The sequence below is a fragment of the Carassius carassius genome, chromosome 27, assembly GCF_963082965.1.
Source record: "Carassius carassius chromosome 27, fCarCar2.1, whole genome shotgun sequence".
In the NCBI taxonomy this organism is placed as follows: Eukaryota; Metazoa; Chordata; class Actinopteri; order Cypriniformes; family Cyprinidae; genus Carassius; species Carassius carassius.
Window position 1 is genome coordinate 11,520,437 of NC_081781.1, and position 72,089 is coordinate 11,592,525.

General features: G+C 37.3%; 3 protein-coding genes and 4 non-coding genes across 7 annotated transcripts; 6 read left to right on the forward strand and 1 right to left on the reverse strand.

The window, feature by feature from the left end:
• Positions 1-29,036: 29,036 nt before the first annotated feature.
• Positions 29,037-34,434, reverse strand: LOC132106725 (ribonuclease H1-like). Its single transcript, XM_059512684.1, has 8 exons — positions 34,101-34,434; positions 33,897-34,024; positions 33,020-33,214; positions 31,280-31,379; positions 31,090-31,144; positions 30,922-31,006; positions 30,651-30,775; positions 29,037-29,346 (listed from the first exon to the last, which is right to left on the reverse strand). The coding sequence occupies exons 1-8, from the start codon at positions 34,229-34,231 to the stop codon at positions 29,260-29,262; spliced, it is 906 nt and encodes a 301-aa protein (XP_059368667.1). The 5' UTR covers positions 34,232-34,434; the 3' UTR covers positions 29,037-29,259.
• A 941-nt stretch (positions 34,435-35,375) lies between these two features.
• Positions 35,376-39,504, forward strand: rps7 (ribosomal protein S7). The gene is made up of 7 exons (XM_059512685.1): positions 35,376-35,438; positions 36,336-36,419; positions 36,502-36,573; positions 36,989-37,132; positions 38,183-38,247; positions 38,688-38,838; positions 39,389-39,504. Exons 2-7 carry the CDS (start codon positions 36,345-36,347, stop codon positions 39,464-39,466), a joined length of 585 nt encoding a protein of 194 aa, XP_059368668.1. The 5' UTR covers positions 35,376-35,438; positions 36,336-36,344; the 3' UTR covers positions 39,467-39,504.
• Positions 36,677-36,897, forward strand: LOC132107452 (small nucleolar RNA SNORA73 family). The gene has a single exon (XR_009424307.1). It is a non-coding gene; the product is annotated as a small nucleolar RNA SNORA73 family (small nucleolar RNA).
• On the forward strand, positions 37,870-38,090 carry LOC132107455 (small nucleolar RNA SNORA73 family). The gene has a single exon (XR_009424310.1). It is a non-coding gene; the product is annotated as a small nucleolar RNA SNORA73 family (small nucleolar RNA).
• LOC132107453 (small nucleolar RNA SNORA73 family) lies at positions 38,375-38,595 on the forward strand. Its single transcript, XR_009424308.1, has one exon. It is a non-coding gene; the product is annotated as a small nucleolar RNA SNORA73 family (small nucleolar RNA).
• On the forward strand, positions 38,895-39,115 carry LOC132107454 (small nucleolar RNA SNORA73 family). Its single transcript, XR_009424309.1, has one exon. It is a non-coding gene; the product is annotated as a small nucleolar RNA SNORA73 family (small nucleolar RNA).
• A 2,890-nt stretch (positions 39,505-42,394) lies between the features above and the next one.
• Positions 42,395-46,288, forward strand: allc (allantoicase). The gene is made up of 11 exons (XM_059513503.1): positions 42,395-42,652; positions 42,765-42,815; positions 42,888-42,975; positions 43,319-43,438; positions 43,522-43,601; positions 43,695-43,827; positions 44,680-44,835; positions 45,153-45,226; positions 45,306-45,414; positions 45,687-45,814; positions 45,910-46,288. Exons 1-11 carry the CDS (start codon positions 42,563-42,565, stop codon positions 46,078-46,080), a joined length of 1,200 nt encoding a protein of 399 aa, XP_059369486.1. The 5' UTR covers positions 42,395-42,562; the 3' UTR covers positions 46,081-46,288.
• Positions 46,289-72,089: the final 25,801 nt, after the last annotated feature.

The window sequence follows — 72,089 nt, forward strand, 5'->3', positions numbered from 1 at the left end:
CCCACATTCTCCACCAATTAACAGAAAAATAACCAAAACAGGGAATAAAAGTGTCCAAAGGGGAAATTGTTAAAAATAATCAGGGGATCCTTGTCATGCTGCGGAGTTTGTGAAGGGCAGGTAGTGTCAAGAAAGTAAACGTCCAGTTGCCTTGCGGAAGGCGTGACATTTTTTCATCATTCGCACAATGGGCAGAGCTACAGATAGTCATGGGTGGATGGATGGATGGGTGGATGGAGAGATTGATAGACAGACATGGTTGAAAGAAATGGACATACAGATGGATAGATACAGTATATGAACAGACATAGATAGATAGCTAGATAGAATCATTATAATATCTTATCTGTCATTTAATTTCTTCTGTAGTCAAATTAAGCTTTTTCTGAGTGGAGATTCCACATGCAAAAACATACACAACCTCTCATGCCTGCACTATTGCTCTGTTTTTGTGCTACTGAACTTCACACATCAATCAAAGGTTTGGTGAAGATTAAGACCGAGGGAGGTGGAGAAGACAACACCTTTGTGTGTGAGAGATCATGTTGTGTGTGTACATGCCTCTGCTACCTTCCCGATCCAGGCGTGTTTGATGGCTATGGCGGTGTGACCTACTTTAACTGCCTGGCTTGAATAATGTATCTCACAGAGACGGAGAGAGAGAGAGAGAGAGCGAAGATGGGGCTAAGAAGCGTGAGTAAAAAGAGTGTGAGAAAGAGGGAGAAAAGGAGTGCGAGAGAGAGAGAGAGAGAGAGAGAGAGAGAGAGATGGGAGCAAAGCAGTCATTCACACATATCTGTCGATATGCCTCAGTGTCAACAAACAGTCTCAACCAGTGTGGAGTTAAAAGCAAAGCTGGAAAGAGCGAGAAAGAGAGAATGAGGCAGGGAGAGAAAGAAACGGTGTTAGTTCAGGGTTCAGATATGAGAAGAAAGCCCAAGTCTTTAACAGTCTGCAGTGCAGCCGCTTAGCTGGAGAGGAGGGGAGGGGGGCGCAGATGGTTCGCAAGCGTCCACACAAATGCTGCTTTATCCAGCACCTCCTTGTCACCTTTGTAACACGAATCCCTCTTTAAGTTATCTACTGAAAAGACCTGCAAAGACAAGTATGAATTTCAAGGCTGGTCAAGCTATAGGACTGTCATAGTTATGCTGTTCGCTTTGCTGGTTAAGCAGGTCCACCAGCATTACCTCTGGTGAAGATGATTGACCAAGGCAGATCACAATCTCAGCCACCTTGTTGATATTTGTAAACATTCTGCATATGCAACAACTCTGCACTTCATACAAATAGCATTGGTGACTATCATATTTGTTATACATAATTCTAAAACAAAGATTTACATTACAATCTATCAGAATTTTACCTTACTTTTCTGGGCTTCTCATATCTGAACCATGTCCACTATCCAAAACACATGCCAGTTGTTTCAAAAGATCTGGAGTAAGACAGACAATACCCTCTTAGTTATCGCTTGTGCTTCTTGTACATTCAACCTGTTTTGCAAAACTTACAAAAAAGGAAAGCATTTTGCATAAAGCCTGGAGCATATATTTAATTTAACCCTAAGCACTCGAGCCCCTCCCTGTGTCTGTCTGCTATGTGTGAAGAAGGTTTAAGCAGCACCATGGAGTCTCATTCAATAGCCATATGTGCTCAAATGGTGTAGGTGCACACTGACTAATACAAGCAGTGGCCGCTGCCGCTGACTCAGTCTGTTGATTGTGTTTGAGATTCTTGCCTATGGTGTTTAGAGTTGAATGAATGCAAGGTTAAAGAGCTCAAAATGACCCACGTCTGAATTCAGGAGTGCTGAACGGTCTATCTGTATATGTGTATATGATGACGTTTATGACAGACTGAAATTAGTGTTTAAAGCATTACATTTAAATTAAAGATGAGGTGCATAATTTTTTCATATAATAAATTAACATGTGAAGTGAAAAGTGAAAGTGACATTCAGCCAAGTATGGTGACCCATACTCAGAATTTGTGCTCTGCATTTAACCCATCCGAAATGCACACACACAGAGCAGTGAACACACACACACACTGTGAGCACACACCCGGAGCAGTGGGCAGCCATTTATGCTGCGGCGCCCGGGGAGCAGTTGGGGGTTCGATGCCTTGCTCAAGGGCACCTAAGTCGTGGTATTGAAGGTGGAGAGAGAACTGTACATGCACTCCCCTCACCCACAATTCCTGCCGGCCCGGGACTCGAACTCACAACCTTTCGATTGGGAGTCCGACTCTCTAACCATTAGACCACAACTTCCCCACAACATGCAGAGACAATTATAAGTAAGCCATTTGGACTACCGTCTTTTTTTTTTAATCTTTTTTTTCAAACACTGGAATACACTAGCAGGACTGAAGAGGCATTTGCAGTGTTTGCGAAACCTGTTTGGAAACAAATATATACAATTTATATTATAATTTTTTTTAAATATAAATATTCTATGTTATATATGCATTCCTGTTCAAAAATTTGACTGGAGTAATGGCTGCAAAAAATTTAGCTTTGCCCTCACAGGAATAAACTACATTTTAAAATATATGAAAACCAAGATATTTTAAATTGAAATATTAATTAATTATTACTAATTTTACAGTGTTGTGTCTGATCAAATAAATGCAGCGATGATGAGAATAAGAGATATTAAAATGTTACTGACCCCCAATCTGTTTGTTGCCAGTAATGGCACAGAAATTATACAACCCGAACTCCGGAAAAGTTGGGACGTTTTTTAAATTTTAATAAAATGAAAACTAAAAGACTTTCAAATCACATGAGCCAATATTTTATTCACAATAGAACATAGATAACATAGCAAATGTTTAAACTGAGAAAGTTTACAATTTTATGCACAAAATGAGCTCATTTCAATTTTGATTTCTGCTACAGGTCTCAAAATAGTTGGGACGGGGCATGTTTACCATGGTGTAGCATCTCCTTTTCTTTTCAAAACAGTTTGAAGACGTCTGGGCATTGAGGCTATGAGTTGCTGGAGTTTTGCTGTTGGAATTTGGTCCCATTCTTGCCTTATATAGATTTCCAGCTGCTGAAGAGTTCGTGGTCATCTTTGACGTATTTTTCGTTTAATAATGCGCCAAATGTTCTCTATAGGTGAAAGATCTGGACTGCAGGCAGGCCAGGTTAGCACCCGGACTCTTCTATGACGAAGCCATGCTGTTGTTATAGCTGCAGTATGTGGTTTTGCATTGTCCTGCTGAAATAAACAAGGCCTTCCCTGAAATAGACGTTGTTTGGAGGGAAGCATATGTTGCTCTAAAACCTTTATATACCTTTCAGCATTCACAGAGCCTTCCAAAACATGCAAGCCGCCCATACCGTATGCACTTATGCACCCCCATACCATCAGAGATGCTGGCTTTTGAACTGAACGCTGATAACATGCTGGAAGGTCTCCCTCCTCTTTAGCACGGAGGACACGGCGTCCGTGATTTCCAACAAGAATGTCAAATTTGGACTCGTCTGACCATAAAACACTATTCCACTTTGAAATAGTCCATTTTAAATGAGCCTTGGCCCACAGGACACGACGGCGCTTCTGGACCATGATCACATATGGCTTCCTTTTTGCATGATAGAGCTTTAGTTGGCATCTGCTGATGGCATGGCGGATTGTGTTTACCGACAGTGGTTTCTGAAAGTATTCCTGGGCCCATTTAGTAATGTCATTGACACAATCATGCCGATGAGTGATGCAGTGTCATCTGAGAGCCCGAAGACCACGGGCATCCAATAAAGGTCTCCGGCCTTGTCCCTTACGCACAGAGATTTCTCCAGTTTCTCTGAATCTTTTGATGATGTTATGCACTGTAGATGATGAGATTTGCAAAGCCTTTGCAATTTGACGTTGAGGAACATTGTTTTTAAAGTTTTCCACAATTTTTTTACGCAGTCTTTCACAGATTGGAGAGCCTCTTCCCATCTTTACTTCTGAGAGACTCTGCTTCTCTAAGACAAAGCTTTTATAGCTAATCATGTTACAGACCTGATATCAATTAACTTAATTAATCACTAGATGTTCTCTTTCAGATCTTTCAGTGGTAATGCAGCTTTTCAGCTGAAAACTCTTGTATGCAAACATCCGTCTGCAGTAATGTCAGTGGATTTATATCTGTGTATGCGTCCCATCGAGGCAGTGACATGGATCACAAGGTTCAGTAAAGCTCCTCGCCTGTGCTTCCATGCTGTGTTTGTCATTCAGTCTTAGCATACCCACAATGCTCTAGGCCGAAGCATCTCTCGAGCCTCAGTGGAGGTCACCATCCACAGCAAAGGTAGACCAGAGGACACGCTTCATCAGACGACCGTAAACTTCACTCCCTCCCCCGTCGGGAGTACCGGAGGAGGCTGAAGGGGAAGGTTGTTTTAAAGTGAAGAGGATTTTGGTGCATATGCATTCTGCTGTGTGGGAGATGAGAGTGCGGCCTTTCCCAGCAGGCTTTAGATGCAGACAGAGCCCTCTGTCTCACACCCCCTCTGTACTCGTCTGAAAAGGGAAAGCAAGAGGAGAGAGTACAGGCTTGTCCTGACCCGCCTGGCTGTGCCAGTTGTGTATTTGTGTACAGTTTTATTGTTATGTTGGATATACAATAGAGCTTTTCCAAATCCTAACTACCTTCCTCAATGTCTACTACCTGGTGGAGAAGCAACACAAACAGCGCTCTGAACAGGAGAACCGATGACTGATTTCAGTAGCATTTGACATTAGAATGTTGCTAAGATGTGTAAATTGCTAATAGGCATACAAATAAATATTGGCAAAAATCTGTTTAATTTTCGATTTATTACATTTAAGTATATCTAAGCTCATTTAAAATCAAAAGATCTTTCAGATCATTGTTTTGGATTAATTTCCACACAGTGTTGTTTAAGTATTATTGATACTATGGCAGTATATAAATATTTATTAATATTTTAAATGAGCTTTTATTTGATATTTTCAGTTTTTATTTTAACTTTGGTTTGTTTTTGCAATTTTTATTAATCAAAATTAATTTTTTTTATTTGAATTTCAATTTAGCTTCCATTTATTTAAATTTCAGTTTAATCATTTTACTTCAACTTCTTTATACATTTTCAGTTTCACTAAGTTGAAGTTTTTTGTCTAATATTTTATTTCAGCTTTAATTAAATTACAGAAAAAAAGTAATATAGTTTTCATTTTCAGTTAAAGGGATAGTCCACTTAAAATAAAAATTCTCTCATTTACTCATCCTCATGTTGTAGGCATTTCTTTTTTTCTGTTAAACACACACACACACACACACACAATAATTCAAAGAATGTCGATAACCAAACCATTTTGGTGCCCATTGACTTCCATTATATTTTCTTCCATACAAATGAAGACAATGGGAAACAAAGCTGCTTAGTTGAGTAAATGATGACAGGTTTAAACATTTTTGGAAAGATTATTCTTTTAACAATAACAATGTTGTTTTTATTTATTTATATTATTTGTTTTAAATATAATTTCTGTCTTTTATGCAAAGCATAGTAGCATTGTAATTCCACTTTAAAAATTTGACCTAAAGATGGTAACTTAGGCAGCAGCATAATTACGATGACCTTTTGAAAAAGATTTTGTGTCAGGAGAGCATCTATGAAGTTTTAAAATACCGCCTCTGTAGGCGGCTCGCTAGGTTTTTAAGAAAATATCTTACAAAAAAAAAAAAAACATATAGACACAAATACACAAAACCTACACCACACAAAATACAACAAACACACGTTGTTTGCACCATGGCTGCGGTCCTTCATCATGCCGGAGATCACAGGGCTGAAGGTCTTGTCAGTCAACCTTCGATCAAAGCAAAGCCAGGCTCTCTACACAGCGCGCTCTCCCCTGCATCGATTTCCCTCTTTTTCATCTCGACTGTGTGATGTTCGTTCAAGATAGGGCTGAGGTTTGGGAAGGAGCAGCCTGCAGCAAAGCAGAGCTCGCGTTGGATAACACTGCGCTCTGCTGAGGAAGAATGGAAGAATGTTTAATAAAAGAAACATATCAAGTAATTGCTTTGTCAGTCCTCAAGGGGGCAGTAATGTTAGAATTCCTTTCCGTGAAATAGGAATCAACCGAGAATATTTATACAGGCATGAACAACACACACACAGCCGCGCACACCACCATGCATGTGGAGGTTTAGAACAATGGGAACAGAAAGAGAGGATATTTAGGAGTGAGAGAGAGTGAGATTGCTGGTTGAGTGAGCTGATAAATGAGAAGCCAGGCTGAATGAGGGATGTGCATGGCTGGCTGGCTGCTACTGCTGCTGTGTGAGACTCAGCCTACACCGGCAGAATGTAAAGCAGCAGCAGGCACACTGGGGTGCAGCAGCTGTCCAAGCCCCCTACAGGCATGAACACAAACACACACACATACACACATCATTTTCCCTCACATTCTCTCCTTCCTCCTCTCTTTTGCTCATTGGAACAGGACTGAAAGAGTAAAATGATCAAAAACAGCGAAAGCTGAATAATTGTACAAAATGTTGTAGAACTAAGACATCGAATGATGGGAAGCCATTAAGGAAAGATTTCAGAAATAATGGGTAACTCAAAATCCTTTTTTCCTCTGAAGGCTTTTCTCATCATTGGGCTGAGAACTGGTAGATGAGAGCGGTGGCAAATAAAGACAAGAAAACTGTTGTCGGCAGTCCTAATGTGTGGATGGAAATAAACAAAACACAAACAACATCTCGTAGCTCAGCTAGTTGTTTTTATGAACACTATATTGTCTAAAAATTATACCCAACATAATACAAATAATTGCTTCCATTCCATAATCAGTCTGGTACAACAAAGCAAGATGTAATTGTCTTAATCACAAATTACAACATACTGTCTTCAGTATTATAATATTTAATACATAATATATAATACATGAACACAATATATTTTAATGATATACAGACTACAGATTAGATGACACATGAAGAAATTAGTGAGGTTTATGATTAAAACTTTACATATATATAACATATGGAATGTAATTAGATAAAAACATATCTAATAAAAATTTATTGAATAATATATTTTAATTTTAAATGCACTACTGGTCAAATGTTCAAAAAGGGCTAGATGTTTTTTTTCTTATGCTCATAAATGCTACATTTATTTTATAAAAATATATAGTTAATGGTAATATTGTGAAATATTATTACAATACAAAGTATTTTTTTTTTATTTTAATGTATTTTAGTCTTAGTTTAGTATCCAATCTTCCGTGTCACATGCTCCTTTAGAAATCATTCTAATATTCTGATAACAACAGTGCTGCTTAAAATATACTGTATATATAGATTTTTTTTTATTAATACAAAGTTCAAAAGAACAGCATTTATCTGAAACTTTTTTGCAAAAGTGAAGTCTCCACTGGCGCCTTAGATAAACTTAATGCTAGTTAATGCTTAACAAAAATATTATTTTCTTTATTTAAAATCTTACTGAGCCCACGATTTTGAATAGTACTGTAAATACAATTAACATTTTTCAGGATCTTCTGATATATTGACTGGAAAGCAAAACAAATAATAGCTAAGACCATTTGTTTTGCATTGTGTGCACATGCACCACAATGCAATCTCAAATAAAATCTGTCTGGCGTGCTCTTCGCTTGTGAACGATCTCTCTGAGCCTGCAGTATTCCAGACAGTGTAAAGAAACCACTCTCATCTGACCACGAGGAAAGAAAGGGGGAATAAGCTGGAGGGACTCATTTGCTTTTACTGCTCTTACAGTGCTGTGGGCTCATTAAAACCACTGAGGATGCTCTGAAGACACGCACATTAAAGCCTGTGGAGTAACATTCCAAGACTGTGAAGCAGACAAAGAAGAAATACGAACGAACATAGCAAAACAGATTTATAGCAATGCAGATTTTAACTAGTTATGTGTCCTTGAGAGTCTTTTTATAGCGTAATAAAACTAAGGGGTGATAACTGGAATAAAACAAAGGTAAGCAGAGAGAAAAGAGAGGGAGGGAGGAAGGGAGGGAAACAGAACAATATAAAGGTATGGCAGTATACTTGAAAACGCCTTTGGCCACACGCACAAATTCTAGTGTACAGGCATCATTAAAAAAAGTTAATTAATCTTAATTAACTTCTCCTTTGTCTCAGAGTTCTTTATTGCAGGCGGAATGATTTGCCTCACAAGGGGAAGAATTGGGCTCAGCCTAATGCCATAATCAGCGGTCTGCAGGAGGCGAGGCACTCACGCTGCTGATTGCTTTTTGACAGACTCGCGCTCTGACGTGCTGCTTTTCTTTTCTCCGCTACCTCCCTCTCTCTCCGTTTTCTGTTGTAGGAGCATTCTACATCATGCACAGTATGAAATGGAAGACAGCTAATCCAAAGCAGTGAAGAACTTAAGGTTTTGCAGAAGAGGGTATTTTTGTCAAGCCCCCCGCCACTTTGTGCACTGTGCCAACGGGCAGCTCTCTGTGTCCGATTAACAGGGATAAGTGTGGACTGGAACGGGTTTGCGTCCATGTATGCATGAGAGACAAACACAAAAAGAGGATGAGAGAGAGCGAATCCAACTCTCTTCTCATCCTCTCTCATCATAATTGTTTGAGAGCTGGCTATGATGAGACGTGCGGTGAATTGCAACTCAGTCTATCACCCACAAACAAACAAGAAAGCAAAGAAGAACAAAGACCTTCTCCTCGGTTACACAATGCAGCAAAGCTTGATGGTTTCTAAGCCCATAAGTGCTAAAGCTGCTGAAACTGTTATTATTATTAGACTATCAGCTAAGCGTCTAAACATTCAGGCCCCAGGATATACCCTGGTTGTCAAGACGCTGAATAATTCAGTGCTGAGAAAACAAAACAAGTTAGATCAGCATAAATGGTGATAGTAATTCAAGCAGGTTTGTGCTGCATAGCTAGCTAGACCAACTAACAACTATATTCCAGGTTATATATCTAGCTAAAATCATTCTGTGAGAATGGTGCAGCAAGCAATTAGCTATTAAGTTAAAGGAGACATATGAAAATCAAACTTTTCCATGTTTAAGTGTTATAATTGGGTCCCCGGTGCATCTACCAACCCAGTAACTTTGTTTTGGTAAACCTTTCTCTGGAAGCATGTGAAAAAAATTAACCAAAGATTTTGTTCTCCTTGTGACGTAGAAGGATCTTATTATAATATTACCACCTCTTAATCTGCACATCTCCTTCATAGACATAACCGAATGTGTTTTTATAACGAATGTGTGTTTTTAACATAAACTTGTGTGTATTTGACAGTTTAAGTGCAATAAGACTAAAATAGTGACAGTCACTTTCTGTACATGTGCTTCGGTGATGTCTGTGGTCAGAAAACCATATATTAGAAGGTTAAACTTATATGGTTTAAAAAGCATGATTTCAGCATGATAGTCATGATAATCAAAACCAAACAGATGTTGTTGTTGTTGTTTTTTTTTTTTTTCTGAGGTACCTGCTGTAAAGGCACAGTCCTATTCTGGAAAAGGGGCGGGGAGCAGCAGCTCATTTGCATTTAAAGAGACATTCACAAAAACAGTGTGTTTCTGCTGCCACTTAAAATGAGCATTTCTTTTAAAATGATAGAACAAATGATTTGTGGGGTATTTTGAGCTAAAACTACACAGACACATTCTGGGGACACCTGAGACTTATATTACATCTTGTAAAAAGGGGTATAATCGGAGCCCTTTAAGTAACTACATCAAAATTATTAGAATTATTGTTTGGGAATTATGTAGCTAACCCTAACCCTAACCCAACTAACTAAGTGGTTACATTACAATGATCAGTTGATAACAATGATAGTTAGTAACTAGGTACTAGCTTAGCTACATCAAAAGGGCTATACTGATTGACTTTTTATTCATGGTAAACAATATAGCACAGTCATTCTTATAAGATAAACAAGCTAGTAGCTAGCTGATGGCTACATCATTCTTCAAATTAGGAAGCCTGGTAACCCTTAGCAAAATGAACCATGGTTTTATTTAGACCAAAAAACCCTTCTTACTATAGTTCAACCATAAATTATAGGTAACCATAAATTAACCGTGGTTTTACTATACTAACCATAGTTAAAACATGGTATTTGTAGTAAAACTGTGATTATACAAATGGTAATCAATGAGCTAAGATAAAACATTGTTACTACACTTTTACTACAGTAAAACCATGATTAAATTTCATGAATCATCAACAGTCTCCAGATGGTCTTTGTTTGGTGCTGCGGTGTGAGGTAAATATGGAAGAGGGCAGAGAGCGACACGCGACACTTGGGCACCAGGGGTTGCTGGGAGTGTGTATCGGCCATCTTGCCTGCGTTATCTCTCTCCCATATGTTCACCCCGGGCTGGCTCATCCTGCCGTAATTGACTTTCTCCCATGGAGCCCAGCCATAGCTGCAGGCTGGAGTGCACTTGTGTGCCTGTGCTCACCCTGATAAAACTATTACACACTCCCCCAGCGATTCAGTGTGTGCGTGACGCATGGCACGAGTGTGCGCGTGTTTGTTTCTAAAGAGAAATAAACAAAGTTTTCTAGAGAGGCGGTGGACAGTGGTGACACTGGCATAGATCTTTGACTTCACCTGAACTCCAACCGGAAAACACACTTCAAATTTATATACCTTTTACCTGATAATGTTCCTCGTGGCCCGAGTCATGCGAGTGCACAAACATGAGCAGAAACAAACAATGCTCACTAAAGCATACTGTAACTCTCCTGTAGCTGCGTTATAAAGCGTTTGCTCCTCTCTAGCTGGTGTTGTGTTGAATAGTAAAAACCTTTCTGATGTTTGTGCGCTGCACAGCCCCACTGAGCTTCCTGTGAGATGCCCTCAATAAAGTCTCACCTGTGGCACTGTTATTTTCTCTCTCTCTCTCTTTTTTTTCAGTGATGTGCCTCAGGCTCTTGGATCCAAGCCTCTATCCGGGTCCTATGAGTGGCACTGCACTGATTGTCACCGGGGCTTGTTAAATTCGTTAATTGTATTGAAGGCTGTCACGTTTTCACGGGAGGGAGAGGAGCTGTAAATTATTCATTATCCCTTGAAATGCAAAAGACAGCCGAGGCGAGGGAACGGTGCTATGTAGGTCACTTCCTTCTCTCCCACCCCCTAAACCGACAGTCACAGGGAGAGGGAGAATGAGAGAGCGACATACAGAGTGAGAGAGTGCTTAACTGCAGCATAACCATGGAACTGCGGCTAGGAAGCCCCACAGGAGGAATACTGATGACAGGAAGCTCTCGCCAAGACTGCTGCACTTTCAGTTTGTATGTACTTCAGTTTGGAGCTGGTTGCAACTTTTAAAGCTTAATCAAACTGGAATGGCAGTACCTCTCTGTTTCCCTGATATAGCCATGCTCAGGCCTTGTTTCTGATGCAGCAGTCCCAGGAGTTGGATTAGTACTAGGGCTGCACAATTCATCAAAATAAAACAAATAATCAAATTGCAAAGGCTGTGAATTAGTTAAATTGATGTGCTGTGTGTTTCAGAGTGAAGCACAGCACTGTGTTCCCTTACACACAAGCAGCTCATGATCCAGTGTTTTCAGCATCTCTGAGCGTCTTGGTTCACACATTACTTTGGGTCACTTATACTATACACTGGGGAGCAAAATGTACACCAACCATCTTCCCAAGCTTGTAATGAGAAGCATAAACCAGCTGTTGTCAATAAAATGCTCTATGCATTAAAAACTTTATCATTTGAAAATGAAGAAATTAAGAAACCTACAAATATTAGTATTTAAAAATTGTTATTACTGTTTTAATAATAGTAGCCTCTTAAATACTTAATAGTTAAACTTACATTTTTTACAGTAAAATATTACAATAATAATATTTCTGTTAATATCTTTAATATTTATTTATGATTATTGTTATTACACAAATAAAAATGTTGGGCTCAAAAGTTTAGCATAAATGTTTCAATTACATATCAATATGACTATAATCATCATCATCGTATAGATTAATTTATCATCGTTTCGATTAAGATTTTTTGGCAACATTGTGCAGCTCTACAAATGAGCACAGCAAACAAACAAACAAAAAAAGAATCACAATTGCACTTTTTATCAGAAAATTGCGATCACAATTTTCCCCTGATTTGTGAAGCATTAATTTATACATAACGGAACCTAGACTCTGGTGCTAACATGCCATAGACGGGGCTTAAAAAGCTTTATAATGATGCCTACTTCATCTTGTAGCACCTGCAAACCTGCATGGAATCACAGAAATTTTCCCTGCTTCTCAAAGTTTAAAATGTGAGTTCTGCTCATATTTCTCTTTCATTACGGTTCTAAGTCAGAGTGCTTTTTAGCTCTCTGTGGCAGCGGGGGGTGCCTGTACTCACGGTGGGAACAGGCAGCCATTTTGGCTCCACACAGGGAACCTGATGGCGTAAATACGGCTGCCATCAATCAATCCCTGGAGCCCTGCAGTGACACCATCCCTGATCCTTTTCTCTCGCCCTTTCTTTCTTTCTGTATCATTTAAAGACACACACATCTTTAAGATGACACAATCTCTATATACATGCATCTGAAAACAGGGAAAAATATCTTTCTATGAAAAACAACTCTAAATAGATTTAAATATCTGCTTTTCAACATAATCCACTGCATTGCTTGTAAAAGACAATTGTCAAAATCAGGATAATCACTTGTGAAATAATCAAGAATTAGCCGGTATAATCACCACCGTTACGTCTACATGAAAGAATCATTAGTGGCAGTGTTACAGTAGAATAGTGCTGATGGTGAGTGGGTGTACGCACGCACTGAAATAACTCAGGCGGTCATCTGGACAAGACTGAAACAACATTGCACTTGGAAGTGGTTCAGAATTCATTAGGAAATTAAGTTACTGCGAGGAGAGTCATAGAGCGGAGAGTTACTGCAATAAAAGCTGTGAATGAGAGTGACGTAAATGGTATTAATGCCAAACTGGTTGGTAAGAGAGCTTAAGTAATACCTAAGCCTTTCAAACTTCCCTGAAGAAAAGACCAAAGTAATGGTCGGCAGCATATGTTGCGTTTGGATGCTGGTGTGATGGTGTCCACAACAGGCTGCTTCAGCTGCTCAGTCAGCGAGACACTGCTTTGCATGGCAGTTTATAAAGAAAGATGTTGTTTGCAAATGTATCTATCCGTATTAAATATAAACCAGACACACTCCAAGTTATGCCCACTACAAAGCATGCCAATAGAGCACTGCAAGGGTGACATATTTTTGAAGGTCAAATCCTAGAAACGAGTTAGCATTTTAGTCAATGGGATTTTGTTTAAATTACTTAAATAAGGTCTGTGGCTAACACAAGCTTAAGATATATGTTCATGTTTTATTCTATGGCATGTATTTTAAATTAATATACTCAGTAGTTCACTTTTTTGTGTTTACACTCACCGTCTTGCAAAATATTCGGTCACACTTTATATTAGGTGGTCTTAACTATTATGTACTTGCCTCAAAAAATAAGTACTTATTGTGTCATATTGTATTGCAAAATACTTTTGCTGCTATTGAGGTGGGATACGGGTATGGTTAAGGACAGGTATGGTGGTATGGGTAGGTTTAAGGGTGGGTTAAGGTGTAAGGGATGGGTCAACAGTGTACATATAAATGTAATTACAGATGTAATTACATATAGGTATTTGAAAAAATATAAGTACAATGTAAAAACATGTATGTACACAATAAGTGAATTGTACCAAATTATTCATTTAAATAAGTACACAGTAGTAAGGCCACCTAATATAAAGTGGGACCAAATATTTTATATTAAACTTTCTTTAATAGCCTATGTTTAGCTTTTTTCTTTTACTTTTTACTTTACCTAGGTTAAGATTAGCATGAACAAAAAATGTTTGTTGGTCACAGATTATTTTCTGCAATAATCCAAAATGTTAAGGGAACTAGGGGGATGCTCACTTTCGGGTCAGCCTCACTATCGCCTCCTTGTGACAAGTTATTATATTTTTAGCTGGTCTTCAGCTGTATATATTGGTTTTGTCAACTTCTCACTTTTTAACCTTGTATTTTCTCTGTATTAAAATACAGATTAGGGATTTGCTCATATTGAAATTTGGAACAATATACTGTAGCTGATAAATTCATGGTATGCCCAATATGCAAAGAATGGCCAAAAGTTCATGCCAGAGGTTCTCAAACAAAATTTAAATTAAGATGAAACAAGCTCTAAAATAAGCTGAAACAGCTACAAATCAAAAGGTTTATGTTGATTAACGCGGACAGACAGACAGGCAGACAGACAGTATTTTAAAATGTGATTTGTGATGAAAATCATAGAAATTTAAAGGGAAATCTTACATTGTTATAGTTTTGCCATACTCTAATACAGACAGACCCCTCTTGGATAGAGTAGAAATTCTGGAAACTCTTACCAGTCTAAGTGGGTTCTTTCATTAAATGTGTGGTGATTAGCTAGTCATCAGCACACTTTCTGATAAACATATCTCCTGTGAGAAATTATTTTTTCTATTAAAACTAATACATTTGGAAACTTTACAAAAAACAAACAAACAAAAACAACATAAAACAAATTCTAATGCTCTCAAACAGATGGATGAGAAAAGGATGAGAGCTGTGTGAAGGAGAGCAACCCCACATCGGAGGGAGCGAGAGTAAAATCCTTGTAGTTTGAGACTGTAGGAGGCTGATTAACATTTAATAAAGATCCATGAGTCAGACTGGATGACACTGGAGCAGTGGGCAGGCCAGACGGCTGCTGTTCAGGCGAAGGGGAGATGGGCGCTCAATACTAACGAAAGAGGAAAAGGTCATAATACAAGGGCACAGCTTTACACTCTTCCCTTTGACAGTCTCGCTTCTAGAGGCTCTCTCTGTTTCCAGTGCAGGACAAGCATCTGCTGTTGCATTTCACCAACTTTGCTATGTTTCTCACATGTTACACCGATGTAAATCAATGCCACTGTGAAAAAAGCAAATGTACATTAACCTTTAGCACTCCGAGCTCAACGCACTATGGGCAAGGACACTCCTTCTGCTCTCATGTCACATATTGATTTGTAAACCCACAAAGCTGGTAGACAAGTGACTAAACGTGACCTTCAGCTCAGTGCATCCTAATATTTCAGCAGGGGTCAGCTTTGGAAAAAGCAGAGAGTGAAATGAGAAAGAAAGCTAGTTGTTCTTTTGCAATGCAAATTCATTGCTTTTAAGAAAAAATAAGATCATTTTAATCTAAAATGAAAGTAAACAGTAAATGGATGTCCACAGTGCACCCACACACAATCTAACTCTAGTCAAGCAGATTACTGACACACAACCATGCAGTATGGGGTTGATAATAATTTTTGAATGTATACTTTTATTCCGCAAGGAAGCAGTAAATTGATAAAGATTTCTATTTCAAATAAATGTAATATATATATATATATATATATATATATATATATATATATATATATATATATATATATATATATATATTCATCAAAGAAACCTGAAATCATGTGTCATGTTTCCATTAAAATTTTAAACAGCAAATCAGCATATTAGAATGATTTCTAAAGAGTAATAATATGACATTGAAGAATGGAGTAATGGCCAAAATAATAATAAAGAATAATCACAACATTACAGTTTTACTGTTCCTCATCAAATAAATGCAACCCCCCCCCCCCCCCCCCCCCCCAAAAAAAAATAAATAATAATAATTGTTTATATAGTAACTTGACCTGTAGTCTAAAGCATGAGGAATACTAAACTTTTAAAAGTAACACTAACTTTTTAAATGGACTACTAAATATGACAAATATTTACAAAATATCAAGGACATTTTCATCTATGACTATATATAAAAACTAATTGCACACTGGAAAGAACTTTTTCTGTCTGGCTATGGTTAATCTGATTGGCTGACTTTAAACAACGTCCAAGACTAAAGGAATACAGGGCTTTTTATCAGTCCACAAAATCATGTTTACGGTACTGAGATTATACAATGAATTATTTGCCAACATTCACAAGGTTAGAGACAACAAAATTTGGAAATAAATGAATAACATTGAAGAACACCCATTCTTTGCATGTTCTCCTTTATTTTCTGATCATGTCAAATCAGTTATTATTTTGACAGAATCCTTTTCTCAGTCTACACACATTTTCTCTCTTTTTTCAGTATTTGTACAACCACACAATTGTCTATATTGTGGTTAAACCATGCTAAAACCAGAACACACCATGATTGGTTGCTGTACATTAGACTGTTTAAGTGGATGGGTCTTTGCCAGAATACACTGCTATACGAACCAGACCTTTGGCTGTTTAGTAAAACCTGGCAACACAAGACTGGGTGCGTGTGCACTGCTGCATGTGATCCCATGTATCCCATCCCATTAGCAGGGAATCTTTCAAGTACTGGCCTCCCACTCTTTCTCCCTTAGTGGCTTTCCATTTGAAATGCCGCAGTGCCCTCAGTTGGTAATGGCACTTCTTTGCTCTCCTGCTTGTCATGTCAGACTGATTCAGACCTGGAGCCAAACCAAGAGAGAAAGCTTTTCTGATCGAGATTCTACTACGATTTTTTGCTCCCAAATCAACAAAGACAATGCTCATTTATGTTAGTGGTAGTATAAAGAGCTAGAAACAGAAAAAGGGACATTGTGGCGAGGAGGGGAAAGAGAACGAGGGAGAGAAATAACAAACGGCTGAAAACAGAGTGAGAACGAGTGAAAGAAATCAATAGCTAGGTTTCATGCAGGGCAGGTTGCTGTGGGCTGTGTTGTCAAGGTGACAGAGGAGCTATGGGGCTTGGTGGCGCAGGCTGATGAATGGGCAGCGGTTGAATGACCTCATGCTACCCATACTGCTCTGCTCCTCTCCAGCCTGACTGAATCTGCGGCGCACACCTTCTACTGTATCAACACCAGTTCGCTTCATGCCAGCTGCTCTTCGCCATGCCAGGGCCAGAAGTGGGCACAGATGCTTACACAAGCATGGCTGTGTCTGGCAGCGATCTGCGCGTAAATCTAATCAACAAAGGAATATGGTTGTTTCTGCTACATAAAGATGCCAATTTAAAGATGTAAAGGCAGCAAGTTGCTGCATATGATAGTTGCAGGACAAATTATGTGAATGCTGACATGGATTTCTATATAAAATGATTTTTATCTGTTTCTGATCATATCAGAGTCATAACACTAGACAAACTGCTTAAAAAAATAACACTAAAATGACACATTCCTCAAAAAATTAACACATATAAACATTTTACCTTCATGTCATGCCTAACGTGGATGACTTTTTTATAATGTGAAACACAACTTTGAAGAATGTTGTTGTTCAACTTGCATTGGCCCACATTAACTGTAATTGTATGGACAAAAACAAAAAGGTTTGGATGGAAAGACATGAGGGTAAACAGATAATTACAAATGGGTAGAATGATTGTTAAATTATCTTTGGTTTGCTATTTCTTTAAAAGGGTCATAAAGTGGCTTTGTTTTTTATTTTGTGCTGTTCTATGAGGTCCACTTATAATGTTATCAAGATTTTTTATATCAGAAGACTTCATAATTTAGAATAAGCTATTTTCTGTCCTGTTTTTGACCGCCCTCATCAGAATGCTCTGTTTGAATAGACATAGTGGATTGTAGACTGGAAGTAAATGCTCACTGCTATGGTTGGCTTATAGTTGTATATTTTTTACAGTGTACATTCCTCATAGATGGACGCTGCTGTAATTTAGGTTAAAAATGCAAAAATACTCATATCAAATGATCTGTTTAACAGACAAAGTAATAATGGCCACATAATAAAAACGTGTGCTGCAACATTACTGTCAGATTAAATATAGACAGCATTGCATTGTCATTTAGTTTCCATTTTTTGAATGTCGAACCGTGTCATGTTTGTAAATGAATCTGTGGTCAAATAAAGTAAACAACAGACCAAGTTCTTCCTTTGATTTTGATAACATATAGAAATAACTTATAGGTCTACAGTACATATCTCTGGTCAAAATGTAGAAATAATTAAGATTTTTGAATGTTTTTGAAAGAAGTCCTTTATGCTCACCAAGACTGCATTTATTTGATTAAAATACAGTAATTTTGTGAAATATTATTACTAATTACAGAACTGTTGTCTATTTTAATATATTTAAAATATAATTTATTCCTGGGATGGAGAAGCTGAAGTCAGTACTACTTGATCATTCAGAAATTATTATAATATGAATTTTATATAATATTTTAGATATTTTTATATGGTAACAATTTAACTAGTTGCTTATTAGCATGCCTCTTACTAACATATTGGCTGTTTATTAGTACTTATAAAGCACATATTCTGCATGACCATATTGTACATTCATAATTCTACCTAATACCTAAACTTAACCACTGCCTTACTAATAAGCAGCAAATTAGCAGTTAAATGAGGCAAAAGGCGTATAATGGTTTGTTAATGGCAAGAATTGGACCTTAAAATGAAGTGTGACCTTTTATATTATACATTTTATAAATTTTCATACATAATAAAAATAAATAAATAGCACAACAGAAATTTAGCCACTAGAGGTTAAGCTCTTAGAGTTGGAAAACATGCAATATTAAAACATGAAGTAAACAAGAGTACTGGCCCACCACTAATGACCTTTATAATGTTTGCTGGTAGTGAGTGTGTGTGTGTGTGTGGGAGAGCGAGAGAGAGAGAGAGAGAGAGAGAGAGAGAGAGAGAGAGAGAGAGAGAGAGAGAGAGAGAGAGAGAGAGAGAGAGAATTGATGCATACTCATGCACGGAGTTGTGCCATCTGCTCAACTTGGCAGCTTAACATTATATATGGGTGGAATGCCCCTCCCTCTCTCTGGTTCTTTCTCTCTGATGATCAATCAGCAGTGGTTTCGGTCACCACAAAGTTATCCACAGGGTCACAGCAGGCACATCGGGCACAGCAGACACTCTGGGCACTAGTAGATCAGCAGGGGTGGAGCATTCATTCAGAAAGGCAGAAAGTGCAGGACAAACACAACACTCATAGAGCCGCAGCTCTGTTATACAGCAGAAACACCGGTAAAGTGATTGCTCTTACTTCACTTTAAAAATTTTAAGACAGTCTTTTAAGGTTTTGTGTTATAGCTAACATTTGCATCTTAGTCTTAAAGTGATAGTTCACCCAAAAATGACAATTCTATCATTAATTACTCACCCTCATGTCTTTCCAAACCCATAAGACCTTCGTCTTTATCTTTGGAACACAAATTAAGATATTTTTGATGAAATCCGAGAGCTTTCTGACCCTGCATAGACCGCAAAAGAACTACTACATTCAAGGCCAATAAACGTAAGCCATCGTTAAAATAGTCCATATGACATCAGTGTTTTGACATGCACGGGGGGCAGGGACATATAAGAACCCATCTACTTAGACAGGAAAAGACCATCAGACATGGTGCGTTTCATGATATATTACCATTACCTACACCTAAAATATGCAATATTGTAATGTTGTTTCATGGTCAATGAGAAACCAGGAATAGATAATGGTCACCTCTTTTCCACTTATAAGAGATATGGAAATAAGGAAATATATGTCTTTAAAAGAAAATAACAGCATGCTATACTGCCCGCTGTTGTTTGCCCACAAGCTTGGTGCAGTTGTGTTGTAGAAGGCTATGCTCCACCGAGATAGAAAATGAGGCACAACAATCCCTCTGACTCATAGAAGAAACGGAAACAATGTTCCTTCCCTCTCTTTGCATTTACCCTGCTGCAAAGCTAGATGTGGGCCAAGATCAACCCCACTCTCTCTCTTTCTCTCTCTCCCTTTCTTTCCTCCATCTATCGTTGCATGTCAGGACTGCTCTGAGACCCAGCCCCACAACGAGGAGACATTCCTTCACATCTGATGGACTGATAATGGTGCCCCTTTCTCTGTTCACTTGACCGGACATGGTTGGCACACTCTGTCGTTTTCTCTCCTTCTTTCTGTCGCACACGCACACGCACACACACACATCCACTAAATGTGCCTGTTCATTCAGGTTGATGCCGTCAGAGGAGGATCTCAAGGGAAGCTAATTAAGTTGAAGGCAGGCTCTGCTGTCTGCTGATGAGCTGCAGAGACTCAGACTAGCCAGCATCTGAGTTCTCATAACTTGCCTGTATTATCTACAGCATTGCCTTCATATAGTTCGGTTCTGCCTGTCAGGAGATTACGGTCTGTCGTTTATGCATAACTGGCTAGGAGTGGAAGATTAGTTAGAAAGAGAGAGTGAGATGATGGATGAATCAATCTGAGAGCTGGTTTTGAGAAGTCAGATGGTAGACAAGGGGCACCATTGAGTATTTCATATCATTTTATCAGTTGGAAATTAAGGATATTGTCCTGGAGAAAAGCTATTAGCATTTCCATGCATATCAATCACCTGAGACCTAAATGTCATGTTAACAACACTGAATGGATGATACCACCACAAGATCAAGTGGAAATTCTTGTGCTTTGAAAACGTTGTGCTGTGAAAAGCAGCAGACAGGGCAAAAAACAAAAAAAGTTTAAACATTTTGAAACTTATAAGCTAGGTATAAGCTATACCTTAGAGAACAACTGAAAACAAGTTCTCATCCTCTTTGCTTCTGCAATGCGAATGAGGAAAAGGGAAAAATATGGCGATGGTGCAGAAAGGCTCCCTAAGCTTGTGTATTGAACGCAAGAGCACTCTTCCTCATTCTCTCTCATTTTACACTCATATCATGCTGTTCTCAGCAGCATCCAGATTGCCTGTTGTTTTTCTATAGTGACTCCAATCAAGCAAACCACACATTTAAAACATTTAAAAGATGTCACTGATCATGTGACCCCCAATTGCTTGTTTTAGAAAGAAACACAGCAGCATAGAACTCCTATTAACCACTTGAATACTTGCAGCTGTGCTCTCCTTGTCTTTTTCATACTCATTTCTCATCTACTGTATATCATCACTATATATACCGCAACATTAAAAATGAACATTTTATTGAAGGGCAATAGGTGTCTTGGAATTGATTTTCAGAGGCAATTTATCTTCTATGATGGGTGTATATGGGTATATCAAAACATAGCTGCTAATCATGCACAAGATATTATATGTTCTGCTAGAATACATTTTAAACAACTGTCTGGTTCCTGTTAGCATATACAACTCTTTATCATTTCCACATATTTCCACCTCCACCAGATGAAGTACAAAATGTGTGACCTGAAATGCCATACGGGTCAGTTTTTTTAAACTGGAAATTAGGTCAATATCTAGACGAGATGCAAATGTGAAAATCTGGAATCTGAGGGTAAAAAAAAAATAATAATAATAAAAAATATTGAGTGTATCACCTTTACAGTTGTCTGAATTAAGTCCTTGCAATGCATATTACTGAACAAAAATATAAAAAAGTAATATTTACGGTAAGAAATGTACACAATTTCTTGAAGGAACATGATCTTTACTTAATATCCTAATGATTTTTGGCATAAAAGAAAAATGTATAATTTTGACTCATACAATCATTGATGGCTATTGCTACAAATAAACCTGTGCGACATTGGTTTTGTGGTCCAGTGTCACAAATGAGAAATAGTCACATTGTGAGATAAGAAGTCACACTAAAAGTTGAAATTGTAAGAAAAGGTTGCAATAAAAAAATGACACTGTAGTAGAACGAAAAATCATTCTAAATATAAACCTAGACAGGCCAATAATAAAATATTGTGTAATAAATCAAATGCTATATAATATATATATATATATATATATACAACCCGAATTCCGGAAAAGTTGGGACGTTTTTTAAATTTTAATAAAATGAAAACTAAAAGACTTTCAAATCACATGAGCCAATATTTTATTCACAATAGAACATAGATAACATAGCAAATGTTTAAACTGAGAAAGTTTACAACTTTATGCACAAAATGAGCTCATTTCAATTTTGATTTCTGCTACAGGTCTTAAAATAGTTGGGACGCAGGCATGTTTACCATGGTGTAGAATCTCCTTTTCTTTTCAAAACAGTTTGAAGACGTCTGGGCATTGAGGCTATGAGTTGCTGGAGTTTTGCTGTTGGAATTTGGTCCCATTCTTGCCTTATATAGATTTCCAGCTGCTGAAGAGTTCGTGGTCGTCTTTGACGTATTTTTCGTTTAATGATGCGCCAAATGTTCTCTATAGGTGAAAGATCTGGACTGCAGGCAGGCCAGGTTAGCACCCGGACTCTTCTACGACGAAGCCATGCTGTTGTTATAGCTGCAGTATGTGGTTTTGCATTGTCCTGCTGAAATAAACAAGGCCTTCCCTGAAATAGACGTTGTTTGGAGGGAAGCATATGTTGCTCTAAAACCTTTATATACCTTTCAGCATTCACAGAGCCTTCCAAAACATGCAAGCTACCCATACCGTATGCACTTATGCACCCCCATACCATCAGAGATGCTGGCTTTTGAACTGAACGCTGATAACATGCTGGAAGGTCTCCCTCCTCTTTAGCCCGGAGGACACGGCGTCCGTGATTTCCAACAAGAATGTCAAATTTGGACTCGTCTGACCATAAAACACTATTCCACTTTGAAATAGTCCATTTTAAATGAGCCTTGGCCCACAGGACACGACGGCGCTTCTGGACCATGTTCACATATGGCTTCCTTTTTGCATGATAGAGCTTTAGTTGGCATCTGCTGATGGCACGGCGGATTGTGTTTACCGACAGTGGTTTCTGAAAGTATTCCTGGGCCCATTTAGTAATGTCATTGACACAATCATGCCGATGAGTGATGCAGTGTCGTCTGAGAGCCCGAAGACCACGGGCATCCAATAAAGGTCTCCGGCCTTGTCCCTTACGCACAGAGATTTCTCCAGTTTCTCTGAATCTTTTGATGATGTTATGCACTGTAGATGATGAGATTTGCAAAGCCTTTGCAATTTGACGTTGAGGAACATTGTTTTTAAAGTTTTCCACAATTTTTTTACGCAGTCTTTCACAGATTGGAGAGCCTCTGCCCATCTTTACTTCTGAGAGACTCTGCTTCTCTAAGACAAAGCTTTTATAGCTAATCATGTTACAGACCTGATATCAATTAACTAGATGTTCTCCCAGCTGAATCTTTTCAAAACTGCTTGCTTTTTTAGCCATTTGTTGCCCCCGTGCCAACTTTTTTGAGACCTGTAGCAGGCATTAAATTTTAAATGAGCTAATTAAGTGGATAAAAGTGTAAAATTTCTCAGTTTAAACATTTGCTACGTTATCTATGTTCTATTGTGAATAAAATATTGGCTCATGTGATTTGAAATTCCTTTAGTTTTAATTTTATTAAAATTTAAAAAACGTCCCAACTTTTCCGGAATTCGGGTTGTATATATATATATATATATATATATATATATATATATATATATATATATATATATATCCACTACTGGGGCATTTTCCCCTTAGTATTTAAATATCTGTGGCATTTGTCCATTTTTCCTGTCCAACAGAACTCTTTCCTGTTTTCACATCCTCCAACTAGGTATTCTGAGCCCTCTAACATTTTAAATCTTATGCTCTCATCTTTTTTCATGTTTTTCCACGCTTCCTCTGCTCTCTTACTGTTCGTTCTCTCTCTCTCTCTCTTTTCTGCTAATACCCTGGTGCTCAGCAGGGCCCTGCGCCCCACAGTGTGTCTGCCTGCATCTCACGCTCATTAAGATTAAACATGGGACTCTACCAGTGCACAGGCAGAGCTGTGGGCATGGAGGTAACCCAGGTTCACGAGCTGATTGTGGCAATTATGATGTTATTTTCTAAAGCCCCTCAGGTGCCAGGGGAGGAACACGAGCGTGATTCAGTGTTTAATACAATCCTGTGTTCCTCATGCAAATTCACATGTCCCATTCCTTACAAGTGGGTTAAAAATACGCTGTTCTGCCTTCAGCAAATTACAAAGCTTCAGTTCAGACAGAAATGGAACAAATAAATAGACCTTTTCAGTCATTTTATCAGTTTTTAAGTCAACAGGGAAGGCTAGTTCTCCTTGGGAATTTCAGATGGGCTTTAAGGAGAAGATATTTTGAAGAATGTCTGTTTTTCAGCATAATGAATGTCAGTGGGGTCCAAATCTTCGCAGAAAAACTGTTGATTTTTTTAAAATGTTCCACAGAAGAAGGAAAGTCATATAGGTTTGGAACAACAATGAAGGTGAGTAAATATGGGCCAAATATTTTAAATTTGGTGTGAACTATCCATTCAAGGACGTTATTAATGATTTTAATGTTTTGTTTCACAATCTAAATTATGCACAGTCAGACATCAAGCATGAAACCATTTAGTGCTTTCAAAAGTAACTCGCTAACAAGTTGCTACATAAGGACTACCACAAGTGAGTTTTATGTGCTTACTGAATCCGAGAACCAGTGGTTCCTATTCTGCATGCAAAATTCCCATAACTTATTCTCTTTTGGGGTTTAGGACTACAAACTGAACAACTTTATGAGGATGTAATGTCTTCACAAGCCCATGATTGTGCATTTTTGTGTTTGAAAACGGGATGTTTTAATGCCGCACCATCTCAGTGATCCTGCATTTGGCTGTCGGCACAATCCGCATCCCTTCACAGAAGACTCGCTCTTCATTATGCATCTATAGGGAGAGGGGGGTCTCATCTCTGTAATAATACCTCACACTTGGTTAGAAGGCTGCTGCATAATTAGAGGTGGGAAAACTGATGGATGGGGGAGCAGGGTGGTGTGGTGCTGAGCAGTGTGACCCCGCTGACCTTGTTATCATTATGGGTGGCAGGGTTGCCCAGTCCAGCCCCTGCTTCAGCAAGCAGCTGTTGCCTTTAATGGCATCATTTGCTCTTCACCTTGTCAACCCTCTACCTTTCTCTCACTAACTCTCTCTCTGTGGTATCTCGTCTCACGGTCAAGGGCAGTTGAGAGCATGCCAAATCTGACTGGCAGCCTCATCAAGATGAGGACTCAGATGGTCATCTGGTAACAATACCAGCAAGTGAGTTTGTTTTTCTTGAAGTCTTTACAAACAAATTTCTTTCTACATGACTACAAACTATGACTATACCATAAAGTATATAGTGGCCCCAAAGATTGGGTGAAGACCTAAAGAACATATCTGACTATTATTGCATTATTTAAGAAAATATCAAAATTTGGTTTCATTTTAAAGACAGAGAGCACAAGCAAATAAGTAATATTTTAAATAGATATAGAAAAACAAATATTTGGACACTTACCAACTGTAAGTTACCAATTTTAAGAACTAAACCTGCTATAGGAGACCTGCATAAGTGACTTTATATATCCACTAAAATCACCAGTTGGGTAATGGTAATTGTAATTAAAAGTGAGATTAAGAGCAAAATTTAAGTGTCAAACACTTGGAGAAATAAAGAACTACAAGAAAAGAAAGAAAAACAGAAAGGAGGACAGAATTACAGAACTATGGAAAGAAAGAAACAAAGAAAAATATAAAGAAATAAAAAATAAAAGAAAGAAAGAACTACATAAGATTTTCTTAATGATCTAACTCCTTGTGCAAGTAAGGATGACAGAGACACAGATGTTCCTTTTGTTTTTCTCCTTACAAATGCTGAAAATATTGCTCGGTAGCTGCTTGACAAATGTATCATTAAAAATCCAGCACGGCTGGCTCACTTTGGTTATGTGTGAGGAGGTGCTGCGGCCGCCTCATCAGTGAGCACGTGATGGGGAACTTCAGCTTTAAGAGAATGAATCTCCTGCTGTGGGATTAAATTGAGTTCTCTGGTAGCTTGATGAGTCAGTCTCATACGCACACAGTCTGAGGCAGCCTGAAGGCCAGGCGAAACGACAGACTCTCCTGAGCTCACTGATTTAAGTGTCAGTTCAGAGCATGGCCATCTGCACTATTTGGGTCAAGGACTTTGTTTCGATGCACATATAGTTTAAGACTTACAGATTGCACAGGATATGTGCAATGCTTATTAAACACTAGCTATGGTGGTATCTCAGTCTAGTGATGGTTTTGGAGAGCTCCTAAGCAGGTATTCTGTTTGAGAGATAGGGAGGGTGGAGTGAGAGAGAACGAGAATAAAAGCTGCAGAGTGCCGCAGTGCTGGAGCTCACCTTGTCAAGCACCTCTCTGAGGGCAGGCCCTGCCCTGGCAAACAGCAGACCACCAGACAGGTGTCAACCATGTAGAACTAGAAATACTGGCCTATTTAAAGGAACATTTTGTGTTAGTGCAAGTTATGTTCAATCAACAGCATTTGTGGCATTACACTGATAACAGAAATTGATTTCATTTTTCAAAGCAAAAAGTTACGCTACAGTGTGGCAGTTAATATGGAAGCAAATAGGAGCATTTTTTTATTTAATATGTAACATATGTAGCGACATATCACTGAATCCTTGTCATGTACATCCAAGTGAAAAAAAGATTATTATTATTATAAAAAAAACTAAAAAAAAAAACGAAATGTGGCAGGACTTGGTTTTACACATCAAATTGGCTGAATCATGTATGTCACGAGATAATCTGCCATTATACTGGAAGACCAAGTTATGAGATCGTAATGAAAAGTTACGGGGAAACGCCTGTATTGTTCGCAATAAGATCCTTAAGATGCTTTAGGAAAATAGTCATTTAGAAAACAGAAAATATCATGTAAGCAGAAATTAAGCTTATGATTTTGTAATAGTAACAGCTTAATGTTAAAACGTGCATTATTACCTTCTTTTACTGTCTATGATTATTACATGCCCATAAGGCTGTTTAAATTATTTTTTACAGACGTTTTGTAGCGAAATTGGATAAAACTGATATTTTCCACACTAAAACCGTGTTACCATGCATATTGTCCACGTTTGGTGGCTATAAAGTTTTAATGTTTAACGTTACATATTTGGCTCCATTCACTTCACTTTAAGTGCCTCAATGTAAAAACTGATTTGCCTTTTTAAGAAAAGGAGGGAAGGGTGAAAATAAATTTTGCTGTAATCAAAATTGTCAAAAAAGTTGTTGTTTAACTTGTAGGGAAGTTGTTTTTCCTTTACCCATCGCGAAAGCGGCTTCCGTCGAGAACACCGCGGTAGTCTGCTCTAAATGTTTACTTCTCTCGGGTACGTTTCTTCTCCCTTCCACTATTTTGCAGTCTCTGATTCCGGCAGCTTCAAAGACCAACAAAATAAACACAAATGCAAACTTCTCTCTTCGCATTAGCGCATCATAACAACAAGCGACGAGGGTATCTGACAGGATCTTCTCTGTCTTTATCGCAAGAGATATCAAACAGTCAGACTAGTTCTGAGGCAGCAGTTAGTTAGGCTGATGCCGTTCCAGACAGCTGTCATGGAAACAGATGTCTGTTCGGTTACAAGCTGCAGCTTTGCTCCCGTGGTAACGGCTTGCCGGTGCCTTTGATTGTGCCTCGCTGTGCCTGCTCCGAATGTGGCTTCCATTGAAGTCCCTGCACAAAGAGGCCTCATCGTGTGGTTGTTGGATTCATTAGTGTTAATTCCCCTGAACTTCCTTCCAGATTTGAGGGCCCGAATCAGCTGTGACATGGTTTCTGAAGAGAGCAGAGACCAGATGTGCTGTAATGATGGGGTGTTTTTGGTGTGCCTCCTCCTTCCCTTAATCTCCAACAAATTATCACCGTGTTTGATTATCAAATAGCTTTCAGATGAGTTCTAAACGTTACCAGTTGGAACAGCTAACTTCCATAAATATTACAAAATGAGCTAATCTACATCCCCCATTAGACTTGAGGATAGTTTTAATCTTCAGATCCAACAATAAGACTTGCAAAGAGACGATCTGCCATACAAGATAGGCTTAAGAAACTTGAAGCTGTGAAGGTTATGAGCACTAAATCCTCCTTGTTTTCACCAGGCAAGGACAATCGGAGTCTCCTGACCTATAACTGTTGACCGCACATCCCGCTTTGAAGGTCTTGGATCTCAGCGGGAATTCAGAGGAGCTGAGCTCTGCAAGCGAAGGTCAGAACGGACTGCGCTGAGGCCCTAGTGTTGAGATACTCACCTGTTTATTTCATGAAAGTGAAGATGCCTTCACTCCTCCTCAGCCTGCTGTGCAGCTTATCTGTATTTAAGACAACACTCAAGGCATCTGTCTAGACTCAGGCTTAAAGCAGAGAATCGGACAGGACCGTTATAACTTGAGATAAAACACAGCACTAAGAGAATTTCTGGAGCAATGAACATGAAGAGGCCAAGGCTCCCACTGTTCTCACTATATAATGCAAATTCTGTCATAATTAACTAACCCCCATGTGTTTCCAAATCTTTATGACCTTCTTTCCTCAGTGGTATTTTGATGAGACCTGTGGTCATAAATCATCTCTTTAGACTTAAAAAAATAAAATAAATAAATAAATCAGAATGATTTTGACCATGACTAAATTACAATTTTCATTTTTGGGGAAAAAAATATTCCTTGAAAATGTTTCCTTGAAAGCCTTCTATGGAAATAAATTGCATAGGTTTATTAACTGGATAAAGTGAATTGGATGAAGTTCTCCTGAGCTATGAAGAAAACTGAAAAAGTACTAAAAACAATAAAATCTGAATATCCCTATCATTTAGTTAAAATAACACAAGTGAAGATGGGGCAGGCTCAGTAATAAGAGAGCACAGCTAGATTTTTTTTTAAAGATAAAATCTGAATTCTACTCTAAGTTTTCAGCATGAACTGCACTGACTCCTGCTGTTCATACTGAGGCAATTCAGCACTGGTGCATTTGAGAGCCATGACCATTTCTTAACTGAAATGAAAACACCTTGCTGAAAATAAAAGAAAGCTGATGCATTCAGAGATAAAGAATCGATAATACATTACGGTGACAGAATATTAGCTAGGTTGGAGACTTAACCAGTACACTCACTACAATTATTTTTGTCACTTGTAATGGATCCCAAAAATGTTCTAAGTGCTTATATTTCTGTGAGATGGGAAAATGAGTACCAGCAATCAATCTCAGGAACAATATATGACAATTTAATTGACAGAACAATCAAAACAAACATTTTGGATAAGCACTGCTCTTCAGAAAAGAAGAAATCTTGTTTTCGAGTGTTGTTTAGAACACTAGCCCAACAAAAGAAAAAAAAAGAAAAAGTGCATAAGCCATCGAGGGTAAACAAACTACAAACTTATCCTAGGCACCTAAAACAAAATGACATTATAAAATGAATGTGGCAACCGTGGACTAACACGAGGGCTTTGCTGCTCCCTCCCTGGACAGTCTGTCTGCTTCCTCATTGCCTGTATAGCCAGCATGACCTGGAATGTGCATCTAGAGATGAAGAATAAGAAAGATGGTACATGTCTTCAGTTGTAGTCATTTCACTGCATGAGAACATCTGAAAGTGAGCATATTTGATATTTGTTACCCAGTACAAATATTTAGGAACTGTACTTGATGATAAATTACAATTTGAGGCAAACACTGATATTATTAGAGGGAAAGCTCTTCAGCGTATGTATTTTCTAAGGAAACTTCGATCCTTTAACATGGATGTTTCTTTCATGAAAATGTTTTATACTTGTTTTATTGAAGCGGTTTTAAGTTTTTCTATTATTTGTTGATATGGTAATCTTAATGTTAAGAATAGGAGGAAGTTGTCAAGCATAGTTATAATGTGCAGTAAGATAGTGGGGATCGAATTAAGGACTATTACACAAATTTATGAGCATAGGACGACTAGGAAGGGCCAGTTAGTCCTTTCCGATGTCACTCATCCATTGTGTGTTGATCTTCAACTACTTCCTTCAGGACGGAGATTTGTAAATCAAATCCCCTTGTGTAAATCAAATAGATATAGAAATTCATTTATACCTGCTGCAATTAGGTTTTTAAATGATTTATTGTAATTTGTGTGTTGTGTTGTTATATGTATGTGTATGTGTATACTGCTGTCTACACAAAGAATTGCCCTTGAGGACAATAAAGTTTAATCAAATCAAAAAAGCAGTTCTGACATGGATACACGGTCCCTAAAAAAAATTGTAGCAAAAAATGAAAAACAATTTCTTAAAAAAAAAAACTATTATTGTGATTATGAAACAAAATGATAATAAATAGCTATTGTAGCCTGAAGGTATTTCTCGATTTCTCAAAGTTCTGATATAGTCTGTTAGATTTAATACATGGATACTGATTAAATATTGTTGAAGCTTGACTTTTTTCTGACACTGTGTGTCATGTTTGATTGTAAAGTACTAGGAACTATAGTTATCCGGCCAGTTTACATCAATACCAAATTTTGAACAAGAATAGAGAGTATATTCACTATCCTACATTCAGAAGGAGTTAAAGATTACTTCCAGAAAATATAATGGCTATAATTTACAGCATTCTTAATATATCAGCTGCTCTGATATTACTTTCCCTGCTTAATTACCTGCATCAGCTAAAATTATGCAGAGATTTCTCTTTGTGTGTGCTCTTATCAAAAATGATAGAGTGAAAGTCTACAGCTGCACATTTACATCCCAAAAGATTGTTGCCACACAAAGGTTGGGACATCATGCTTGAAACGCACAAACTGATGAGCAGATGCCATATTGTACATCACTGCGAGTACAGATAAAACGTACCCATACGACCTCAAGTTTTGCGTTTAGTTTATCCAGCTTTTGGAAGTCGTCCTTGTTGACTATGGCGCCACCACCTTTAAGCCTCCAGCCATTAGACTTCCAAGTCTTAACCCAACTTGTAATGCCTTTGGAAAGCAAAAAAAGTAACTGCACAAATATTTCAAATAAATAAACACAAAATTACTATTTGTAAGTTGCATGTATGTACGAGTGTGTGTGTGAGATATATAGTATTTAGAAGTATTTGAACAGGACAGCAGGGAGCACATACCATTAATGGTGAACTTGCTGTCCGTGTATATCACAACCTTTTTTAAATTATTTTCTCTGGCTTGCTCGAGTGCCTTGCAAGCAGCCTGTGATGAAATGTTTACGGATAGGGTTAACGATAAAAGGGTTTAAGAACGAACACTGCTTGTGAACTCCTCAATGTTCTTACCTGCAGTTCTGCTCTTTGGTTGGTCTGTCTTCCTGGAAGCCTCTCAGCCACATTACTTGGGAAACAAAATATTTAAAATAAAATAAATTGACACTTACAAAACAGTGAAACTGTTTACAGAGCAAAACAGAAAGTGAATATAAAGCTATTGTTGCTTTTTTTAGAATGCTTTTAATCAGAGATGACTTACAGTGGATGATCACGACCCCAATATACACCAATTCCTGCACGTGCTCCTGCTCTCCCATTGGCTGTGCAGCAGCCATCAGTGTAAACTACTACAGCATCACCTGTAACATGCATAAAACATTTTACTATGGTATAAATGCAATAAACAGCTTACTATGGTAAAACCATACAATACTATAGTCTATTATTTTTTTTAATATTTTAACATATAGGTGTATAAACACAACACTTTTGTTTTTGCCCCCATTTTCATGATCTAAAATATTATTAACAAATTTGTCTAAATCTGGGATTGGAACTGGAACACACGGTCATATACGCCAACCCAGAGCATCCCAAACATGCCAATGGGTGACATGTCTGGTGAGTATGCTGGCCATGCAAGAACTGGGATGTTTTCAGCTTCCAGGAATTGTGTTCAGATCCTTGCAACATGGGGCTGTGTATTATCATGCTGAAACCTGAGGTGATGGTTGTGGATGAATGGCACAACAATGGGCCTCAGGATCTTGTCACGGTATCTCTGTGCATTCAAAATGCCATCAATAAAATGCATGTCTTCGTTGTCCATAAAATATGCCTGCCCATACCATAAACTCACTGCCACCATGGGCCACTTGATCCACAACGTTGACATCAGCAAACTGCTCACCCACACGACGCCATACACGCTGTATGCCATCTGCCCTGTACAGTGAAAACCGGGATTCATCCATCAAGAGAACACCTCTCCAAAGTCCCAAGACGCCATCGAATGTGAGAATTTCCCACTCAAGTCGGTTACGATGACGAACTGAAGTCAGGTTGAGACCCCGATGAGGACGACAAGAATGCAGATGAGCTTCCCTGAGACGGTTTCTGAGTTTGTGCAGAAATTATTTGGTTATGCAAACCGATTGTTGTAGCAGCTGTCCGGGTGGCTGGTCTCAGGTGATCTTGGAGGTGAAGATGCTGGATGTGGAGGTCCTGTGGTTACACGTGGGCTGCGGTTGTGAGGCCGGTTGGATGTACTGCCAAATTCTCTGAAACGCCTTTGGAGATGGCTTATAGGAGAGAAATTAACATTAAATTCATGGGCAACAGCTCTCTGGTGGACATTCCTGCAGTCAGCATGCCAATTGCACGCTCCCTCAAAACTTGCAACATCTGTGGCATCATTTTAGAGTGGCCTTTTATTGTGGCCAGCCTAAGGCACACCTGTGCAATAATCATGCTGTCTAATCAGCATCTTGATATGCCACACCTGTGAGGTGGATGGATTATCTCGGCAAAGGAGAAGTGCTCACTAAAAGAGATTTAGACAGATTTGTGAACAATATTTGAGAGGAATAGTCCTTTAGTTTACATACATGTCTTAGATCTTTGAGTTCAGCTCATGAAAAAAGAAAAGAAAAATAATAATAATATTATATATATTATATATATATATATATATATATATATATATATATATATATATATATATATATATATATATATATATACACACACACACACGTCAACATTTGAAGTGGATCAAAACCTTTCAAAGTTGGCCTAAAACTTAATACCAAAATGTGTTCTTGTCTCAGGACAACTTTGATTAACTTTTTTTGATACATTTCAGATGTTGACTATTTTATATGCATAACCATAATGCATATAAAATAGTCCATTATCCGAAAATAGTCCGAAATAAACCATTATCGACTGTAAGACTGTTGTAGACCATATATGAAACATATGGATATGTAACAATTACCCATATATGTAAATCCATCACTACTGGCTGCAGCTGTCTTTGGTTGTGGGACCTCAATGAGTTTCACTCGTTTTGGATAGGACAGTCCCTCATCATCATCATCATCAGAGTCCTCATATGTCCTTTTACTTCCAAGGGGAACAGCCATTGAGCCATCAGGCACATTTCTAGAAGGCACGACCTCATAGTCACATCCTTAAATGGAAACAAATGTCAGTATTAGTCACTTGCATTAAAGTATGTTTTAGAAACCTATCAATCCACAATTACTGCGATGTGACATGCAAAAATCCATGTACATACAATAATTTTAAACCACAATTCATCAATTCTTTTTAATTGCAGTGAGGTCTGAATTTATAACCTTGTATTTATTAAAAGACCACACAGAATGATTCATTAGTTAAAGCCAGGGCCATTTAATAAACTAGTGAAAGCAAAAAGATGAAAGGCAGTTGTGACCAGTTATAGGAGAGAAGGCGGGAACAAGTGGGGTAAGCTGTGTCACATTTTACATTAGTTGTCAAAGCAAATCAACATCAATAAACAAATATCAACTAAAATTCTATAACATAAGTCATAAATATGATCCAGAGACAAAGTTCGCCACACATTAAGGGTAAAAACATTTACATTAAAATATCTCAGCCCACATCCTATACAGCTGTCTGCTTGTCTCTCTCAATTTATGGTTACAAGACAAAAATAAAGTACTAATTGGCTTTATAAATTTATAATTTGTTTAATCTTAATCCTCCCCCTCTTACGCTTTACTTCACATACCTGAAAACCTGATGATGCATAACATGGTGGATCTTTATAAGGGGTGTGTAAGGAACATCAGTAATCTTAAATAAACTTGCACCTTTTAAATTACCTTTTGGTCTCCCAAAAGATGCTGCCGCTGCTGACTGGCTCCTCACAAAGGCCCAAGCATCCTGTTCAGCAGCGAACTTCTTAAAAATCGCAGAGGGAAACTTATCCACCTGATGTTTACATTCCTCCCTTTAGGAGAGAACACGTAGTCACGCAATGCACTGTGCTCACAATTACAAAGAATAGATATCATATCGTTGCTCACCATGTTTGGTATACTCCTGGTCTAAATCCTTTCCTCACAGCGTAGAAAAAGTTTCCTTTCTTGCCCATCTCTTCTGCGGCGTCACAGAAAGCCCTGCGTACAACATTAAAAAACCCAGGCAGTCTCAACATAGTCTCTGCTTAGAGCAGAGTAAACACGGCTATAGCCTTTAGTGGTGGCATTTTTAAAAGACAATGACCATAAAAAAATAACCTGACAAAGACAAAATCTTTAACTAAATACTTATGATTCAGTTATTTTGACCGTCGTTTGCAAAACCTCTGCAGCAAGCATGTACACCGTCTGCATCTACGTAAGCGGTCAGCTGACCAAACGCTGCTTCTTCTTCCTTCATCTTAGTGGCGGTTGGCATTTTCCGCCACCTTCCGAGATGGAGTGTGGCACGTCAAAATAAGCAGTGTAATACATAAGAAAGAAAATTAGAAAAAGAACAGAAAATGTGTGTGTGTGTGTGTGTGTGTGTGTGTGTGTGTGTGTGTGTGTGTGTGTGTGTGTGTGTGTGTGTGTGTCTGTGTGTGTTTGTATAGCTTACAGGGAATCCAAAGTGCACCCAAGCACCAGACCTGTTGGTTATTGGAGGATCTTCTATTTCTGGTCTGTTAAACGCATTAGCCATTTTGCAACGAGGCTTCGGCGCGTACTGAGTGAGCGAGCGCCTAACTCTGTAGTGAAAAACGTAGGTTTTAAGAACATGCTTAATGTAATTGAGCCCCGTTACAATATCCCTTCACGAGCCCATTTCAGACAGACCGTAATTCCTGCTTTGTTCCAAAAAACATAAGCCCTATAGAGAACCAATTGAGTAAAAACACACTCAATATAAAGAGTTATAGAGTTCCATATAAAAAGTTACATCTTTGTATTTGTTCATAACTAATATAACATTTTCATTTTTTTTTATAAGGAGCCGTTTTTGTTTTATACAGTATGCTGCTAAGAAAACACCATAGAAGATGGGTAAAGAATAGCTCCATCATTGTTCAATGTAAAAAAAAACATACTTTGTTAGTTTTAATAAATAAAACATTTTTTAAAAATCAAGGAAATTTATCAATTAAATGTATGTAAGTCATTATTTTTTGTAAAAGGTAAACAAATATATTTTAATTATGGGCAAAAAACTATTTTATAATCTTGTATATGTGACTTATAAAAATAACAATGATAAAATAATGTTTTTATTCCTTTAAAAGAGAGGGCGCGGGGCGCCCTCTGCGCCCGGGATGGAGATTACATTTCCCATCATGCAATACACCAACGCGCTTTTACCGGTCTCTCGCGAGAATACAGCCTCTTCCCAGGCCGTCGTTGAAAGAGGTGAGGCTACTGAATGTGCCCAGCTAAAGAGATATCAAACTAAAATGTTTGAAAGATGTCACATTTGTGTCCACGAAAGACCTTTATGTGATATTTAGACAGGGATGCGTTAGATGCGAATGTATCTGAGAATGGATGGCTATTTTAGAAATAGAAATGTGTATATTTAAGATGTGCTAACGGACGTGTCTGTACTACAGTATTACTGGGCCCCATGTGCTGCTCTAATATAGTTTAAAATGTTTACATTAGTAAAATATTATATCTCGTTGTCCCACATTTGCTGTAGAAGTAAGCCTGTATTGTAAATGTAGTCATTCTATACTATCTAGTCAGTGCTAACGACATGCTAAGAACATTCTTAAGAAGAGATTACTGCTTAACGGTAACTGGTCAATAAAGTTAAGTTACCGAGAACAGCTGAAGTTAAGATAATAAAGGCGCAGATAGATAATTTAATAAAATCCAGAGTTGTGTGTTTATCTCTGAAACTGATATTACGGATTCTAATGTTAGTATGTCACCTTGCTTAACATTTACGTTACCTGCAGACACAGTAGGTTGTATGTCATCTTTGAAGTGTAGTTCAATTGTGTCGTATTAATTTACTCACCCTGATGTTTTAATTCTTAATGACTTGCTTCTGCAGAACACTAAAGACGATGTTACTGCTGACGCTTTTAGTCTACATACACTTTCACTGCATCTTTTTTCCTCCATAAATTTAATGTAAATTGAGACTGAGACTGTCAGTTTGCAGCATTTGTGTATAATGATGTACTTTTAGATTGGGAACAACATGGGAGTTGATAAACTAGACCATTCTTTTGAGCAGTTTCTGCGGTGTAATCATTTTAATTTTTTTTAATTCTAATTAAGTCTGTTTGTGTGTTTCAGACACGGGCCATGTTCAGTACCAGCGCGAAAATAGTGAAGCCAAATGGCGAAAAGCCAGATGAGTTTGAGTCGGGAATTTCCCAGGTATAGCATATGATCAGATCTCTTTGAAATGTGATGGTGTATCTGTAGCCCCTAATGATAAGCTGTTGTCTGTCTGATGCAGGCTCTTCTTGAGCTGGAGATGAACTCTGATTTGAAGGCTCAGCTGAGGGAGCTTCACATCACTGCTGCTAAGGTAAAGCTCTGCTGGTTCATTCATTTTGAATGGTTGCCATCACATCAGTAATTCATCTGTAGCTGCTTCAGAATAAGTAGCTGTTTGAACTGATAGTTGACAACCAACGTGGACATCCTGTGAGATGGCTCTCATGTGGCTCTGTCCGTGTGGCGTAAGGGAGCGCAGCACTTTGGTGCCGTGACGTACAGTCCCGTTCCACGACGTTGGATAGCAAGCTTGTCCCCGGCCTCTGGCTGGTGTGGACGGCATCCTGTATATTCCTACATCTTCCCAGAGCCCCTTGGGCCATTACTGGGGAGGTAAACCATGCAGTGCACATGTCCTTAACTTTACTGGTCCTTGTTGAATTCTAGGTTGTCATTCATATTTATGCTCTTGTAATTTCATACTATTGATTCCCTGTCTTTCTCAGGAAATTGAGGTTGGTGGTAGCAGGAAAGCCATCATCATCTTTGTGCCTGTGCCCCAGCTGAAGTCCTTCCAGAAGATCCAGGTGAGGCTTGTGCGTGAGCTGGAAAAGAAATTCAGTGGCAAGCATGTGGTGTTCATCGCACAGGTAAGGTTTGTCCTTTCTACGTTTTTTTTTTTATTTTATTTATATGTCAAATGGTTTGCTTCAGTTTTTTTTGTATTTTATGTATTTTTGCTGTTTAATTCAACTCTTTTAAATGTTATCCCTTGGGGTGGTATTTTTTTAAATACCTCACAAAATCATGTTAAGATGTGAAATTTAGTCCATGTCTGTTAGCTTTGAGGCCACAGTTTGTTAGTGTGCTCCTACACTTTGAGTCATGTACTTAGTGCAGGTATGTATAATTAAAAAACAATAATAATTGCGTGCATTTGAACGACCTAGTTTTTAATAGTCCAATCATATTTCACTGGTATGCACTATTTTTCAATCCAGAAACCATTGAATTGGGAAATAACATTTTTTGAACTGTGCATATATGACAAATTTGACAGGACAATTTTATAATCTAAAAAGCACTAAATTGTAAATTTAAGTTTCTGAATTGTGCACACCTGCAAAAATTGACTGGACTATTTGAAAATTTAAATAGTCCAATCACCTTTTGCATACATGCGTAAATGTTTTTACTATTTTTAATGTTCCCCTTTATCTGCAACCTAACTAACATTTACTGCCTGTTGGCCTTCTATTTTTTTTATTTTTATCCAGTTGAGCATACTATTTTAGGATTATGTTTGCACTGGTACAGAGAAACTCTCGCCAAGTGATTTCATGAGATCCTTAAACTTTGATTTAGTCTTGGTGTGATTTGATTTTTCCCAACGTGGACATCCTGTGAGATGGCTCTCATGTGGCTCTGTCCGTGTGGCGTAAGGGAGCGCAGCACTTTGGTGCCATGACGTACAGTCCCGTTCCATGACGTTGGATAGCAAGCTTGTCCCCGGCCTCTGGCTGGTGTGGACAGCGTCCTGCATATTCCTACATCTTCCCAGAGCCCTTTGGGCCATTACTGGGGAGGTAAACCATGCAGTGCATATGCTTTTTAGAGCAACAATGATGTGATTTCTCCTGAAGAATTAGCATGTTGCCCACCAAAATAATTTTTAATCTAGATTTGATCTTGTCTTCCAGAGAAGAATCCTGCCTAAGCCCACAAGGAAAAGCCGCACAAAAAACAAGCAGAAGCGCCCCAGGAGGTAAATGTCGTCTTGTTGCATTTTGGAAGCTGTATTTGCGGAGTCAGGGTTAGTAGTGCTTGCTTTTTTCAGTGTGATTGTCTACCATAGCAATGTTGTGCTGATTGGCCTGTTAGCATATAGAAAACCAACGTGGACATCCTGTGAGATGGCTCTCATGTGGCTCTGTCTGTGTGGCGTAAGGGAGCGCAGCATTTTGGTGCCGTGACGTACAGTCCCGTTCCACGACGTTGGATAGCAAGCTTGTCCCCGGCCTATGGCTGGTGTGGACGGCATCCTGTATATTCCTACATCTTCCCAGAGCCCTTTGGGCCATTACTGGGGAGGTAAACCATGCAGTGCACAGCCAAAACTGTTCTATTTAAGATGCTTCATTTTTGGGTCAGATGAACTTCTGTTTAGTGGCAAAATTAACCCACTTGATCTGTTTTCCCTTTCAGCCGAACTCTGACTAATGTCCACGATGCTATCCTTGAGGACCTGGTCTTCCCCAGCGAGATTGTTGGCAAAAGGATTCGCGTAAAACTGGACAGCAGCAGGCTCATCAAGGTCCATCTCGACAAGGCACAGCAAAACAATGTTGAACACAAAGTGAGTAACACCCTCTTAGAATAAAATGACAAATTAAAATAAATTATAAAAATCACCCAACGTGGACATCCTGTGAGATGGCTCTCATGTGGCTCTGTCCGTGTGGCGTAAGGGAGCGCAGCACTTTGGTGCCATGACGTACAGTCCCGTTCCACGACGTTGGATAGCAAGCTTGTCCCCGGCCTCTGGCTGGTGTGGATGGCATCCTGTATATTCCTACATCTTCCCAGAGCCCTTTGGGCCATTACTGGGGAGGTAAACCATGCAGTGCACATTATTAATTGTCAGAGTGGGGCTACTATTTATTTTTATTTTTTTGGCTGTATTACAAGGCAATCATAATTTGATTTATGTGCAATCGAAACTTTCTCTTTTTTTATTCCTTATCATTTTAACAATGTTTTCCTTTTGAAAACTTCTAAATTAGTATGCATTACTTGTGTTTTGATGTTTAAATTTAAGAGTTAGTCACAGTTGCCTAATAAGTTTTTAACCCGATTTTTGAAAACTGGACATTTAAGTAACCAAGGTAATTTGTGTTTTGTTTCAGGTTGAGACCTTCTCTGGTGTCTATAAGAAGCTCACAGGCAAGGATGTGATATTTGAATTCCCAGAGTTCCAACTGTAAAGCGCAGATGACAAAATAAATTTGTTTACTGTCATGTTCCCAAGTCTGCTTTTCATTCTTTTATGAAGTCATCACTAACATGCTCATTCATTAAAGTATTGCATCAGAAAAAGACATGTTCTGAAAAGGTATGAGGTCATAGCAATCCTTTACTCGTTTGTGCATAATTACTGTGCAGCAGATTAAGTGTGAAAAAAGAATGCAAGCTATAAAAGATTTGATGTTTTGACCCTGTCATTATAGAGGCCACAATGATGAGTAAACTATATTTTAAAGTGTTCAAACTAATTTCTGTTCTGATCATGACTCCCAGAAGATATGGTTTAAGATGTGATATAAACCAGGCTATCCAGCAGCCAAGATTGTGGCTATATTAAGACCATATTAATTGCCAGAAATCATATGCAGATAGTATGTTGGTCAATGCCCTGTGTTAAATGCTTTAGAATTAAAAAAAGTTAAAACGCTTAATTTGCTGATTAAATGTTTTAACCTTTTTTTTTATTATTTATTTTAATTCGAAAGCATTTAATAGTTAATAATTCGAAAGCAAATTAACAGTTTTTTCCTCTTAACAGTGCAGCGGGTCAATCAAAATTGCCTCATTTTATAGAAATTATTCATTGTCAATTTGTAAGCAAACGAGGCTTTTTTCTAGGGTTCTGTGCAATAGATTTCATAAACGACATTCATAAACTACATGAAAAGATACTAACTCAAACGAGAATTTTAAAGCACGGTATTGCAGAAGGTAAACAACTGTTGCCAGATTGGTCTGCTACTCCTTGTGTTAGTTGTATTCCTGGGCCCGTATTCATAAAGATTCTAAGAATCCTCTTAGAAACTCTTAATTTAGCTTAAAAACTTTTACGTAGGAGTCTTAGCTTAAGAGCGATTCGGGACCGATCTGAGAGCAAGTGAGCAAGGAAAAGACAAAAACTTTCGTCTTAGTGAGGGGGCGGGGTTGACCCCGTTGCTATGCATGACACAATCTTTTTAAGACTGATTGGTTGGTTGTCCAAGTAGGGAAAAAAAAGTGATTTTAAGTATAGCGTCTATTCTAATTCTCACTTTACATGCGTGATTTTCCCTATTTGACCGTTCTCTCTCTCTCTCTCTCTCTCTCTCTCTCTCTCTCTCTCTCTCTCTCTCTCTCTCTCTCTCTCTCTCTCTCTCACACACACACACACACACATTATATGTGTGTATATAAATCCTTTTTTATTTGCCATGCTTTTAATTTCCTATAAGGTATTTGATTGGCTTAGAATGATAAAAATTGTTCCACTCTTTCCAATTACAGTGATTGCTGTCCTATTTAAGTGGCGGTTTGAATGTTGGTTTTAATGTATCAAACATGGAATCAAAACCAAGAAGGGCGAGAAAGCCAAACTGGACAGAGGAACAGTGTTTACTGTCAGCCCAGTTAGTGGATGAACACAAGGCCATTCTTAAATGAAAATTTGGGCCAGGTGTCACAGCAAGGGACAAGAAGCAGACATGGGAGCGTATAGCACAAACTATTAACGGTTCATTCCAACTGCTTGTGCGCACCTATAAGCCTGCTATATTCATAAATGCAGTTTTTTGAGCCTGCAAGGTGTCTGCAACACATTCCTTCTGCCTCTTCATCTTTCTGCCATTTTCTCCTCTGCTAAAGAAACTCTTAAGCCTCTTAAAAGTCCTCGTCTGTGCTCCTAACAAGTTTGACCTTAAGACCTTTTTTAAGGGTTAAGGATGCTTTCTGAATTACTTTTTTCTTTACTAGGATTTTTTCTTAAATTTTAAGAGTAAACGCCCACATTTCTAATAATTTTCTTAGAATTTTGTCGCTAGGAGCTACTATTTGCATTAAGATTCTTTATCACAAAACATCTTCAGGCTAAAAGTAGCTAATAGCTCGCCTATTTAAGAGAAACAAAAATATAATGGGCCTGTTAATACTAAATTTAGGACTCCTAAATGTTTGCTCTTTTTAGTGCTAAAACTAGCTCCTAAACCTGTGAAAGGTTAGGAGTAATGAAGAGGACTCCTAAGTCACTAAGACCAAGTCACAAACTATCCTAAAATGGCTGTTGCCGGCAATCTGCCTCTGAATGTAAACATTTTAGAAACATTTGATGATCATGACTTTTCCGAAAGGATCACCTTTGGTTTTGGAGGTTACCTCAACTCTGTACTTCAATTTGTTTTCATTAACAAGTTGGGCAAGAACTTGCTTGTGTCCAATTTGTTTATTTATTATTATTATTATTTTTTTTTTTACATTTGCATGTATTACTATCAGCAATGATTATTCTTCTCTGTTAATTAAAATGCTGTTTAAATGCATTTCCGCTAATTGTTTCGAGGAGCATACATTGAAGATGCTGACAGTAAGCTGCACATATACTTGTTTAATTAAGTGACACTTATCCTGCATTTTTGAATCTGGCAAGTAACATTTTTTTTTTCAAACCTTTATTTGAATACAGAAACATAATAATGTGCTCTACAATATTTTCATGAATAAATCTATTCTGATATAGACTATCAGCCAATCACTGTGTGCATAGTTAGTACGCATGCTGACATCATCCATAGCAACGAGGTCAACCCCGCCCTTACTCTTAGTTTAACGCTTCTCTCTATTTCTTAGTAAAAGTTAATCTCAGCAGCTTAATGGATAGGTTTTAAGAGAACACTCTTAGCTAAAAACTTTTACTAATTTTTAGGAGAACTCATAGTGGTAAGATAAAATGTTTTGTGAACACGGGCCCTGATTTAGCAACTTGTTTAAAATGTTTCATAATCTGTTCGATACAAAATCGATGATTATACTGCATAATTTCCTTTAACTGTTACTGCAAACGTCCCACGATGTTTTGAGATTACACTCAGTGCAGGTATAATATTCAGCGTGACAGTTGTTGACCAAGACAGTGGACTTCGCTCTGTTTAAGAGTTTGTTTTTGAGTACCAGTTAAATATTGTAGTTAGTCGACCTATTATATCGCGGAGAGTTATCAGTTCTCTCTACAATTTTCTGGATTCTTGTCATATTAAACGAAAGCTAAGTTTAAGTGGTATAGCATTTACAATCTAATTACAACAAACATGGCAAATCGACCAGTGCAGAGGGAGACCAGCAGTCAGCCACACTTCCTACAGTTCAACAACCTCGCATGCGAAACAGCTGGAGGAAAGGTGAAAAATGGAGCATTTGAAATAATATCTTAGCACTTTATATATTCCGATATTCATAGATTGCGTTTGATCATTTTAATTGTTTAACAAACTAATAACATTGTCCTTAAAGGTGATTTTTGCCACGGATGAGTGGTTTGCCCCTGCTAGAAATCTTTTAAAGGTAAAGTCCTTCATGTGTTTACATTTTCTGCTATTATTTTGTATTAATTATGATGATGATCTGAAACTTAAGAGAGACCCTCCAGAATTCATAGCCTCAGCGTTTACTGAATACGGAAAATGGATGGATGGCTGGGAAACCAGGAGGAAAAGAATTCCAGGTATTAGTCCAACTGCACAAATCAAAGCGAGTTCACTGTAAAACTGGGAAATGGGGCTCTCTGTGTGTTTCTCATTTCTCTCCAATGAGCTCTAGTTCCATTGAGCCTGGATGATTTAGAGCAGAATAGCTGCAGGCTACTTCCTCCTCTCATCCATCCAGTCTCTCTGATGATCTGTGAAATGAACGGATGAAAGAAAGATGTACTGCAATACTGAGACGCTTCCACATCTGATCAGGCTTTCAGGGCATGTTTTGTAATCTCAAAGAGTGCTCTGTCTGTACTTACAACAGGTTTCAGTGATCTCATTAAAGATGCATGTCTCTCTCATCTTGTGTTAAAGGTCACGACTGGTGCATCATTCAGTTAGGAGTTCCAGGAATTATTCATGGCTTTGATGTGGACACATCTTTCTTCACGGGGAACTATGCGCCATACATCTCCATTCAAGCTGCGTGTCTTGGTGGGTATCTATGGCTGTAGCCTTTAAGAACCAAAGTATAAGGTTACCTTCATTATATCTAATATATGTCACATTTAAATCAGATCAGATGCCGTCATTCACTCTTGAAGGAGATCGTACAGGCATGGCAGCTTCCCCAAGCCAGTTCGAAGCTGTAGCACAGGTGTAAACCATCCTCTGGTGCACTAGATATTTTTTATATGCATAATCCAGTCTGTGTTTCTGAGGGAACTCATTCTGAATTTATGTTGACCAGCTTAACTCAGACAGCTGGGAGGAACTTGTCCCGATGACAAAGCTAAGGCCGGGGTACTCTGAATCATGCCACAACTACCTGAATGTCACCTACCCACATAGAGTTACCCATATCCGCCTTAACATATATCCAGGTAATACACAATGAATCATTCAGTGCAATAACCCCCCCCCCCCCCCCCCCCCCCCCCAAAACAGAGAATGTGATCATTCATAATACTAATAAAAAAATGGCTCGGGGAGAGATGCTACAGCGGAGCAGCGTCTCAGAGAGCCATTTGTTTTGTAAAATGAAAACAAATGAAGGGTTGTAAAATGATAATAAAATATTAACATTTTATTTATAAACCACCTAAACACTGGTACTATATGTAGTTAAATTTTTTTTATGTGGTAATTTATTTACTTACTTTTCTTAGCGGATGATTTCTTGCCTGAAGTGCTTACAAGAATCTTTTGATAAATTGTTGAAACAATTGTAGCTTTGACTTAAAGTTGAAGTGTGTAATTTCTGTGCCACTATCCACCAATCCTTTCCTGCCACTGGTTGGTCAGACAGTTATTCCTGGCCTACATCAACACTATAGAGTAAAACACACCTTTACACTGACCTTGGTTCCGGAAAAATTGTTCACATAGAAATAAAAAAAAAAAATGAAGTCTTTGTTAAAGTGTTATAAGCCATGAATCAATCCAGTAAGTTATGATGTGAATCACAGCATTGCACATTTTGATTTGCAGCAAAAAAAGTAAAGAAATGTTTGTTTGCTGTTTTATTTAAAGATTATTTCTTTTAAGATGATTTTATATATATATACACCCACCCACATACACACACACACACAAACATAAAATCAAACTACTGTTACCTACCCAGTTGTCTGAGCAGGTTAAAATAAGTGTTTTAACCTAGAAACAATGGAAACAAGTGTTTTAACATTAAAAAACGACACCTTAGCTTTGAATATTTTATTGATGTTTGGCAGATGGCGGCATTGCGAGGCTGAAAGTTTATGGCATTGGGAAGAAGGACTGGTCCACTGTGTTTAGTCAAGACCTAGTGGATCTTGTTGCCCTGGTCAATGGGGGTGTATGCGTAGGCTACAGCGATGCCCACTTTGGTCACCCATGCAATATGATTGGTGAGAGATTTTTTGTACTTGAAAAACATCTTTTAGAGGTACTATGGCTCTTTTTTGTTCAGTTGTGCCAAGAGAAGCATCTAAAATGCAGACCACTTTTACAGACTTTTTCAATCAGGCATATCATAAAAACTCTGTCTGGACTGTTTCCCAGACTTTATTTTTAATAACTTCCTGAGAGAATACTAAACATTGCTTCCCAACAAATAAGTTATGGTCTATTTAATGATTGTTTGGAGAAGATTATGGAATAACGTGAGAGATTTCTAGATCTAGATCAGTACTTTGTGATTGTCTGAATGTGTGTTTCTCTGTAGGTCTAGGGAGGGCTGACAGCATGGGTGATGGGTGGGAGACAGCCAGACGCCTGGATCGGCCCAAACTTTTAAAGGTAAAAGCATTCTTTTCAGCTTAGGAAACATCACAAATATCAGTTATATTCCACACTGATCCCATATACTGGTTTTCAGGTGGATGAGAAAGGCATATTACAGGTGCCAGGATTTGAGTGGGCTATTCTCAGACTAGGACATCCTGGCATCATAAGCAAAATTGAAGTAGACACCAACCATTTTAAAGGTACAAAAAATGTTGAATATTTATTTCCATTTTGTAGCATTTTTTGTATAAATGTTTTACATTTAAAACAACAGTATCTGTATGGAAGCCTCAAAGTAGCAAACAAAAAATTAGCTTTCAGATAAAGTTTAAAGTAAGAAATAGGCACCAAAACACACAAAATAACACCATGAGATATATAGTCACATTGTGAGACATATGATACTTTTTAAAAGTTTAGGGTCAGCAAGATTTATTCAGCATGAGACTTTTTAATCAACCATTTTCCTTAGGAAATTTCCCAGACTCCTGCAAGATTGAAACCTGCTGTTTGACCCCAGATGAGGAGAACAACTTGATTCGTAACCATTGGCGTTCTGACAAAACCCCCAAGTGGAGAATTCTTCTTCCTCCTCAAAGAGTATGACTTGCTCATCCGATAATTTCATCTGACTTCATTTTCATCTTTATTCCTTTTTGTTCTATGTAAATGTGATCACAATCTTCCTTATCTAGCTGAAGGCACACCACAGACATTTGTTTTCTGGGGAGTCTGTGGTGCAGTGTGGGCCTGTGACTCATGTGCGTCTGGTCATAGCTCCCGACGGGGGGGTCAGCAGACTCAGACTCTGGGGTCGACCGGTGTCCAACAACATGACTCGCCCTCAGCAAATCTCCAAACTGTAATGCCATCATGTACTTTCAGCACACAGTTACAGAAGAATGAAGGTCATCTGTTGTGATTTAAAATATTAATACAATAATGTAAAAAACAGCATTGAAGGCATACTATATACAATACAATACCTAATAACCTTAGCTGTTGTACAGTATTCAAAAGAATTATGTTCAAGGGCAATGTTTCAGAAAACACCAATAAAATACTCTCAAAATAGCTAATACAATGAACCTTCACTTAATATGTTTGTATTGTATATTGCAAAGTCTGATACTTTAGATATAAAAAATAGCTTTGAAAATACATATTATGCATATAATACATATTGTGTGTATCGATTAGTGTTGATATGAATGTTTGCCTGGATCAATTTTAATTTAAATTTAATTAAAACAGTAATGTGAGCGGATGCAGACAGTCTCAACATTATGGACAAAATAAAAAACACTGCACAGACTGTACAGTCGCATTGAAAATAACAGGATAATTGTTTTCACACACATTTGAAAAGTTCTGCTTGCATGCGTCATAGAATGGTAAATGGCATTTATATAGCGCTTTCAACAGACCACATGGCCATCCAAAGCGCTTTACAAGTTGCCTCACATTCACCCATTCATACACTCATTCATACACCGACTGCGGTGTCAGCCATTCAAGGCGCCATCCAGCTCGTCGGGAGCAGCTGGGGTTAGGTGTCTTGCAAATGTATTCATACTCCTTCATTTATTACACATTTTGTTAAACTGTTTTAAATTACTTTTTTCCATATCAATCTACACTCCATACACCATAATGACAAAGCAAAAACAGTACGGTCACAACTAAATTTATAAAAAGTAAAAAACGGAAATAAGTACATTGCATACGTCTATGAAGATTTCTAGTTGTTTCAAACGTCTTCCATTATGGAAGTAAACCTGTTTCTGATCTCTTTTGACCTCAGGGCCTGAGTTTGGGTCTGATATTCATTTGATATGTGTGTGCCATTTCTAATCATGCCCATTCAATTAAATTTTGCCACAGGTTAACTTCACTCGGAGTGTAGTAACATCTTCAAGCAATACAGGTGCAGGGGTCTCAATAAATTAGAATGTCGTGGAAAGTTCATTTATTTCAGTAATTCAACTCAAATTGTGAAACGCATGTATTAAATAAATTCAGTGCACACAGACTGAAGTAATTTAAGTCTTTGGTTCTTTTTAATTGTGATGATTTTAGCTCACATTTAACAAAAACCCACCAATTCACAATCTCAATAAATTAGAATATGGTGACATGCAAATCAGCTAATCAACTCAAAACACCTGCAAAGGTTTCCTGAGCCTTCAGAATGGTCTCTCAGTTTGGTTCACTAGGCTACACAATCATGAGGAAGACTGCTGATCTGACAGTTGTCCAAAAGACAATCATTGACACCCTTCACAAGGAGGGAAAGCCACAAATATTCATTGCCAAAGAAGCTGGCTGATCACAGAGTGCTGTATCCAAGCATTTTAACAGAAAGTTGAGTGGAAGGAAAAAGTGTGAAAGAAAAATATGCACAACCAACTGAGAGAACAGCAGCCTTATGAGGATTTTCAAGCAAAATTAATTCAAGAATTTAAATGAACATCACAAGGAATGGACTGAGGATAGGGTCAAGGCATCAAGAGCCATCACACACAGACATGTCAAGGAATTTGCTGAACCACAGACAACATCAGAGGCATCTTACCTGGGCTAAGGAGAAGAAGAACTGGACTGTTGCCCAGTGGTCCAAAGTCCTCTTTTCAGATGAGAGCAAGTTTTGTGTTTCATTTGGAAACCAAGGTCCTAGAGTCTGGAGGAAGGCTGAAGATTCTCATAGCCCAAGTTGCTTGAAGTCCAGTGTTAAGTTTCCACAGTCTGTGATGATTTGGGGTACAGTGTCATCTGCTGGTGTTGGTCCATTGTATTTTTTGAAAACCAAAGTCACTGCACCCATTTACCAATAAATGTAGGAGCACTTCATGCTTCCTTCTTGACCAGCTTTTTGAAGATGCTGATTTCATTTTCCAGCAGGATTTGGCACCTGCTCACACTGCCAAAAGCACCAAAAGTTGGTTAAATGACCATGGTGTTGGTGTGCTTGACTGGCAAGCAAACTCACAAGACCTGAACCCCAGAGAGAATCTATGGATTATTGTCAAGAGGAAAATGAGAAACAAGAGACCAAAAAATGCAGATGAGCTAAAGGCTACTGTCAAAGAAACTGGGCTTTCATACCACCTCAGCAGTGCCACAAACTGATCACCTCCATGCCATGTCGAATTGATGCAGTAATTAAAGCAATAGGAGCCCCTACCAAGTATTGAGTACATGTACAGTAAAAGGACATACTTTCCAGAAGGACAACAGTTCACAAAAACTGTTTTTTTTTTTTAAATTAGTCTTATGAAGTATTCTAATTGGTTGAGATTGTGAATTGGTGGGTTTTTGTTAAATGTGAGCAAAAAACCATCACAATTAAAAGAACCAAAGACTTAAACTACTTCAAGCTGTGTGCACTGAATTTATTTAATTCACAAGTTTCGCAATTTGAGTTGAATTACTGAAATAAATGAACTTTTCCACAACACTAATTTATTGAGATGCACCTGTATGAATGCTCCTGAGCTAAATTCAACTGTCCCATATAATGGTTTGAATTCTTATGCAATGGAATCATTTAAGTTTATTTTTAATAAATTTACAAAGATGTTAAAAAACTTTTATTTGCTTTGCCTTTTTGGCGTATGGAGTCTAGAATGATGTGGAAAAAAGTAATTTAAAGCAATTTAACATAAGGCAGCTCCTTAACATGAAAAAAAAAAATTAAGGGGTATGAATTCTTATGCAAGGCACAGTATACAGGTGTGTGTGTGTGTGTGTGTGTGTATATATATATACATATATATATATATATATATATATATATATATATATATATATATTGTAATCTTTAATGCTGTAAACTTTCAACTAAAGTGTTATATTACAAAATTGGTGTATAGTTAGATTAAAAATATCAATATCAAAAATATCCTGCTGTTTGTGTCCCTCTTTGATGGGCAGTATTTTTTTCTGATATAGGAACATGCATCAACAGGTCTTTGATTTAAAAAAATATGTCTGAGTCAAGAAATGAATTGGAGCTTATCTCTCTTTACATGAAAAGTTGCAGTTGACATATTCTTTTGACGTTTCTTCCTCTAAGTGCTTATCCCTCGGAACAGTTGTGAAAAAAGAAGGATTTTGACATTCAATTACATGTTTCAAACTTGTTGGCATTTACTCTGTGCCATTGCACAGATAGCTTCTGCAGATGCAGTGATTTTCCAGTGAGCGGGTTTTTTTTTTCTTTTTTTTACCCCAATCATTTTGTCATGTTTCTCACAGATTAAGGCAGTGGCTCATAGCAGGACAAATTGTGTCGGCATGGTGGAGAAAAATTCTGCTAGGAGCCCTAGCCATATAAAATACAGTCAGTGGGCCTCAATCATTGAGAAGAAATCTCAATGTAGATTGTTCATGAAACCATTTCAGTGCAAATTGTTGCATTAAATTGCCTTAAGAATGATTTTATGAGCTGTTCAAATTATTTTTGTGTTTCATGAATGAGGCATTTAACTGAATCTGATTCAGAGTGAGAGATGTCACTATTTTTACAAATGATAAAAATCACATTAACTAAGATGTATGAATGAATGAAATATTCAAAACAAAATAAGCAGAATTTAAAACAGTAAAAATGAGTATGCATATTGTGCTCATAGTTCTAGATGTCCTTGAACAGCCTGACATCTGGAGATGCAAGACAGCACCAGACATCTCTCATTTCTCTGGAGTCAAACAGGCTGCATTGTGATTAATTACAGTATATTATGCTCACTCATGCAGACACATGAACACTCACTCACTCACTCTCACACACTCAGGGCTCTTTGCTGTTGAGGAAGATAAGTGTTTGTTGGACTGGGCTTAAATGACAGAGGGGGTGAACTGCACACTCAGCACTTTGCTTTGAGAAAAGGTCAATGTGAAATATCTTGCGTGTCTTTATTATCATGAAATATTACAGCTTGTTTTTCCACACCAACTATTTTGTTGAAAAACGTTTGTTTGTGCACATATGTTGCCATCCAGCTGATTTTAGTGTGTGACGTTTGTAAATTCATTTAAAACGGGTTTCATTCCATGAAAGTAACATGCCTTAAGAGAAAAGTAAATGAGACATTTGTTGGATAATCTGGATATTTAAGAACATTTAGTCTTAGAAGAATTTGATAAGAAATATACTGAAATGAAAGACTTTGAACTAAAACTAAATTTGTTACTTGATATAAAATGTATTTGCCAAGCATTCCTCTTTTTAATATGGTATAACTTGAATTAACTACAACTGAATATATAATGTAATATATGTGTTTGTGTACATGTCTATACTATACAGACATTTTATTTCTAAACCATATATACATTTAGAAAAAGGAAACTACTAAAAATTAAGAAACAACATGAAAACACTCTTAAAAATAAAGGTGCTTCACGATGCAATAGAACCTCAAATCTGGCCCAGGAGATCCACTTTCCTGCAGAGTTTAGCTCGAACCCTAATCAAACACACCTGAGCATGCTATTGTCTTCAGGATCATTAGTAAATCACAGGTAGGTGACTTTGATCAAGGTTGGAGCTAGACTCTGCAGCGATTTGATTTGAGGAACCCTGCCATAGAACAACCTTTTTTTTTTTTGGTCTAAATGGTTCCATAAAGAACCTTTAACATCTGAAGAACCTTTGTTTCACAAAAGGTTCTTGTGGCAAAAGAAGGTTCTTCAAATTATAAAAAAAAAGATCAGAAAGAGATGATTCTTTAAAGAACCTTTGACTGAATGGTTTTTTGTAGATCTATAAATGGTTCTTCTAATCTATGGCATTGCTGTGAAGAACATTTTAAGCATTTTTTTAAAAGAGTATTATGAGATTATTTTTTTTTTTTTCAAAAGTCGTCAAAAGTCTCCATTTGTTTATAGTTTAATCCCATTGCTTTCTGAGAGAAAAAATGTAGATGTTAAATACATATAATTCGGTTTTTTTTTCTTAATGGATAGAACCTGTCTGAGAGAAAATGTGACATATTTAAGAGAAGTAATGTGTGTCTGAATATATTTTGATATTTTTATGTTCAAACATATTTCAAAATCATGTTACATGGCTTATATGTAATTTGGAAAACTATTTTAAGACTAAATAATTCACATGTTGTGCTTTGCATAATATTATTTGGTGCCTCATTAACAGAACTGCTGGACTGTCACCACATACTGTCCTCAGATGGTCCGTTCATCCAGTGCTCACCAGCAGGGGGCGACAGAGGCCCAACAAACCTCTTCTGACCCCACAAGTAATGTGAGACTTCTGTGCATCTTCTGTTTTAGCATGAACTCCCGTCTGTCTGTCACTGTTTGTGTCTCTGTGGCACGATGTCAAATCCAGTGGCCCCAACAGGCTGTAAATGTAGAGCATTCTGAATTGAGCAGTCTCTCAATCACACATACAGCGAGGTGCATTAAAAATCTGCATTAAATTTTTTTATTCTAAAGCATATGGATCTGGAATAACAGGATGTGGATTTTTTTTTTTAATGAATTGTTTCGTTAACAAACAGCTCTGTTAGCACACATAGTCAGTGCACATTGATGTAGTAAAAAAAAAAAAAAAAGTTAATCTATAAATCTACTTCTCATCACCCCGAGGGAGAGAAACATTTCACCTAGATGCCCTGATCTGATATGAAATACTCAATGAAATTCAGATTCGTAATACGCGCACCAGCTCCCTAATACATACACAGAAACACACACACACACAAACTTCCTTTTTGCCTCCACCTTGCCCTCCTCTCTTATTCGGCAGCCCTCTCCATCAATATCTGTCAGTTGGCTGCCAAAAAGAAGGATATGCTCAGGAATTAACTCTTTTTTTTTTCTTTTTTTTCTAACCCTTCCCTTCCAGCATGTTTGGATTTTCTCTGTTTGATCTGGATTGTTAAATAAGACGAATGTTATTAGAAATTCATGGCTGTGCCGTGCCATCAATAAATGATTAGTTTGCAGTGCTTGCCAGTGATTGATTGGGTGGGCAGGGGATGTATTGAATCCAGGCTCATTCAATGCCATGGCGAGTCGCTGGGGAACGGCTTAGCTTATCAGTGCCTGAACAACCTAAAGTGGTGTTTGTTAAGAAAGGCAAAAAAAAAAAAAGAGAAGACCTAGAGAGAGAGAGCTATGAATTTTAAGACCACTGTTTGTAGTTAATTTGACTTATTTACTCTGATCTGATAGATTTGATATACAGAATGCATAAATTTGTCTTGGAAAGTTCCATTTCACAATAAATCTGATCAGTGACATTACTTCAGTCATCAGTGTCACGTGATCCTTCAGAAATCGTAATCATGCTTATTTTGGTGCTCAAGAAACATTTTTAACAATAATAAAAGTTCTGCTGGTTAATAGTTTTGTGAAATCCGTGACGAACATTTTTAATTTTTCTTGGGAAAATAGAAAATTCAAAAGAACAGAATGTGAATCTGTAACAATGAAAAGTCTCCACTGTCACTTTTGATCAATTTATGCATCCTTGGAGATGTCTTTCCATCAAAAATAAATAAATAAATAAATCTGACCCTAAACTTTTGAATGTACAGGTCTCGGGAATACTTCATTCTGATTGGTCATTTGCTGCATTGAGCATATAGTGATGCTAAATTGTAGGTTTCACCATTGGTCATGGCAAAATACAGTACCATATACATTCATGACTTCGATCTGCAATCTCTTTCATGTCAACACAAGTTCAAATAGCTCATTAGCGCCATCTTCAAGTGTACTAAAATTAGCAACCAAGAACTAAAAATATTAATTCTAATATACACAAATTAATGGGCATCAGACATGATTGAAGATGACTGAAAGTTTAGGAATCCCCAAATAAAGCAATTAAAACTTTCTCATGGAAGAACAAAAAGCTGGTAAGAGAACTGTGGCTAAATATGTTTTGCTTAATAATACATAAATTAGTATTGTTGCAGTGTTTTGTTGTTACATGCTTTTCTATTTGTTATCTCAAGGTCTATTTGTCTTAGAATAACATATTTTGAAGTCAAATCAATATTTCATGTGATTTTTTTAAATTTTACATTTTACATGTGGGAAGTACATTTAAAGGATGATTTACATTCAACTGGTCACTAACACAAAATAAAGTCCCTCAGGGATTTATTTTGTGATCATTTCCAACTGACTGTACATTCGGCTATCCTTTACATATTTGTCCAAGAAAATTGTGGTTTCACTTGTGTGCGAACATGCTGAGTCTTTAAATCCTAAATTCTTTTTGATGTAGTCTGCAAATCGCCCAGACTCCACAGACTCCAAGTTCATTGCCAAGCCTGAGATGAGAGCAGCCAAGCAGCAGAAACAAGTCTCCGAAACTCCCTGTCTCCACTCATTGGGGGGTAGATACCTGCCAACGGGGCAAGTTGAGTGTGTGTGTGTGTGTGAACACCTTTAAGCACCGATGCTAATTCACAGGCTTGTAGACGCTACCTCAGACAGTAGGCAAGATAATCAGAGCTGCGAAGCGAATATTTTAGCTCTGCTCAAGCTCAGATAGAGTCATAAATTAATTCAGCACTTACAGGGAGTCCTCTCAACCTTGCCAGAGTCTTTCTCAGTCTCGCTTTTAGTGTTTCTCGCTCTCTTTTATTTTATGTGGGGTGTGGAGACTACCATTAATCATTCATCTCATCATAACCAGATCAGACAGACGATTGTTTGGGTCATACAGTGAATCTTTTTTTTTTAACAGCTCCGCTCAGACTGCACTGCTATTTCCAAAGGCAATGCAAATCAGTGCTTTTTCTGATGGATGTTTGGACATTTACATTTTTGGTATACTGAAAAGACAGTTTGTAAGATGGATCCATTGAGGGACGCTCAAGTCGTGGTTGTGCATATTGTGGCTGTCCGGATCGCAGTGTATGTATTAAACTGTGACCATGCTCTTAATGTAACCTTGGGGAAGTGGATTTGACTCCCTTACACATGTCATCCTGTGTCAGAGCTCCAAATGCACCTTATACCGGCTCGTGATTGACACGGTGTGTTGCTGGTCTTGAGATTCCTATTAAACTCACTCACATATTCAGCCACCCGTCTGCATCTGTGTCAATGCCACTTTACTGGGACTGCAGCCAGAGTCAGCGTGGCAGCAGAGGTCAAACATCACTCCCTCCTGCTTGGGCCAAATCGCATTTCAAACACCCGCTGTTGAGGAAATGAAGCCCCCTTTATCAAAGTTTATCCACAAGTGCAATTTAGATGCTGGAAATTAAAGCCGTTTTTGACCTGAATGGTTTAAAGTTCAGTGGTTGTGGAAACCTTTCCAGGTGACACTCATTGGGGGTTGGGCTTTAACGGTGATTGACAGGCAGTCATTGAGTCCATTCATTGTTGAAGAAAGGCAGAAGAGGGCACGGAGCGGGCTATACGAGACTGAATGAGTGAGTGAGAGAATGTCAGCAGGCTGAAGTAACACTGATTAATGGCCTTTCTTCAGAGGGCAGCGCGTCCACCGCCAGAGATCGTTGGATAAGACCACAGTGGTACCCAAAGAGGACCGCCTGAGGTGGATCTGCTTGTCGATTAGGTGCCTCTCTGAACTCTTCAGTGCAAAGAAAATAACACGGTATCTAACTGATATTATTAGAAAGCACAGAGATAAAGCTGTTTTCCAGGTTCTGATTGCTTGCTTGTGGTTATTAAGGACTGTGTAAGATGATTTTATCTTTTAACAGCCAGAGTCTGAAGTACGATAGGAGCAGTGTGACAGAAAGTGCTATGATAAAAAATGAGATAAAAAACTCTTTTACCTTAAAGCAACCTCAGAGAGGCAGAATAACCAGTGCTATGCATCAATTGGACTCATCTGACACAAACTCATCTGCCACTAAGCAGAAGTTAGACAGGTAAGATAGAAGACAAAATAATTGAGAACCACTTAGATGTACGTAAGTACGTAAGTGAAATCTACATCAAGGTTAAGCGTCAAGCTCATTTTGTGTTCATCACAAGCATTTATTCACACTTACTGATCCCAGCCGATTCATCAGTCAGTCAGCTGGGCATTTCTCTTCAATGAATAACCAAGTCTGCCGATACAGTACGGATGCACTTGATCAATCTCGCAACCCCCTCTTTCGTCAAAAGAAATTAGCAATAAAAAAAAATCAAATTGTTATCGATTGGTCTTCATTGATTTCCTTTAGTCTTTTCCACTGCAATTACTCCTCGTGCAATAGCCGCTGTTTTCTGGTGATTGTTGGACGGCCAGCTGGGGTTATAGCCACACACGGTGCTTCTCTCCCTTTCTTTCTCTCTCCCTCTTCCTCAATTCACGATCAAGGTCAACTTTAATCAACCTTAGGGCCTGTCAGCGGCTGCCGACAGCCTCAGCTGCGCCCTGCTCTCAATTCCTCTGGGCCTCGATGCGGCGGCTTACAGAATTACCCTGCTGTTCATCAAACACCCAGTTGCACATTACTCACCGCACTCCTCCTGGAGTCATTAAGAGTGTGGGATACAAAGGACTTATAGCAGCCAGACGAATGTGCTTTACACTGTTGGTCTCCCCTGTACCACAGGAGGAGAATGTGTACTCATGAGCGACGCTGTTGTCGTTTGTTTAGAGCGCGATGTTGATGTCGACGGCGCTGGTTAATCTCTGACATTTCGCATTATGCGTGGTGCTTGTTTAAGCCAGACCACATTATTCACAAACAGAGCCATACTGTAAAAACTGACTCTTGGACTGGTGGTTGAAAAGTAAAGTTAGTTTATTATTGGGTTATTCTGTTCAATCATTAGCCACATTTCCACTGTCGGGCCAGTGCAAGCCAGAGCTTTAAATGGGCCAGACGGGGTAATAGCCTCGGACCTGTAGCCAAAATAGCGCTGCGTTTCCACCGTCGGGCCAGAAGTTCCACTGCACTTCACTAAAACCCGCCCTTTACACGCCCCTCTAAGGGGCCGTTTACACCTGGCCACTTCATGCGTTTTCTCAGATCGGATAGCTATCCGATCGTGAAAAGACCAGGTGTAAATGCCCTCCGAAACGCATTTGAGACGGATTTGAATCCGATCGCTCAAACCACTTCAAGAGGTGGTCTGGGCCGCATTCCAGACAAAACTAGACAATTGTAAATGCATCTGGTTGTTAAAACCACATATGTAAATTGTACTCCTCCCCAAAATGCTAAAAAAATTAACGTGTGAGGGCGTGTTATAGGCTATATGTAATGTTATAGCCAGATATGAGATATAAATTACAGTCTTTGATTTTGAAATTTTGATCTGCTGATGATCAATAAAATGCAGCTCATATCTGTTGCTTTCGGTGACGTGCACTCCATTAAATCTGCATATAGCGCGGGAATTGAAGATCGGATTTAAATCCGTTTCGCAAAAACACATTCATGTGACCAGGTGTAAATGGAACCGTTTTGATAAATCAGATAGCTATCCGATCTGAGAAAACGCATGAAGTGGCCAGGTGTAAACAGCCCCTAAAACAACGTCACGCAACTGCATCATTTCACATAATAATCCACATCGGATCAAGTTCTTTCAAACACTCACTGCTGACTGAAAGTGAGATTTGAGCTCAACTTATTTTAAAAAGTTTTTAATGCTGGTGTTATAGCTGTTAACTTTATGAAATGATCTGCGGCGCTGGCACTCTCCAGACATGGAGAAACTCCGCCTTTGTTCATAACCACTCCTCTAGCTCCCGCGTAGGTTTTCCTTGGGCCATAAAACCCAGGCCGATTGCCCCGAGGAAGCACTGAAGAGGCACGATCAAGCCCCGGAAGAGACAGTGGAAACGCGGCTATTAATATTTGAATGTGTGGAGGGCGTTCAAAGGAATATTGCAGGTTTGGAACCATTGAAGTTTCATTAAGGACTTTTTAAGATAATTGTTTTTTGTTGATTAAAAAAACAAAAAAAAAAAACATTTTAAATTCCATTGATTCCCTAAAACAATTATAAATTGAGGGAACCGTGAATGCTTTCTATATAGTTAAAAGCAAAAATGTAAAGCTTATAATTTTATAAAAGCATTTAAATTAATTCACCTGTTGAACTTGTAATTAAGTTGTAAAGTTATTTAAATATTTAAATTAAGAATTTTTTTGACAAAATCTGAGAGCTTTCTGACCCTGCATAGACAGAGACCTAACCACCACGTTCAAGGCCCTAAAAGATAGTAAGCACATCATTAAATAATCGAATTTCTTCTATAATAATTTCTTCTCCCCTGTCAGTAGCATTCCTCTCTATGCAGGATCAGAAAGCTCTCGGATTTCATCAAAAATATCTTAATTTGTATTCCGAAGATGAACAAAGGGCTGAGAGTGAGACGTAGAATATATGATTACACACCAGTGCATTGATGTCTAAAGGAGTTAACATATGCAATATTTCAGGCTTGCATTCGACATCTTTTGCATATGCCCTCTAAGAGTTTTTGTGTATAGCTTTGCTTTGATGTTACTCAACCTGTCTTACGCAACTGAATCTTTCACATGCGCTGCCACTCACAAACAAACAAAAAAGAGTCTGTAAAAGATTAAAAAGCACTGAACTTCCTCTATGACTGATTGACACAGCCTGCAGTGCACAGTAAGAGGCAGACATGAGGGTCACCTCCACAGTGTTCTGCAGTGTCAAGAGCTGCTGATGTTGACCATGTTGACTTTGAGACCACATATACACTGTACAAGCTTTTTTTTTTTTTGATTAATGGAGTATGTTTTAAAAGAAAATACTATTTCAGTTGCTCTACTTTAAAATTTCATGTTTAATTTAATGTCTTACTTTATGAATTGAACTGAATGTACATTTTTTTAGAACATACGGCAAATCTAGTTCAGCAATGTCTTCAAATTAGTTATATAATGTAGACTAGAGAATATATATCTGCGTAAATTTATCAATTCAAGTTTAAAGTTGCAAGCTAATTCAGGTGAGAAAAATCACTAACATATATTACTAAGCAACATTTTAATCATTTGGCCTTCCTCAAGACTGATAATGCAAACTTGAGTAGTGTGCAGGATTTCTATTTTTCCAGTTCATATTTGTTTTTTCACATTAATTTTAATCCAACGATTTATCCGAATATGCCAGGCACTATATATTTATAACCTTATTCAGACTTAAATGTTCATTCATTTGAAAACTTTCTTTTTTTGTGCCAGAAAAATGTGATTCTGATTGAATTATAAACTAGATAATTAAATAAAAATATAATATTTATATAGAAAAATAATTAATTAATTAATAATAAAAAATACCATATAATATAGCTGTAATATATTTAGCATTTTTTTTTACCTATTTTCAGTAGTGTAAATGTTTCATTCATGCTTCAGCCTTTTCCAGTATTTACATGATATAATTCATGTTTATATTGCAAAGCTGACAAAATAATCATTATTGATATACAGAGTCATATAGTTCTTTAAATATTTAATGTGGGATGTAGAATGACACATTTAGATTTCTGATTTTATTTTATTTTATTGATTTTTATTGATTTTATTTTATTTTATTTTCTTAACTTATATTGTAACTTGACTCCCTGATGTTCTAAATTTCACAATTATATTATCTATCTCCAGAGTCTTCTGCCCTGTAAAAGAGACATAACCACAGTCCACTCCAATGAAACCTCCCCCAATGAAAATGTCACATCTTCTTCCCATTAATTTACTCGTTTATAACAAAGTGGATTTATGGGTGCCCTACAACTTCTGGGTTAACAGCGACAGCCCATGCTGAGTTACTACTTTCCACCTGAACAACAGCACACGCCTCCAACACTTTTATGAGATTCTCTTTGTTGTGGGCCGAGAGCGCAGAATACTCGGCTCTCCCCTTCAGCAGCCATCAGCTCTGTGAGCGCTGACCCGCCAATTTACTGTGACACTGCCAGTCTGCTGATATCACTCATAAAACTCGCTGATTGACGACGAGGGAAGAAGGTGCGTTCAGTCATCACGGAATGTCATAAATTCACACGCACACATTTGGATGGTGTTGTCATGGCACGACTGGTATATCACATAGTCCACATGATGATGCCCTTCACTCTCATTGAGGTTTTACCACTGTAAATCAGTGTTCTGTATGCATGTGTGTGTATTTGCTGTTGATTAAAGAATTAGATGTCATTAATATGTAGTTATATTATACATTACGTTATAAATACTGTCAAGAGTGCAGTGACTTTGCACGGGTCAGAAAGCTTGTGTTTCTAGCTTTTTCCTTGATTCTAAATTGTTAGAAAGAAACGGTTTCAGACATTTTTACATGAGCCTGCAAATGTAAGAGAATTTTATTATTTTAATTCATTTTAAATGCAAAGTACAAATTGCAAGTAGAAAAACTAAAATAGTATTTGCTTATAAAACATACTCCATTAATCTTTTTTTTATAATGTAGTTGTTGATTGTATTAAAAATAAGCTTTTGATTATTTTCTTAGTACAAGCTTTAACACAAAGCTTCTCCTTTTTTTGCAGTAAAATAGAACAAAAATTTAAAATATATATATATATATAATTTAAAAAGTGCTCAAAAGCTTTGTCAGTATTTTTTTAATTAGATTTATTTATTTATTGTATTTTAATATATAAATTAATACTGTTATTTAGCAATTAAGCAAGTACAATAACATTTTTTAATATATATAAAATAGAAATGGTTATTTTACATTTTAAAACAATATTTTACATTATTTTTGATCAAATAAATGAAGCCTTGTTGAGCGTAAGAGACTTCTTTCAGAAACATTTACAAATCTTTTAAAACTCCAAACTTTTGAACGGTAGTGTATATTATAAAAATATGTACTTAATATTTAATATAATACTCTGTATGAAATGTTCCCTCCTGGTGGAATGACCTCCCCAACTCAATCCGAGCAGCTGAGTCCTTAGCCATCTTCAAGAATCGGCTTAAAACACATCTCTTCCATCTTTATTTGACCCTCTAACTTTAACACTCACTATTCTAATTCTATTCTTTAAAGAAATCTAACTACCCTTCTAATCTTTTTATATTCTATTTTCTTTTCATTAATTATGCAATTGTATGTGTGTGTGTGTGTATGTGTAAAGACCTCTAACACTAGCTTGCTCTATTCTTTTTGTATTATCTCTGTTTTCTTTATATTATATTATTTAAAATCCCATGCTACGTGTACTGTGTTAACCTAACTGAGACTTGTTATAGCACTTATATCATTGCTCTTTTTGTTGTTTTTGATTGCTTCCACTGTCCTCATCTGTAAGTCGCTTTGGATAAAAGCGTCTGCTAAATGAATAAATGTAAATGTAAATGTACATTATTTATAGTTAAGGAAATATAATGTCCAGCTTCTAATTCTCAACATTCCCTTTTTCTTTTTTTGGCTTCACTGTAAAACATTATCTTTTGAAGTTGTAAATAAAACATTGATTTCTGGAGATTATTGGAGTGTGTTTTACAAGCAAATCCTATTTCAGTCTTTCTACTTTCTACTAAATTTACTAGTGATTCTGAGTGAAAGTTGTTTCTTCAGTGTATAAATTTATCTTTGTGAATTAATTTATAGTATTTCTATAAAAATATTTTTTACAAATGCCTATGTAGTAATCATGGACTGTAAAAGTACAGAAACTTCATTGTGGGTGGGAAGCTTGTGTTTTAAAGTGTAGCATGTCAGGGCAGATCTAGAGCACACATGATCAAAACTCCTCTGCTTTACACAAACCCATCACAGATGCATATCACAGGCTTGCCGTCTCCCACGGTGTGTGCAGGTCGGCCATCCATCCCTGCCCCTGTTCATTAGATGCCGTCGCCTGGCCTGCCAGCGCTGCGGATGCAGAGTGTGAAGCGGAGAGGCTGAGAATGTGTCAGGCTTGTCCACTGCCGCCACACTTTGCTTATTTTTCCCCCAGGCAGCCATCAAGGGTTGCAAGACATGCTGAGATTAACTTCATATATAATTCATCATCCTGCACGCATTCTCCGACAGGCCGCTCCCTATCTAACTCAATTTAGCATTAAAACCCTCCTATGTGTCTCCCCCTCTCTCTCCCCCCAACAAATCTTTTTCAGTGTGTTCTGGAACACACATTCCCCTTTATAGTATCGCAAGCGGATAAGCAGCATTTCCAAGCAGTTCACATAAATAACACATGCACTCATTTATTCTCCCTATCCTGTCTTTGTTTTAGTCCTCCAACTATTTTTCCCTGCAGGAATTCAAAGCTAAACCCTCTATTTCAGTAGAGTTAAAAATGGTATTCGGTTGATTTTTCCTAATCTAATGCTGGTTTTAATGCACAAACATGTTCCATAAAAGCACGTGTTAATGGGAAAGTTCAATCCAAACTGAAAATTCGGTCATATTTTACTCACCCTCATGTCATTCCGAACATGTATGACTAACAGTAGTTTTTTGTTGTTGTTGAACATAAACATATTTTGAAAGATGAATGTCTGAATGTGTTTTGATTGTTTGTTTTTACAGTGGAAGTCAATGGTTAGTAAAACTGTTTGGTTCCCAACATCAATCAAAAGACAAAAGAAATGCATGTAAGTTTAGAACAACATGTAAAAGTGAGTAAATGATGACAGAATTTTCATTTTTGAGTGAATAGGATAAAACATGAATGAATGCAACTGACTGGCTTACAAACTGAAGCAGTACACTCTTACAAGTTGTTTATTTTGATTTATTGAATTTATTTATTAAAAATAAAAACATTTACATTATTGGGGGCATGGGGACCTGTAAACATAGAAAAATTACTGAGCAATAACTGAGCAAAAGTGCTAAATAGCAAATCATAAGTTGGTATTCATATATAAAAGGAACGTGTGTAAAAAAGCTGCTGCATTCTAAGAATAATTTCCCACTTTTTGGTTATCTAACCAGGGACAGGACTGTTTTGTTTGATTAATTAATTAGGATGCATGTGTTGGCTAGTTTCACAGCAGAGGTTTTCCTCTAGGTTGCTTCTGTAGTGAATTTGTGTCTGGTTTGTGTGTGTGAAATACAGTCTCAGTGTGTGTTTGTGTAACTGATTTTTAAGTCTAATATTAAAGTTAATGGCACGACTAGCTCAGCAAATTTGCAGATGGAGCAGGTCCAGGGTTCTAATGGGGAATAAATCACTTCGCTGATTAAAAGTGAGCTGAATCAACTAATAACATAATGATAGTTAACTCAGAAGAATTACACTGTGTACACTTCTATCGATATTAAACTCGTTGAGGCCTAATGAAGCAGAAAATGAAGGTGGCTAATGTTTTAGCTCTAGGCTGGGGGTGGATTTAAAAGGGAAAAACAAGACAACCTGTAAAAATCTTGTTTTTGCCTGATAAATTGTCAGGTTTATGTCAGTTTAACAATCTTTTAGCTTATTTGTATTTTACTATACTATCAAGCAATGTGCTACCTGTAACTATCATTTTTTTATGTTTTCAAATGAACTCAGCAATGTTAACCAAGGCTGCATTTTTTTATTTTATTTATTAAATAAAGTAAAAATATTATTACAATTTACATTAACTGTTTTCTTTTTTAATATAGTCATTAGAGTATTAAAATATATTTTTGTTAATACATATGTATTTGTACATTCTATATTTTACTGTATATTCTCTGTACTGTAGTTTTATATTTTAATGTATATTTTATTGTACTGTATATTTAAATTACTGAATATTTTAATACATTGTCTGTCACATTATCCTTCAGAAATCATTCTAATATGATAATTTGGTGCTCAAGAAACCTTTCTTATTTTTAACAGTGTTAAAAACAGTTTTTGCAGCTTAACATTTTGTGGAAAATATTTTTCTGTGAATATTTTGGTAAAACAAATACAGGATATAAATAAAGTCGTCAGACAAGAATTGTTAATTTTAGGAGAATAAGGGTGCTACAAGGGACTCTGAACAATCTTTACCATTTAAAAGTGTGTCTATATGTGAAGTAGGATGATTAAACTACTGAGGTTCATTGCAGTAAACATTGGAAATTTCAATAATATATTAACCACACTTTAGTCACTGCTTTGACCCATTACATCAATTACATAATAACTGATAGCATTGCAATCTAAAGAAATATTTCTCCAAGGATATAGACTTTCTTTTTTTGTTGCCATTTTCCAGTGTGAAAAAGCTGTAAAACTGACATATTTGTTCCATAATCTTATATGATGTGAAAATGATGGTGGGCCGAACAGCTTTGTTTATCTGAAGACTTATGAGTGTGTGTGGTTTGCCTGTCGCGTTAATGGTTTACACTGGAAGTCATGAGTGGTACATTACAGTCTTTCACAGAAGTGAAAGCTTTGCCCATTATTTCATGTCATTGAGAAAATTAGAGGCCACAGTTTCACACATTTATTAGCTGCTGCTGACAGTTATGGTCACAGCCTCTCTGCTCTCTGCGTATTAATAGTGCTCTCTCAATTTGTAGCCCAACTCACAAGAGGCAAAGTGTGAGAGTGTGTGTGTGATTGTGTGCTCATGTGCAAAAGCACATTCCCATTAGAGCACAATATGCTTCAGCTGTTGTGAGATCGTAAATGATGTTCTCTATCAATTATTCCAATCACTGAGAGGAGTGGTGATGGTCATACAGCCTTATCAGAAGCCTTGACCCCTGAAGGAAGTGCAGACTTGCATTATCTCTGTTTGACGATAACAGGCATTTAGGTACAAGGTCGGCCAATGTCAATGTTAGCAGAGGGTCAGGTGCTACTGAATTAGCTTTACTGGAGAAGAGCACTTGAACTCATAGCAATGTCAAAAATATATTGAATGTGGCTTGAACGTGCACAAACAAGCACACAATCAGGTGTTGATTATGCAGTAGGACTGCTTTTATAAATTAAGTGCTGGAAAAGGTTTGCTTGACCAAACTGCATCCGACAAGTGTGGCTGTGGGTGTTTATCAAGTGTTTTTTTTTTCTTTCAAAGAAAACATTATTACTTTCCCCCCACTCTTTAACATTTCAACATTCTACTCCAATTTATATGATATTTACTTTTAACTCAAATATGTATTTTGAAACTATAGAAAACCAACATAAACCTAAAAAAACATACAGTAAATAATAAACAGCATCAAAATTAAGAAATGATTTTAAAATTGTATCTAAATAAATTAAATTTTATTTATTTGTCATTTTCATTTTACAGTAATTAAGTTATATTATTTTATATTTATAATGTTTTTAAATATTATTATATTATTTATTATATTAATAGTATTAAATATTTATTTAGCTCATTGTGTTATAAAATGTGTGTGTGTGTATATATATATATATATATATTTGTTCATTACTTTTCAATATTTCTATAATGTTTTTAGAATACAAAAGTAAAACAGTTATTTCTTTATTTATTTAGCTCATTCTGTTAATAATAATAATTTATTTTTTTATTTTTATTTTTATTTTATAAAACAGCATCTTTTGATAGCTGCTGTTATTAAAAGAAAAAAGAGTGGCAAACTAAATACCAAGACATTCTGAAATGAATGTGTATTCAAATTTCTTTGTTGCTAATATAATTTGTAACTTCAAAAATAACACTTTTGTTGGTGCCAACAGCCTTGTGGGCAGCGCCATTGTGCTTGGGGCATCCTGAGTTAGATGGACCTTTTTCGATCCTGCCCCCCTCTTTTTGTCACTTGGCTTCCTGTCTTAGTACTTTCCTATAAAAAAGGCAAAAACACCAAAATTATAATCATAATTTTTATTTTTTTTAATTAGAAGCTTTTTCCCTATTGGTCTCCAACTTTCGGACCCCACTGTGTGTTACTCATGTATACTGGGTGATATCATCTGTGCAGAATATGTTGCCTTATTACTATAGAGAAGATTAATGATAAAGTCACATTTTCTCTACATTTGAGCTAGTACTTAATATTTTTTATGACTGACTCCTGAAATGGAATCAGTTAGCTCATTTGACATTTTCAGCGCACTGTAGGAACTTGCATAGATAACAATAGGATGGATCACATTCATGCGATGACACCAATATCCGCGCTCGTAGCCTTTCTCCCCAGACCCTAAATCAGCAGCGTTCCTCCCCACGCAGGATGCGGATTTAGAGCTTCGGCTACCTGACACTGGTTGTAAATCAGAGTCTGAAGTGAACGTGAGGACAATGCTGAGGGGCTCTGGCATCAGTTGCGGGGGCTTTCTCAGGGGAAGGAGACTGTATTGTGTAGGCTGCTAAAGATAGAGCACAGCTTCTCTGTGGAGGTCTTTAAAGACAAGCTGAGAATGAACACACGGACAGAGGTCAGAATTAGATTAGGTTGAAAAATGATGACCGGGCATATGCTGATCAGCTGCTTTGATTCAAGGAAAGAGTTAGTAGAGGAGTCTATTTTTGGAGGCTGATATTGAGTTTGGTAACTTGTGTAAATGCATTTTTTCATTAACCGGATAGAGAAACAGTGTTACTCAGGGATTTATTGTTCCTCTGTGCTTTAGAGACATACGAAATTAGTTTTTTGGAAAATTTGGGTATATTTTTCATAGGAGTTGGTAGCTCTTTCCAAATACTAGTGAGCTGCCATATTGCCTTGCTCCCTACATGGGCAGCATCTTTTGAAACACTGCACTGACTGATGCTCTGTGTGCCACACAATCAGTGGGCAGCTTGACATGCAATTCATTTAAAGTGTCTGTTGTTAACATAATGCTAGTGTAAAAGCTTACATAAGTATTATCTAGAAATACTACACTTTTAATAATGCAGAAATATTTTAGAAAATATTTCAGAAAATATATTGTTATAATATTATATTAGAATATTTTATCATTAAACAATTGGGGGATGTTTTTCTTTAAAGAAATGTATACTTTTATTCAGCAAGGATCCTTTCAATTGATCAAAAGTGGTGATAAGCCATTTACAATGTTACAAAATATTTCTATTTCAAATGTATGTTGTTCTTTTGAACTTTCTATACATCAAAACATCCTGAAATTTTTTCATGGTTTTCACCAACACTGATAATAATAAGAATTCAAGCACCAAATCAGAATATTATAATTATTTCTGAAGAATCACGTGACACTAAAAATTCAGCTTTGCCATAGCAGGAGTAAATACAATTTTAAAATATAGTAAAACAGAGAATAGTTATTTTAAATATTGCTGTATTTTTGATAAATAAATGCAAACTTCTTTTTTATTAACACATAAACTTAAATAATTATAAAAACAATTACAGAATTTGTATTTATAATTAGCATTTTTCACTTTTTATTATTAGTATTTTATATTTTAAGGAACGTGTCTTAAAATACTAGCTCTCACTAGTTTTTGGAGCACAGCCGCAAATCACAGAATGCTTGTGTGTAATTTTAAATGGCTGACTTTAGAAAAACAACATCTGTGAATGTAACTGACTACAGAGAAGTGCAGTTAGAAGCATTTCAGTTTAATAAAGGCTTTATGAATGAATGGAGAAAGGGTATAAATGCTGTGAAAAACTGTAAAAGCCAGAACGTCTTCTGTATTGAGAATGAATGCTCTCATGGGTTGAATATCAGTGACTTTCTCATCTCACAAAGTCGCTGATCATCTCTCACACACAACAGAGGGCTGCTAGCGAAGCCCAGTCTCTCTTGGGAGGCAGAATGTCAGTGCAGTGTGTTGGGTCAACAGAACAGGAGAAATTCGATACTTCCTCTGTCACATCCAATAATTAAGAACGCTTACTTTGACCACGGCTGTATTGATTTCTTCCACATTTGAATATATTTCCCAATGAACACAACAATGTAGCATAGACTTCCAGCTGTGACATCCAACAAACAAAACTCTTTCAAAACATCCTATATTATCGTAGGGAGGATCAACACCACTGTAATCAAACAGGGCGCACTTCTACTTTGCGTGGTGGATATTTTGCAGTCTGCCTTGTGGGTGGTCAGTCACAATAGCCCCTCTCTCCCTCTCTGTTGGGAAAACCAAATGCAAACAGGTGTCCAAACACAGAGCAGCTCTCCAGAGACCCTCTTCAGGGGCCCACCATGGCTAGAGTGCAGCTACTTTTACCAGCATAGTAGAGAAGTGAGCTCAGGTATTGTTCTCCAGTCAATGGTCCTCTATAAACCTTAGGCCATCTCTTATATGGAGAACTCAAGCACATATATCCATTATTGGAACTTGATCAGAGCTGGGGGTACAAGGTTTTTTTGTTGCACTTATGCAACAAAAGCATTCCTCTCATGCCTGAGGACAGGGACTGATGCACCTTGACAAGACAATCAAAGTCATTCTCCTTTCTGGAGGAGTTATAATATGATCCTTAGAATATTGAATTAAAACAAACTTGTTTTGGTTCTGCTGTAAATGAATGTGCTTGAAAAGGAAAGGTTCATTTGTTGTTGTTATTTGTTATTTTTATAAGGTTTTTTTTTTTTTTTTTTGTGCAGTATACTTTGGTACACCACTGAATGGGAAATTCTTACTCCAATTTAATTTCAGATCTACATATTGTTTTTAAAATAATTTTCAAATGTCTCTCTCTTCTCTGTTCTCTGTATTGTATATATATACATTATGCACACACACACACACAAGTGTACATGCATACATACATATACGTATATTTTTGCTAGATTGTCATATTTTATTTCGTTTAAAAATCTAAATAAAACTAATAAAAAAGCATATCACTCCATAATAAAATATGTATTATTTATTTAGATTTAAATGAAAACAGATTTAAGTTAGAAAATCTGTCATCATTTATTGACCTTCACCTTGTGACTTTTTCTTCTTCTGTGGAATACAAAAAGGAGAAATTTAACAAAATGTGTAACCCTTACAATGAAAATAAATCCAAAAAGGCACAAAGCACCATAAATGCATCATAAAGTATTCCATATGACTTGCACATTATATACCAAGCCTTTTGAAGCCACTCAGTGGTATAAGGAACAGAGTGAGACTGAAGTCATTATTCACTGCTATTTTGCTTTAATAAAGAATAAAGAATGCCATATAGGTTTGGAACAACATGAGGGTGAATAAATGATGACAGAATGTTCATTTTTGAGGGTAACTATTCCCTTTACTCTGCACTCTGTATATTTCAGTAGTTCAAGACTAATACGTGCAGGTCTCTTTATAATCTCAGAGGTGGCCCAGTCCTTCATGTAGAGCAGCATTGCTCTGTGGCTCTGCAAGAAAAAGGTCACGGGTGTGATAAAAGCCAGTTCAGGCAAGACGGCAGCTGCACAAACTCAGCTCTCACTGCTTGGTCAACCCTGAGCTTGGACCTGACCTCTGACCTCTCGCTTTGGGTTGTCTGTATAGTATCATGATGTGGGAGGTCAGGTTTGGCAGGTATTCCAGAGGGACTCTATAGCTACAAAATTAGAGCAATTTCACCCTCATATTGCGACATAGTTCTGACGTATTGCCTATAGGCATTTCAAGCTGGTCTTCTTTTAAAAGACCATAAAGTTTTATGTGAAACCAGTAACAGTTGGCTTAAAAAATTTACCTGAAACAACATTTGATCAATTAAAAAATATATATCTTTGTGATTGAGCCCAATTTTAAAACTGTCATGGTTTGTGGAATCAGCTTCTAAAACAAGACCTGCAATCATTCAAACCAGAGACCAGAAATGGAGCAGAAAGTCATCTAGGCTGCAGCTGTATCTAATATAATACATATTTATGAAGCCTTTATGAAGCCTTTATGACGGTGCTTCATCAATGAGGTATGTGCTAGAAGTTGACGGGAACTCCCCTGGGATGCCATCCTCCAATAACTGCCTTCTAGCTGGCAGATTCTGCACAAATCCACCTTCTGCAAGTTGATATTCTCTCTTTCTCCTTCTCTTTCATCACATCTACTGTCATTTCCTTTACTGATTTGCTTGCTGATGATCTGATGGACCAGGATAACTCTGTCCCATTTACAGAAAATGTCTGGTGTGTTCATGCAAAAAGTTACTATTTAAGGCACAATAATCAAACATTTAAATAACCTAATTGATTTATTTATTTTATTTATTAAAAAGGGCAAATATGTATTTATAAATAGTTATTTATTTATTTATTTATTTTGTATGAGTAAATTGTTTGGATAAAATATTGATTAATTTTTTATTTATAATTTTTTGTTTTTATTTATTTATTCCACTTTCTCTGTAAGTAAACACTGTTTACTTACACTGAAAGGCATTAACCACATGAAATAACATCTTTATACAAACATTAGCAAGCAATGTAGTGTAAATGTACTGCTGTTTCAAATGTAGGACTGTGTTTGCCTATTTAATGGATGACGTCCCCTGCACTAGAAAAGTGCTGTTTAGTCCCCTATTTTTAAAAAGAATGTGGCATTGGAAATGAGTTTGTTCGGATGACTGCAGCTTGTTTCTCTAACATCAGATTTGCCTAGATTTCTTGTATGGGATACTGTGATGCATGTTCTTGCAGATGATTTGTGACCAGCGTTATTAAATATGTGCGAGAAATTCACGCTTTACCCTTCTCCTCACCTGCAGAAGTGAATGTGTGGCTATCAATCGAACTGACAAGTGCCGTAAAGCATGTGGATTTAACAGGACAGCTACATCTCAATGAGAAGCAGTCTCAATGTTCCGGCAGAGTGGCTGCATATAGGCGCTTCTCTCTACCTTCTACCTTCACCTCACTCTTTACATTTACATAAAACAAAAGCTAGTCAGGGTATCTGAAGGTGCCTCCACTTCTGTAAGGACAAGATGTTTTATCGTCACTGCAAATGAACAAATAAACTGATCATGTAATGACAATGATAAATTGGTTATTTTTTCACTACCATTTGTGGTCAGTAAGATTGTACCTCTTACTTTTACTGAGCAATGTTACATTGATGATCATCGACTGTTTATATGTTTTGTGAAAGTCTTTGCTTTTTTTTGAGTAAAAAAAAAAAATAATAAAAAAAAAATAATAGTACAAATATTTTTGTAAAATCTTAAATATAATATAATATAATATAATATAATATAATATAATATAATATAATATAATATAATATAATATAATATAATATAATATAATATAATATAATATAATATAATATAATATAATATAATATAATATAATATAATATAATAATATATAAAACTTTGGAACCCATTGACTTTCATTGTATGACTACAGAAGAAAGAAAGTTGAAAGTTTGGAAGGACATGAGGGTAAGTAAATGATGACAAAATGTTCAATATTGGGTGAAAGTGATTGTGCCTCTCAATGTGTTTTGGCATGGTCTTATTCCCATGCTGTTCTTTTGAGTTGTCTGTGTGTCTTCGGTTTGGCCCAGTGATGTGTTAGTAATTTGTTCAGTGATACTCACAACGATCTCCTTCAGAGCAATGCCCTGGCTTGATATTTGTCATTGGGGCATTGTACAAGCAGTGCTCGAAGGCCTAATGCAATTGACTACCTGCTGCTTCTGACATTAATAAAGATGGAACATGCACAGGAAATTAAAGCTTCACTTTCCCATTTTAATGAGATCGTATCCATCACACTTTGCTCTTTAACCCCGAGCACCACTGGAACACTTCAATAGGAGCCAAATCAGCCTCCATACCCTGCCTTTTCCCTCCCCCTGCTTTTTGTCCCCATTTCTCCTTTCACTTTGCCCACTTTTGGTTCTCTCTCCATCATGCTGTCATTTTCCCTCTCAGCCTCCTTTCCTTCTCTGTCCTCAGCTTCCCTTCTTCTATTTCTGCAAATGTCATTCTCCGATCCAAGCGACCACGGCTTCTCCAGGTGTTCGTTTTCCATCTGAGCTACAGCGGCGGGCTGTGAACCTGACAGAGCTCTTCCCAGCACACCCTACATTATTTATGAATGCTTCTTTCACATGTCTGTGTGCCTGATCAGTTGGCTGAATGGCTTTCTCTCTCTATCCGCAGAGGTGACTGAGTAGCGTGGCCCCGAGGTTAAACAGAAGTGACCTGCTTTTCAGCTTCCTGGATGAGAGAGTGTGAGGTCAGATCTCAGCGGTTCACTGAAGACACAAACATGTGCGATAGCCCACTTTCTGAAGACTCGGTGGTGAGTGACACCACGACACGGTGGCCTCCATAAGAGGGCAGTAGTGAGACAGCCCTGGTGGCAATCTGCCATATACATTAGCATTATGGACCTGGAGTTCAGTTACTTTGTATTTTTCTGTATGGGTGTCCAAGGTAGATGGGATAGACTGTCAGTACACAAGAGCGCTCCATGAGACTCTTTCATCAGTGCTGAGGACCTGGATCAGAAGAACTTAATACTCTAAGCAAGTTCGTCTTATTGTTATTGTCAGTCTAGTCTATTTACAGACAGACAGAGAATTAGAGAAATTAGACAAAAGATTACTTTTAAAGTAGCATCTTTGCTTTCCACATCTCTCAGTTTTACTGTTGATGAAGACATTTAAGCTGCATCTTTGGCAATAAAAATCTTAGTTTGTAATAAAATCTTAGTTTGTAACTTTTTTTCCCCCTCTTACAGTTTTACATTAGTTAATTTATGATAAACAGTGGACCCACGTTATATTAAGTGGCCTTAACTACTATGTACTTACATTTTAATTAATAATTTAGTACAATGTACTTATTGTGTACATACATGTTTTTACATTGTACTTATATTAAAAAAAACTACATGTAATTACATCTGTATTTAATTTCTGTAATAACATTTATAATTACTCTGTAATTACATCTGTATTTAATTTCTGTAATAACATTTATAACTACTCTGACCCATACTTTACACCTTAACCCACCCTTAAACTTACCCATACCCCCAACCCTCTCCCTAACCTTACCCCTATCCCACCTCAATAGCAGC

Coding starts and splice junctions, on each gene's coding strand:
- rps7 (XM_059512685.1), top strand. CDS start 36,345: ATGTTCAGTACCAGCGCGAAAATAGTGAAGCCAAATGGCGAAAAGCCA. Junction 38,248..38,687: donor AAGCAGAAGCGCCCCAGGAG/GTAAATGTCGTC, acceptor TTTCCCTTTCAG/CCGAACTCTGACTAATGTCC. Junction 38,839..39,388: donor AAAACAATGTTGAACACAAA/GTGAGTAACACC, acceptor GTTTTGTTTCAG/GTTGAGACCTTCTCTGGTGT.
- allc (XM_059513503.1), top strand. CDS start 42,563: ATGGCAAATCGACCAGTGCAGAGGGAGACCAGCAGTCAGCCACACTTC. Junction 42,653..42,764: donor GCGAAACAGCTGGAGGAAAG/GTGAAAAATGGA, acceptor TTGTCCTTAAAG/GTGATTTTTGCCACGGATGA. Junction 43,828..44,679: donor CCGCCTTAACATATATCCAG/GTAATACACAAT, acceptor GATGTTTGGCAG/ATGGCGGCATTGCGAGGCTG.
- LOC132106725 (XM_059512684.1), bottom strand. CDS start 34,231: ATGTTGAGACTGCCTGGGTTTTTTAATGTTGTACGCAGGGCTTTCTGT. Junction 31,380..33,019: donor TGATGGATTTACATATATGG/GTAATTGTTACA, acceptor TGCATGTTACAG/GTGATGCTGTAGTAGTTTAC. Junction 30,776..30,921: donor CAGCAAGTTCACCATTAATG/GTATGTGCTCCC, acceptor TGCTTTCCAAAG/GCATTACAAGTTGGGTTAAG.